At 40.9% G+C, this 70,896-nt stretch overlaps 4 protein-coding genes and 5 long non-coding RNA genes across 12 annotated transcripts; all 9 read right to left on the bottom strand.

Annotated features, from left to right (window-relative positions):
• Positions 1-1,822: 1,822 nt before the first annotated feature.
• On the bottom strand, positions 1,823-6,691 carry LOC125016206 (butyrophilin-like protein 2; the record flags this gene model as incomplete). Its single annotated transcript, XM_047598518.1, has 5 exons — positions 6,464-6,691; positions 4,922-4,988; positions 4,652-4,751; positions 2,130-2,462; positions 1,823-2,025 (listed from the first exon to the last, which is right to left on the bottom strand). Coding segments are annotated over exons 3-5 (618 nt in total), but the record flags the coding sequence as incomplete, so codon positions are not given.
• An 8,280-nt stretch (positions 6,692-14,971) lies between these two features.
• Positions 14,972-15,397, bottom strand: LOC125016862. Its single transcript, XR_007113778.1, has 3 exons — positions 15,336-15,397; positions 15,113-15,232; positions 14,972-15,023 (listed from the first exon to the last, which is right to left on the bottom strand). It is a non-coding gene; the product is annotated as an uncharacterized LOC125016862 (long non-coding RNA).
• A 7,295-nt stretch (positions 15,398-22,692) lies between these two features.
• On the bottom strand, positions 22,693-25,110 carry LOC125016244 (lamin-A-like). 2 transcript variants are annotated; one of them, XM_047598607.1, is made up of 6 exons: positions 25,077-25,110; positions 23,785-23,899; positions 23,487-23,579; positions 23,270-23,398; positions 23,034-23,141; positions 22,693-22,910 (listed from the first exon to the last, which is right to left on the bottom strand). In XM_047598607.1, the coding sequence occupies exons 1-6, from the start codon at positions 25,079-25,081 to the stop codon at positions 22,803-22,805; spliced, it is 558 nt and encodes a 185-aa protein (XP_047454563.1). In that variant the 5' UTR covers positions 25,082-25,110; the 3' UTR covers positions 22,693-22,802. The 2 variants fall into 2 exon arrangements, with proteins under 2 accessions (XP_047454563.1, XP_047454554.1); XM_047598598.1 differs by lacking the exon at positions 25,077-25,110 and adding an exon at positions 24,108-24,163.
• Positions 25,111-25,518: 408 nt separating this feature from the next.
• LOC125016882 lies at positions 25,519-26,044 on the bottom strand. Its single transcript, XR_007113784.1, has 3 exons — positions 25,883-26,044; positions 25,660-25,779; positions 25,519-25,570 (listed from the first exon to the last, which is right to left on the bottom strand). It is a non-coding gene; the product is annotated as an uncharacterized LOC125016882 (long non-coding RNA).
• A 75-nt stretch (positions 26,045-26,119) lies between these two features.
• Positions 26,120-28,897, bottom strand: LOC125016714. The gene is made up of 4 exons (XR_007113739.1): positions 28,751-28,897; positions 26,727-26,826; positions 26,275-26,607; positions 26,120-26,176 (listed from the first exon to the last, which is right to left on the bottom strand). It is a non-coding gene; the product is annotated as an uncharacterized LOC125016714 (long non-coding RNA).
• An 8,554-nt stretch (positions 28,898-37,451) lies between these two features.
• LOC125016468 (lamin-A-like) lies at positions 37,452-41,528 on the bottom strand. Of its 2 annotated transcripts, XR_007113691.1 has the most exons (8): positions 41,498-41,519; positions 40,600-41,392; positions 39,810-40,454; positions 39,113-39,139; positions 38,868-38,954; positions 38,285-38,413; positions 38,046-38,153; positions 37,452-37,921 (listed from the first exon to the last, which is right to left on the bottom strand). XR_007113691.1 is itself a non-coding variant. In XM_047598976.1 (7 exons), exons 4-7 carry the CDS (start codon positions 38,949-38,951, stop codon positions 37,814-37,816), a joined length of 429 nt encoding a protein of 142 aa, XP_047454932.1. In that variant the 5' UTR covers positions 38,952-38,954; positions 39,113-39,139; positions 39,810-40,454; positions 41,498-41,528; the 3' UTR covers positions 37,452-37,813. The 2 variants fall into 2 exon arrangements, 1 of the variants encoding a protein (XP_047454932.1); XM_047598976.1 differs by lacking the exon at positions 40,600-41,392 and having other exon boundaries at positions 41,498-41,528.
• A 620-nt stretch (positions 41,529-42,148) lies between these two features.
• On the bottom strand, positions 42,149-44,602 carry LOC125016904. Its single transcript, XR_007113788.1, has 3 exons — positions 44,386-44,602; positions 43,794-43,893; positions 42,149-42,204 (listed from the first exon to the last, which is right to left on the bottom strand). It is a non-coding gene; the product is annotated as an uncharacterized LOC125016904 (long non-coding RNA).
• A 5,065-nt stretch (positions 44,603-49,667) lies between these two features.
• Positions 49,668-51,362, bottom strand: LOC125016614 (lamin-A-like). 2 transcript variants are annotated; one of them, XM_047599208.1, is made up of 4 exons: positions 51,311-51,362; positions 50,238-50,333; positions 49,984-50,091; positions 49,668-49,872 (listed from the first exon to the last, which is right to left on the bottom strand). In XM_047599208.1, the coding sequence occupies exons 1-4, from the start codon at positions 51,329-51,331 to the stop codon at positions 49,765-49,767; spliced, it is 333 nt and encodes a 110-aa protein (XP_047455164.1). In that variant the 5' UTR covers positions 51,332-51,362; the 3' UTR covers positions 49,668-49,764. The 2 variants fall into 2 exon arrangements, with proteins under 2 accessions (XP_047455164.1, XP_047455173.1); XM_047599217.1 differs by lacking the exon at positions 50,238-50,333 and having other exon boundaries at positions 51,311-51,359.
• A 2,514-nt stretch (positions 51,363-53,876) lies between these two features.
• LOC125016805 lies at positions 53,877-54,313 on the bottom strand. The gene is made up of 3 exons (XR_007113762.1): positions 54,252-54,313; positions 54,024-54,149; positions 53,877-53,934 (listed from the first exon to the last, which is right to left on the bottom strand). It is a non-coding gene; the product is annotated as an uncharacterized LOC125016805 (long non-coding RNA).
• Between the last annotated feature and the right edge of the window lie 16,583 nt (positions 54,314-70,896).

Genomic DNA, 70,896 nt, shown 5'->3' on the forward strand with positions numbered 1-70,896 from the left:
TGTTCTTATGTGTTGTGATGTGTTGTGTTCTTATGTGTTGTGATGTGTTGTGTTCTTATGTGTTCTTGTGTGTTGTGTTGTGTTCTTATGTGTTCTTATGTGTTGTGTTGTGTTCTTATGTGTTGTGTTGTGTTGTGTTCTTATGTGTTCTTGTGTGTTGTGTTGTGTTCTTATGTGTTCTTATGTTTTCCTATGTGTTCTTATGTGTTGTGTTGTGTTTTTATGTGTTGTGTTCTTATGTGTTCTTATGTGTTGTGTTGTGTTCCTTTGTGTTGTGTTGTGTTGTGGTCTTATGTGTTGTGTTGTGTTCTTATGTGTTGTGTTGTGTTGTGTTGTGTTCTAGTGTGTTGTGTTGTGTTCTTGTATGTTCTTGTGTGTTGTGTTCTTCTGTGTTCTTGTGTGTTGTGTGTGTTCTTATGTGTTGTGTTGTGTTCTTGTGTTGTGTTCTTGTGTGTCCTTGTGTGTTCTTGTGTGTTGTGTTGTGTTCTTGTGTGTTGTGTTGTGTTCTTGTGTGTTATTGTGTGTTGTGTTGTGTTCTTATGTGTTCTTGTGTGTTGTGTTGTGTTCTTGTGTGTTCTTGTGTGTTGTGTGTGTTCTTATGTGTTGTGTTGTGTTCTTGTGTTGTGTTCTTGTGTGTCCTTGTGTGTTCTTGTGTGTTGTGTTGTGTTCTTGTGTGTTATTGTGTGTTGTGTTGTGTTCTTATGTGTTCTTGTGTGTTGTGTTGTGTTCTTGTGTGTTCTTGTGTGTTGTGTTGTGTTCTTGTGTGTTATTGTGTGTTGTGTTCTTGTGTTCTTGTGTTTTCTTGTGTGTTCTTCTTGAGATCCACCAACTAAAAAATCTAGACAAGAACTCAGGAACACGACAGAACATGAGGAACTATCTCACAAATCTAACAAGCAGAGAGAAGATGTTGACCACCAACATCAACCTCCTTAGAACAAGACAATGATCTGAATATTAAATGAAACACAAACACATTGAAATGAGAACAAACTGGAATCTGATAGAAACTACTAACCTCCTCCTTCTCCTTCTTCTCCTCCTTTAGTTCATTGACCTGAGAGAAGAAAACCTGCAGTTGTATCATTTCAACAGTAGATGGAGCAAAGTCACAGTTGTGTTGATCAGAGGTCAGTCCTCAATAACACAATGACAGTGTTTGTGTGTGTGTCTCTACATGTCTCTCCATCTCTTCAGTCTTGTTCTTCAGTTCTTCTTTGGTTTTCTGCAGCTCTTCTTCAATCTTCTCATATTTCTGTGTCAGCTATCAGACAGACAGATGGAAGATGATCAGTCAGCAGGTTTACTGATCAAACTTTCTTCAAACTGATCAATCTAAACCTTTAATCTTTTACTTCTTGTCTCTTACATCTTTAGTTTCTCCTAAAAGTTTCTCCTTCTCAGCTTTATCTCTGGATCTTTTCTTGGTTTCTGTGTTAAATCAAAGCAGCTGAATTCAACTAGAAAAGACGTTTGCTGGTGTTTTACATCATTAATGTGGTGACTTATCTGTAACTTACTGGTTCTATTTTGTCTCCACACAACGAAGACTCCTGCTAAAATAACCATGATGCTAACAGCTAAGCTAACAGCTAAACCAGTGATGATGGGAACAGCAGAACTGAAGAAATCATCTGAAATGAAAACACACAGAGTTACATGACATTTCTACACAATCACACACAAACTGTGTCAAACTAAAATCATGTCATGGTCCGTTCTCTAAGCGTGTTCTACCTGGAACATGTATGTGAGCCTCTCTGGTCTGGTGGATGTTGTTCTGTTGGACTCTACAGGTGAAGCTGTTGTTGTGTCTCTTGTCCACAGTCACTCTGCTGCTGACAGTATAGAGGTGATCAGGACCTCTGACTGTCTCTGGAGGTCCAGCAGAGAGCAGGTTTCCCTCAGTGTCCAGCCACAACACCTCAGGCTCTGGATACCAGCCTCTGGATTCACACTGTAACACCACTCCTCCTCTGTCTCTGTCCACCCCTGATAAACTGATGACAGGTGAGGAGACAGGAGCTGACACTGAGAAACAAAATATTTCAAACCAGAGTCAGTGGAAGTAAAAGTCAACTTCAGGTCAGAGTTGATATCAGAGGACTATACTTTATACCTTTACTCACCAACAACAAGCTCAACAAACATCTCTCTATTCATGTCTACAACGTAACATCTGTACGTTCCTTTATCAGACAGCTTCACGTCAGAGAGTTTCAGGGAAACGTTTCCATGTTTCAGTTCATCAGGGAACAGAGATGTTCTTCCTCTGTAGGACAGATCTTTTTGCATTTTAAGGTCTGCACCATTACGCCACACCAGGACGTAGAGGTTTGACCTCTTCCACTCCAACGTTGATGCAGAAACGTCCACTGAAGGTTTGATTTGACACGGTAGAACAACGTCATCACCAACTCTTGCTACAATTGGTTGAAGTGAATCCACTGACTCAGACTGTCCTGGAAAGAAAAACAGAGGTTTGTTGAGTTCTGCACTAGAACGTATGGAGTTAGGACCATAGAGTATAAACAAAGAAAACATGAATGTGAGTGCAGCTTTCAGTTTTTATTTTAATACTGTACATAATAATCATTAATTTTGATTGAATTGTTTTCACATCCAGTTATTCTCAGGAACTCAAAAGCGAAAGTGGACACTTGACTCAAAATTTGTTTGAAGGAGGGATGTGTGATGCCCCTTAATTTATTAATTAATTTCTCATACAAATAACAAAGTTGTTTCAAAGTCTAAAAACACAGAGATGTTTAAAAGCAATTAATGGGCCATTTTACAGATTTATGCAGAAAAATCTTTCAAAATATTAGTGGACTTTCACAGTGGACCAAAATGACTAAAATCAAACAAATCAAACAGAAATATTATACTTAAGTAATGACTGACCTAAGAAAATGAGCTGTTTGTTCAGTGAGTCCTTGTTTCCAGTCTGTGCTGTGAGCTCCTTGTAACTAAATGTTTGTGGTAACAGCTGATCAGTGTCTACAGCAGCTTGGAGGAATTTGATCCCATTGATCAGAACAGAACAGAACCAGTTCAGTTCTGAGATGTTGTTGGTTTCCTCTCATCAACTGATGCTTCAGGTCCTTCCACAACATTTCTAGTGAATTAGGGTCAGAACTTTGACTTGACTGTTCCTAAACATTAATCTTGTTCTTCTTTAACTGTTCTTTTGGAGAACCAGTGTTGGTTCATCTCCAAACATGACGATGCCCAAACATTTAAACCAAACTATTCTACTCTGGTCTCATCTGTCCACTAAACATTGTCCCACATGTTCTTTGTGGACAGAGAGCAGTGTCTTTGGTTGTTGAGTGGATTCGTCAACATTAACATCAGCCAATGTGAGAGAGGCCTTTAGCTGCTTAGAAGTTCCCCTGGGTTCCTCTGGTTCCTCTCCCACTATGATGGAGTGATGTTTGTTGGTGGACCACTCCTGTGGAGGGGAACAGTTGTCTTCAATCTGTCTGACTCTCTGTGGATTATTTGTGGCTTCCAGACTCTTTAGAGATGGTTGTGGAACCTTTTCCAGCCTGATGAGCAGCAACAACTCTTTTTCTGAGCTCCTCAGATCACAGCTCCTTTGTCCCTTGTCAACACACACTTCAACACAAACATGTTGTGAAGATCAAACTGAAACTATTCCCTGATTTATTTCACGTAAACCAGGAAGTGAACCACTTTCATGACATTGATAGAAACATTTCTCAGCACAGAACCTTGAAATTAAGAACTAATCCTACAGGTTCACCATTCATATATAATATTGGCTCATTTTCCTGATTAAAAAAAACAACAACAAATACACAAGTTTAATATTTCTGTTTCATGTGTTTGATTTGGTTTTCTTTTTCCACTATCAGGACTTTACAAATATATTTAATATATTTACAAGCTCAAAGGAAGGTATAGATGTTGCAGGCTGTGAACCTTGTTTATTGAGACTGATGAAGGCTTAAATGTGCATTTTATTGACACAATGGTCATTTTTTGCCCATATTCTGATTGTCTTAAGCAAATGATACTACTTTGTGATGACAATCAACATCTGGACTGTTCATTTTAAATCCAGATGTGATACAACTGAAAACCATCCATTATTATACAAACAAATTATATTTTGAGAGAGAATAATTGAAAATCACACTCACTAGTACTAGTACTAATAATAGTTTTGTTTTATTTTGCAACTGTCTCTGACTTAAAGTCTGACTGTCACTTTTTAAGACTAGATTGTTTGTAGGTGTTGGGTCATTTTGTGCAACACAAGCTGCAGTTAAGACACAACATCTAGCTGCTACGTGCATGTCACAGAAAGATTTCAATCTCCATCGGACTGCACCTCTCACAGCTGACTCACAACAACAGACATGAAGGCTAAAGGAGCAACACTGATTAACACTACTTAACTTTTTTATGAACTGGGTAACTAACTCTGCAAAGATAGTAAATGTGTAGATATGATTATTTGTTGCAGGCTGTGTTTTAGGTGAGTGGCTGCAGGATCACTTGCTATTGTTGCCCATTGATTGGATGGTTTCCCAGAATTCTCCAACAATTAAAACCTCACATTATAATAAACAGATTGTTTCTAACAACCATATTTGCTCCAACAAAGCTCTACATAAGTTACCTTTACAGTAGTGAGTCAGGAGGAGACAGAAAACCAAACCAGTGATGGTTCCGGGCAGGAAGTGAAGGAGCAGACCGTCCATCTGAAGAATCAGAGAGTCCTGAAAATGAAGCAGATGATGCTCTAAACGAATTCCTAAAGGCAGTGAGGTTGGATATACTAAGGAGCAGGAGAGGAAGTTCCATCCATCAAATATTTCTATCAAGTGAAACAAATAACAATTGAGGCAACCAATCGACAGATACGTAAAGATTCAGAACTGAGACTGACCAAAGGAGAGACTGGTAACAGAAACAGGCTGAGGTATCGAAGGCAGATTCCAATTTACTCTGTCAGACTGTAAGAAACACAACAAAGAAGCATCAGTGTGACGGTACACAAACAAAAAGAATAAATGCTGAACCTCACCCAACACTCATTTCGTGATAGTATCAGCTACAATCCACCAAAAGAGGATTCACCAATAAATATATTAATATATCAGTTAACTAAAGTCAGATTTTGACCATAAACAACCATTCATTCTTACTTTGTTGGTCACAGCCCCTCTACAAATCCAGACATGTCATTGTTTTATACTTTCAGTTTTCTAAAACCCCTCATCTCTCTGCTGTGTCTCTGTCTCTGTTACATACCGATCAGGAAGCTGGTTCTGACTCCATCAGAGGAGGAAGGTTGAGGGACGTCTGGAGGAGAGGACCCACAAGAGGACGATCGACAGAGACACAAATAGATAGAAGGAAAACAACTGAAAGAGGTAAGAAGGAGGAAATGGAGGCAAAGGATTCACATACCTGAAACAGGTTTGCTGAGTGCTCAGTGACAGACGCTGGCGAGTTTTTGGCTCGAGTCTAAAAACAAACAACCACACAGCAACAAAGATGATGAATTCAGTTATTACAAAGATTATCAATACATTTAAACAGTGAATATTGAAATACAGTTTGCGTGCTATCATTTGGAAAATGACAGCTGGGATAGGCATATTTAAATTTATGTAAATTTAAGCATTATCATTTGTATTACAACATTTATTTACCACATTTATGGGTAATGAAATTGTTTTAAACTGTGAAAATGTTTCTAAAAATGTTTTAAAAAATGTAAAACAGACAAAATCTATATATTCTTTTGAGAAAGTAATTTTCTGGTGCCCCAGCTGCTGGAAGACCCTTCAGTCTTATCTCGTGAGTGACAGCCCCCCCATTGTTGTATAATTTTACTCTTCTAAAATCCCTCATCTCTCTGCTATGTCTCTATGTCTCTCTCTCTCTATTAATTTATACTGAAGAACCATATAATTAACACAAAAAAAAGGGACAAAACAGGTTGGGTGTCATACAGGGATGGCCTGGAAATAACACAGAAATAAAAAAAAAACAGTGATTTAGAGCTGAGCACAAACACAAAGATGTTTTTTTTATTATTATTTAACCCTAACCCTAGGGATACTAAGGAGTGGGCCAACAAAATGGTGAGATGATTAATTCCATGGCAGGTGTAGCACCCGGATACTCAGCTGTACAGGGTTCATACAGGGAAGTAGATTCCACCACCCACACCTTAATGACCGTCGACCAAATGTTAAAACCCACTCATTCACTAACAGTCAGTATTTACTGCAGCACCATCACTCACAGCAACATAGCAGCTACAATCCACCAATAAAATCATTTATATATCAGTCAACTAAAGTCAGATTCATTCTCATCTCGTTGGTCACAGTCGCTCTGAAAATCCTGACATTGTTGTATACATTAACTTTTCTAAAACCCCTCATCTCTCTGCTGTGTCTCTGTCTCTGTTACATACCGATCAGGAAGCTGGTTCTGACTCCATCAGAGGAGGAAGGTTGAGGGACGTCCGGAGGAGAGGACCCACAAGAGGACGATCGACAGGGACACAAATAGATAGAAGGACAAAAGAAGGAAAGAAATAAGTAGGGGGAAATGTAGGCAAAGGATTCACATACCTGAAACGCTTCTTTGGAGTGAGCTATGTCAGAAACTGGTTAGGTCAGTGATCAGTGTCTGATTCGAAGAAGACAACAAAGTCATTAAAAAAACACAAACACACAGCAAGTAAGACAGGAGCAGACTGTTGACTATTGACAGTTCACTTGTAGCAACTGCCACATTCCTACGTCATGCGTTGCATTCTGTCCTCGTGAACCCTGCTGTTGTTCACATTGTTTTATACATTAACACTGGTAGCTGGGGAGGGAGCACAGAGCTAGGCATAGCTGATAGACGGTGTAACACAAAATCTTTTTTAATTTGGAGTGCACATCACAAATTATCCAGCTTTTATGTGTTCTACATGTTTATATCAACTACCCATATCCTTGTGGGAATACCCCACCCTCCACAGCACAGGAAATATCAGTTCTACTTCAGCAGGTGTGAGTTCAGTAGGTCGCACATACACTTCATGTCCATGGTGCAGGAAAGTTTGCATGAGAATGTTGTTTTCCCCTCCCCCATGTCACGTTGGCACCGAAAATGGAAAAGTATGGTCTCTGATCACTTCAACAACAAGGTAGATGTTCTGCTAGGAGTGTGTCACCAGACACAGAGTCAGCCATGTTGAACACATGAAGTCATTATTGGAGCTCTTCATATAACCATCAGTTGAAAACACATGTTTGGGGGAATAGTCGTTTTTCCCTCCCTCCTGTTATGTATCAATTTCATCAAGTATCAACTCTGCACCTGCAGGTGTGGGGGATGTTAGGTCACACACACAGACAGGTCAAATTCAAATTCAAATTCAAATCAAATTAGGAAAAGTCATGAAATATGAAGCAAAAAAAAAAAAACATTAAATGGGGTCAAATTGACTCCAATTATAATAAGAGGGTTAAATACCTTTGGGTAACAGTGGACAATCAACTCACTTTCCTCCAGCACACATTCAGAAAAGGAGCCACCAAAGACTGTCAGCCATCTGCAAACTGAAAGGACTCTGTGTTGCCCCCATCTCCTCCTGCCGCTATGATTCAGTCCACACAGTTAGTGAATGACGTAAATATCTTCTTCAGCAGATCTGAACAGTCGTCTGCCTCTCCCCCAACAGAGCCTCAAACACCATAGTGAGGGTCAAGCTGGTGCACACAAAAGTGGACCACCACCTCACACCTAACAACCAATAGACCGAAGTATATGAGGACACGGGACTGTGTGTCTGATGTAGTCGCCCTCCAGGGACCTGTCCTGGCTCCCTGCCTCTTCTCCATGTACACTGCAGACTTTAGAAGTCTTTCAACTAGCTGCAGAAATACTCAGATTGCAGTCATTGCCTCATCTAGTGTGGGGAAGGTGAAGGTTATATGGGACTCATCTGGTTCCAAGAAAACTGCCTCCAACTGAATGTGAGTAAAACCAAGGAGACAAAAACACACCACACACAGATGAACATCCAGGGAATGGACAGAGAGATGTTATGAGCTCTTATAAGTACTTGGGTGAACAAAAACCTGGACTAGACTGACCACGCTAGGGCTCTTCATAAGAAAGTAATAACACTGAGGTCCTTTAGCACACAGGGAGCACTACTAAGGTCCTCCCATGACTTCATCCATGACTCCGTCCATGAGTCCATGTTCTCATCAGCCATCTCCTGCAGACTGATTTGCTGGAGTGAAAGCATCTCAGCAGCAGACAAACAGAGACTGAACAGACAGGACAGGAAGGCTGTCTCCGTTCTGGGCTGCCCTCCCACCGCCTCCATGGGACTATAACAGCACTGGGCAGTGACTACAGCAGGTGACTGATTCACTCACACTATGTTAAGTAGTGTTACTGCAGGTCCTTCCTTCCTGCGGCTGGGAGGTTGTTCAACCAAGCCTGCTCCCAGTAGACCACATATGTATAATTAAGGCCACGTTTACACAAATCCGGTTTTGATAGGTCTTGCATGGTTCTGCCTGCTGCCAGTGATGAATCCGGATCTTCCAGAGACTGGAACTGCACCCCTTTGAATCCAGGTCTCGGGGGGAAAATAGACAAATATGGAGCCTGTGTGCTTCATTTTCCATTCATGTGAACAGCCTGATATGAACACGATGATGCCATCGCTCCCCCTAACCTTCTAGTCCCCATGTCTCATCTCGACAACATCGATCTCATAATTCATAACAGCCTCAGTGGTGGACTACAGGCTGGTGACGGTGCTGCATCAGATATTGATTGTTGGGTGGCTACGTCCAGTATCTACTGTTACTACATCACTACCATGAGCTAAAAAGGGTTACTGACTGTACAGTGTGAAAGACAGATGCAAATGCTTTTTTCTATCAGAAACAGCGCCACACATAGGCCTGAGATATGTACTAAAGCCTTCTACGACTAGATATGGTTTGTAATGGATCAACATTTATGGAGAAATACTCAACAATTCAAAGAAAAAACAGATTGTTTTCGTACATGTGGACTTATATTGTGTTAGATTTTCTATTTTGGGATTTATTTAATGTTTACCTTCTTATCTCTGTCCTGTGCACTGTCCTTAAAACTGTCTGCTGCTGCAACACTGTAATTGTCCACACTGTGGAGGGGATTATCTTATCTATTTTTAATCTTATTATAAGTAAATGGAATCCAAAAGGCAGTGACGGTGGCTGCACCAAGCATCAGGAGGTTCCTCGGCCATGTTTTATTTAGACAACATAGCGTCACATAATGCAGCCACACACACAGACTTCATTTTTACCTTGTTAGCAACCGTCTCTCTGCAAGTTTTGACATGTTGTTTTATACTCTCACTTATCTACAATCCCTCATCTCTCTGCTGTGTCTCTGTTAGCTGGATTGGCTGGAGATAACAAAGAGATTAAAAAAAAGAAAAATAAATAAATAAAACAGAAACAGTAAGTCAGACAGGGATGGACTTCATGTTTCAACATTTAAAAAAAATTGAAGCTACAGATCCTGCTGTTAAGGTAGTTTTATATGTAGTAAATATGAATGTGTTTCGCTGCTGCCAGGTGTGTTCATTTGTTGAGAGTATACAGTACTGTTAAAAAGTTTTAGCGTACTGCAGAACTTTCTACATTTCTCCATAAAAATGTCCTGAAAATAGACAAAGAGACAAACCAGTCAGACATATAATACTTGTGTATATGTTTATTTGGTTAAATTAGCCAATATTACATCTGTGATCTGTGAGGTGTAAATGTAAGTGAAGCCTTGTTTCTAGTTGTCATGATTCTGTGTCTTGATTCATGAAGTGTCCTGTTTTATTTTGTTAAGTCCCTTGGTTTCCTGTTTTGTGTTTCTCCCTGTGTGTGTCCCTTAACAAGCTAATTGGTTTCTCCTTATGGCCGAGGCCGAGGAGCACCTGGGTCAAACACGCTAAAGTGCCTCTGGTCTTCCCACTCCCAAGGAGGACAGCCAAACATACAACCTGACGTTTTTTTAAGTAGCAGTTTATTATTTCTTTTATTTTTCGGAGTGGAACAATGCCAAAATAACTAACAAAACAGCTAAATGAGGATCCCTATCGTACCTGATGCCAAAAATAACCATGAAAACAAAAGACAGTCGAACTGACCTAACTCCTAAATGAAATAAACAGGAGAAAAACAATCAACTCAAAAAGGCTTCTACTTAAGTCTGCTACGACTTGGAGAAAACTACACAACTATTTACAACATTTACAATGATCACATGATGCGATCAGTCGAAGACACAGTTTAAGCTTTAACTTAACCAAAGAACAGCATGCAGTTTAGCAAAATGTTGCTCATGTTCAGACACACACATCCTTGTACTTCTGTCTTGAAGACACTCGACATGATGTATTCCCTCGCCCCTTATCTTAACCTTAACCACCTCAACTAAATACCTAACCCTAACCACAACCTAACTGTAACCTTTACCCTAAAACTGTCTGTTAACCTTTAAAACAGCCAAAGAGTGAGGACTGGCCACAATGTCCTCACTTTCCAAAAAAGACTTCACTTTGTTGGTTAAAAACTCAAACTGGCCCTCGGTACGTAGCAAGTACAAGAACACACACACACACACACACACACACACACACACACACACACACACACACACACACACACACACACACACACACACACACACACACACACACACACACACACACTTTCTGGTACAGCCATCTTTGTGAGGACACTCATTAGCATCATGCATTCCCTAGCCTCTTACCTTAACCTTAACCATCTCAACTAAATGCCTAACCCTAACCATAACCATAACCTAACTGTAACCATTACCCTAAAACTGAGTTTTAACCTTCAAAAAAAGCCAAAAACTGAGGCCAACAAAGTGAGGACCGGCCAAAATATCCTCACTTTGCACAAATGTCCTCAGTCTGATGGTATGAAACTTAAACTGGTCCTTGGAAAGATAGCTGTACAAGAACACACAAACACAAACAAAGGCTGCTGTCGGTTTGGAATGAGGAGAGTAGGAGGAAGTCAGCTGGCTCAGCTGGAACTTTACTGGAGAGTCAACCAATCCGGAGGCAGCAACCAGGTCACATGGGCAATCAGGAAACCACTGGCACCTGGATCTCTCTCACACACACACAGACACACACACCTGAATATCACTGCAAAGGAGGAGAGAGTGAGCTGTCAGTACAACGATGACAAAAGACAAGATTATGATCTTGACTCATGTCCTGTCACTTTCTTTCACAGTTCGTTGGTCCATCAATGATGAGCAGATGCAGCAGAACAGGCCCAAACCAGGACATTAGCGCCCCCATGTTTCATGGAGGGATGAGGTTCTGATGCTGGAACATGACGATGCCCAAACATTTAAAACAAACTATTCTACTCTGGTCTCATCTGTCCACTAAACATTGTCCCAAATGTTCTTTGTGGACAGAGAGCAATGTCTTTGGTTGTTGAGTGGATTCATCAACATGAACATCAGCCAATGTGAGAGAAGCCTTTAGCTGCTTAGAAGTTCCCCTGGGTTCCTCTGGTTCCTCTCCCACTATGATGGAGTGATGTTTGTTGGTGGACCACTCCTGTGGAGGGGAACAGTCGTCTTCAATCTGTCTGACTCTCTGTGGATTATTTGTGGCTTCCAGACTCTTTAGAGATGGTTGTGGAACCTTTTCCAGCCTGATGAGCAACAACAACTCTTTTTAATCCAAAAAGAACGTTTCCAAAAAGGACGTTTCGCCACTCATACAAGTAGCTTCTTCAGTTCTGAAAGATTAGTGGGAAATTTAGATTTAAATAGGAAAAAACTCTGTGGGTACACCCACCAGGAACTTGCTTGACCAGAAACTGGAGACAACAACTCTTTTTATGAGCTCCTCAGATCAGAGCTCATTTGTCTGTTGTCTTCACACACTTTAACACAAACATGTGTTGTGGAGACAAATCCCTGATTTACAGAAACTAAACCAGGAACTGAACTAAAACCCGAGTCTCATCACATTGATGGAAACACTTCTGAACACATGGACTCTGATTTGATCTTTAAATTAACTTGTAATCCTAGAGGTGCTCCTCACGGATATGTAATATTAGCTCATGTTCTTGAATGAGCAAATATACAATTTTAATAATTATATAAAGGAAATTCTGACAGTTGCAAAAAAAGTGCACTCTTTATCACACACACCAGTCAATAAATGGAAGAATATATCTTTATTTATCAAATCGTAATCACATTTAAGCTTCTCAAGGTAAATGTGAATAAACTGTATCAGTATCTGGTTCCTAAATGATCATATGTCTTTATTATATAAACATTTACAATGTGTAAAAAAGCAGAATTAAAACATAAAAATATTAATTCTGTCAGATTTTAACAACATAAAACACTGACGTCATCCTGTAAAAGTCTTTAAACAAACCAACGTTCACATCAAACTTGACTAATCCAATAAAGTGTTTCCAGAGACTTTCTCTGCAGTGTGTGGTTTCTGCAGGAAGATTTGAGTCGTGCTGTTTCTCATCTATAATGTTGCTGTTTGCTGGATTACTGAACTTTATTGAAGGAGTTCAACTGGGAACTATCTCACTGCAGAGAGACATGGACTCTGTCTCCAGACTTCCAGGACTTCAGCTCCTCCCACACCAGGTCACCAGTGTCAGGATGATGTTGACCACAGCCTGGACGGTATAACTGTAAATGTAGTAAATCCAAAGGTCAGAGAGTCACAGTCAGAAAATAATAATTAGAAAAAGTGCAGGGAAAGTAAGAAAATGGAAAATATAACAACATCAATGAAATATCTACAAAGACTCACAGTAACTTCCTTTTCAGCCTTGAGTTCCACTGATGGATCAAATATGTATGTGATGGGTTTTCTATTGTTGATCTGGACTTTTAACTGACGTCCTCCCAGTGGTTTGTCCTGCAGGACGAAAATGAAACACAAGAAGAAGAATGAGACACAGAGACAGGAACAAATGAATGTTGGTGTCTGTTAAATCTGTTGCATCAATATTTTCTATGAAATTTGAAACTTGAACTAACATCACCTGATCAGACCAGTTTATGAGACTGATGTAGTCGCAGTTGGGATCAATGAACTCAGTGATGTCTCTTAACGTCCCTTGACTGTCTGAGCTGCTGCTGTTCTGTGTTTGTTCAGGTTTGGGAGGAGACGACATCCACAGATTAGTCCTTTCACATCAGTCAGCTTCATGTTCTATCTCTCAGAAATTCAGACTTTATTAGTGAAGCACCTCAGTCTCCAGTTTCCTCTTCAGTGTCTCCACTTCTTTCTCAGCTCTTTCTCTTTTCTTCTCCTCCTCTTTGAGCTTCTTCTCCCACTGAGAGTGAAGTCACATAAAGAGACATGATGAGAAACATTTACTTTGATTGAGGAACATGACAAACTGATTTGGTTCTAAACTACTTCCTTATTATGGAATTAAAAGATGGACAGATAGGACAGAGTATTCTGGCTAGAACATAGTCAGACCTTCTGACCTTCTAACAAGCAGAGAGAAGATGATGACCACCAACATCAACCTCCTTAGAACAAGACAATGATCTGAATACTAAATAAAACAGAAACACATTGAAATGAGAAAAAACAAGAATCTGATTGAAACTACTAACCTCCTCCTTCTGTTTGTTGGAACTAGAGAACTGAGAAGAATGAAGAGAGATCAGTAAAGATCATAAATGATGGACATACAGATTGTATCATAGTTCTTATAATGTGATCACTTACCAAAGGAAGCCAGGAAGACTTGGAAGCAGCAGCTTTGATTTTCTCCAACTGGAAGAATTTATTAAAGTCAAATCAAAAGATTTTATCATCACTGATTCTATTTCTTCATGTCAGACTAAACCACACATTCAACATTTAACCTGAAGGACATTGTCATATGAACCAGTCACTTTTCAGTCCTTTTGTAGACGTGTCCACATATTTCTGATCTATTGTTGTTTCTCCATCTTCCTGTGCTGGAGTAGATCTACACCACCAGGTTCCTCAGGAAGGTGACTACAGTCTGTGAGGACCTAACACATCTGTCTGAACTGCTGCCACCAGGCAGACGTTACAAAGCCTCCACACCCCCACATCCACACTCAACAAGAGTTTCTCCTCCAGAGCTGTAGCTGCTCTAAACCAGTCCAACAAACTCTCAGACACACAACAAGTCAACAGTCTACAACCACTGAGACTGGAGGACAGCTACACAACCCTGTACATGATATCTGGATATTCCACTGAGATATTCTCCATTATACACTCGGATTTAAATATATATTTATGTTCATATTCTTATTTAATTCCCCTATAATAATGTTTTCCCTACACTGTGTGATGTGTGTGAATAAACTACTTCTCTCTCCATGTCTATGAGCTTGTTCTTCACCTCATTTTTTATCTCCTCCATCTCTTTGTTTTTGGTCTCCAGCTCTTTGTTTCTAGTCTCCATCTCCTCCTGCAGCTTCTTCTTCTCCTCCTTTAGTTCATTGACCTGAGAGGAGAAAACCTGCAGTTGTATCATTTCACCAGTAGATGGAGCAAAGTCACAGTTGTGTTGAGATAAGTCCTCAATAACACAATCATATTGTTTATGTGTGTGTTTCTACATGTTTCTCCATCTCTTCAGTCTTGTTCTCCAGTTGAAGTCTCATCTCTTCAGCCTTGTTCTTCAGTTCTTCTTTGGTTTTCTGCAGCTCTTCTTCAATCTTCTCATATTTCTCTGTCAGCTATCAGACAGACAGATGGATGATGATCAGTCAGCAGGTTTACTGATCAAACTTTCTTCAAACTGATCAATCTAAACCTTAAATCTTTTACTTCTTGTCTCTTACATCTTTATTTTCTTCTAAAAGCTTTATCTTCTCTGTTTCCTCTGTCAGGAGCTTTTCTCCTGTTTCAGCTTCATCTCTGGATCTTTTCTTGGTTTCTGTGGAAAATCAAAGCAGCTGAATTCAACTGGAAAAGACGTTTGCTGGTGTTTTACATCATTAATGTTGCGACTCATCTGTAACTTACTGGTTCTATTTTGTCTCCACACGAAGAAGACACCTGCTAAAATAACCATGATGCTAACAGCTAAGCTAACAGCCAAACCAGTGTTGATAGGAACAGCAGAACTACACGAGAAAAAAACATCTGAAATGAAAACACACAGAGTTACATGACATTTCTACACAATCACACACAAACTGTGTCAAACTAAAATCATGTCATGGTCCGTTCTCTAAGCGTGTTCTACCTGGAACATGTATGTGAGCCTCTCTGGTCTGGTGGGTGTTGTTCTGTTGGACTCTACAGGTGAAGCTGTTGTTGTGTCTCTTGTCCACAGTCACTCTGCTGCTGACAGTATAGAGGTCATCAGGACCTCTGACTGTCTGTGGAGGTCCAGCAGAGAGCAGGTTTCCCTCAGCGTCCAGCCACAACACCTCAGGCTCTGGATACCAGCCTCTGGATTCACACTGTAACACCACTCCTCCTCTGTCTCTGTCCATCCCTGATAAACTGATGACGGGTGAGGCCGCTGTATCTGGAACTGAGAAACAAAATGTTTCAAACCAGAGTCAGTGGAAGTAAAAGTCAAGTTCAGGTCAGAGTTGACAACAGAGGACTATACTTTATGTCTACTCACCAACAACAAGCTTAACAAACATCTCTCTATTCATGTCTACAACGTAACATCTGTACGTTCCTTTATCAGACAGCTTCACGTCAGAGCGTTTCAGTGAAATATTTCCATGTTTCAGTTCATTAGGGAACAGAGATGTTCTTTCTCTGTATGATGGATCTTTTAGTCTTTTAAAGTCTGCACCATTTGGCCACACCAGGACAAAGTGGTTCGACCTCTTCCACTCCAACGTTTCTGCAGAAACATCCACCAAAGGTTTGATTTGACACGGTAGAACAACGTCATCACCAACTCTTGCTACAATTGGTTGATGTGAATCCACTGACTCCGACTGACCTGGGATGAAAAAGGTTGAACGTATATTCTTTTGATCAGTCAGATGCGTTGTCCATTGTGCAAATAATAACCAAAACACAGTTAAGATGCAGTTTTACATAGCCCAGATAGGGTTCCTAGGTTCCTAGTGTCCTTAATCCAATAGAAATGTCATGGAAGGACCTGAAGCATCAGTTCCACCAACATTGGATTAGATTGGTTTCATTACTGCTTCACAAGGCCATTTGGCCATGTTGATCTCCAAGATCCTGTCCGTTTCTGTTTGGTTTGGTTACTTTGTTTTGTCCCACACACACACACCTACGCACATTACTTACTTCACACCTCATATTGTACATATTTACTGGTTTTGCAAGCATTTGTTATGATTTCAAGTAAAATAATAGTTTGAAATCAATCTTTATGTGCAGGAATGTATAAAATTCAAGCAACACTGTGAATGTCACTTTAAAGATTGCATTGTTCACGTTACCTCTACAGTAGTGATTCAGGAGGAGACAGAAAACCAAGCCAGTGATGGATCGAAGCAGGAAGTGATGGAACAGATCATCCATCTTAGGGATCCAAGTGTCCTGAAAATAAAACAGAACAGAATATGTGACTATGGTAATTAAAGGGAGATTAATTCAAGGTTTTTGATTTGCGACCAATGTGTGCTCTTGACTTTCCTTTCAGAATTAGAATCAGAGTCAAAATCAGACTGTTTTTGTGGTGGGTGGTTTTGGCGTACAATGTTCTGACCATGGATCGGTACAGGTCCTGGACAGAGAGAAAGTCAGTGGCAATAATCCTCTTTGCAGACCTGATTGTCCTCTGCTGTCTGTCCCTGTCCTGTCTGGTGACTGATCCAAACCAGACCGTGATGGACATGGTCAGGACAGACTGGATTATTGCTGTGTAGAAGATGATCAGCGGCTCTTGGTTGTACTTCCTGAGCTGACGCAGGAAGTTCAACCCATGCTGGTCCTTCTTTACCCTAGGACCCTAGGAACCTGAATGAGTCCACGGTAGGGACAGTGATGGGGGACTCTTCCAAAAGTCCACAGTCATCTCCACAGTCTTGAGCGGGTGGTTCTGACTGCACCAGACGACCAGCTGATCCACTTCCCCTCTGTATGCAGACTCGTCCCCATCCTGGATGAGTCCAGTGACGGTGGTGTCATCTGCACACTTCAGGAGTTTCACAGAAGAGTCCCCAGAGGTGCAGTCATTAGTGTAAAGAGACATTTTGTGATGGAGAAGCTCTGGGACGATGGTGATGAACATGGAGCTGAAGTTCACAAATTAGACCCGTGCATGGGGCTCTGCAGAGTCAAGGTGGTTGTTATCGAGCCATCGTCAGTGATAAAACCTGTTTGGTGAGCTATGGTTTAGAAGGATGGAGTTAAAAATAAATCTGCCAGTGCTACCCTGGGAATGTCACCCAAGTCCAAATATTATTTTTCCTAAACCATAAAGGATTTCAGGATTTCTACACTAAGGATCAGTAGTTGAGACTCTAACCCTAACCCCAAACCCTAATTCTAACCCACAATAAACATTAAAAGAGCCAGCTACTCCAGATGTATTTTAACGTTTACCAGTGGAGAGGTGGACTAAACATGTCCATCATGAAACACAAATTGTGAGGTATCACAAGTAAAAGTCACTTCAAAAGACAAAAAGTGGGGTTGTACAGGGAAATAAAGAGGTTCAACCAACACTGCTGCCAAATGGAGGCTTTACCAAAGAACTAAACTTGATCATTACTGCTTTAACAACAGTCTGTCTACAGATTGTTGCCTCGACTGATCCAAACATTGTTTTATACTTTCACTTTTATAAAATCCCTCATCTCTCTGCTGTGTCTCTGTCTCTGTTACAGACCGATCAGGAAGCTGGTTCTGACATCAGAGGAGGAAAATTGAGGGACGTCTGGAGGAGAGGACCCACATCAACAGAGGCACAAACAGACAGGTGCAAATGAAACAACTGAATGAGAAAAGCAATAGATGTAACATGATTCACCTGCCTAAGACAGGTTGGGTGAGTTCTCCGTGTCAGACGCTGGTGAGGTTTTGGCTGGGGTCTAAAAACAAACAACCACACCCAGTAAGTAAGCTGTTAACAGAAAGAGTCTCATACTTTCACTTTGCTCCCTCTACAGCGAGTTTAGATGATTTATATGTGAACCCTGCTGTCAGGATAGTTTTATACATTCACATCAGCAGCAAAGATGATGAATTAAATTACTACAAAGATTATCAATTAGAGTCCATGTATTTAAATGTGTAAAGGGGACAAACACTCTTAATAACAGACTTCCTGCTCAAAGAACCAAAATGAGAGAGCGCTGGTTCCACTGGCATAAGACACAACTAACTGGCAAAGACTAAGGGAGACACAGACAATATACATACACACTGGGTAAAATTAGGCACAGGTGAAAACAATCAGGTTGAAGAACATCACAACGGCAGGAGCTAACAGGAAGGGCCACCCAATTAATACACAAACGTAAATGATTAACAAAAAACAAATGTAAATGACAGAAAAATAAAACACAAAGCAAAACATGATCAGCTTTATTTTCTCAGTATGACAGCCTCTGGATTCACACTGTAACACCACTCCTCCTCTGTCTCTGTCCATCCCTGATAAACTGATGACGGGTGAGGAGACAGGAGCTGACACTGAACAAACAAAATGTTTCAAACCAGAGTCAGTGGAAGTAAAAGTCAAGTTAATTTCAGAGTTGATGTCAGAGGATTATACTTTATACATCTACTCACCAACAACAAGCTCAACAAACATCTCTCTATTCTTCTCTACAGCGTAACATCTGTACGTTCCTTTATCAGACAGCTTCACGTCAGAGAGTTTCAGTGAAACGTTTCCATGTTTCAGTTCATCAGGGAACAGAGATGTTCTTCCTCTGTAGGACGGATCTTTTTGCCTTTTAAAGTCTGCACCAGTACGCCACACCAGGACGAAGAGGTTTGACCTCTTCCACTCCAACGTTGATTCAGAAACATCCACTGAAGGTTTGATTTGACATGGTAGAACAACGTCCTCACCAACTCTTGCTACAATTGGTTGAAGTGAATCCACTGACTCAGACTGACCTGGAAAGAAAAACAGAGGTCCTGCAGTTGAGTTCTGCACTAGAATTAATAGCGTTAAGTTTATGGAGTATAATCAGAATCAGAATAGTTCCTTAACCCTTTAAGACCTTTAAGCACATAAAAAAAACTTGAGATATCTGAATTACCGTAACTCACCAGTGGTCAAAATTCAAAGTGAGGCTGAACACTGAGAAGTTGCCATTATAGTAATGATGATGCAAGACCGGGGAGATACCGGAAGAGAGAGTTGTTTGGAGGAACTTGTTAGTAAAAACGAAGTTAGTTATACCCTTGAGATGTCACAAAGATCCTCCAGCCAAAAGCACAACTTCCCAGTGTTCAGCCACACTTTGTGTTTTGTCAGCAGTACAAACGACTGTGAGTTACGTCAATTCAAAAACCATGCTTTAATGTATCAATAGCAATCCGTTCAGGCTTTTAAGGGTTAATCTTTCAAAGAAATTATTATGATCAGTTACCACAAACATTTAGTTACAAGGAGCTCACAGCACATGCTGGAAACTTCACTTACATTTAGAACTCACAGATAAGTACAAGTGAGTGACAGATTATTTAAATTGTTCATATGTTACCTCTAGATTAGTGAAGCAGGAGGAGACAAAAAACCAAACCAGCGATGGATCGAATCAGGAAGTGATGGAACAGACCCTCCATCTCAGGGATCAGAGAGTCCTGAAATGAAACAGAATATGTAAATACAGTAATTATCGGACAAATAATTTCTCAATTATATCATTGATTGGGTTTCCTTTCCTGTTGAAATTAGAGCCTTTGTCTGTTCGAAAACCTGTTGGGGGAGCTCTGGTTTAGAAGGATGCAAGAGTGTCCCCCACTCAATATAATTTATAATGAAGGATTTCAGAATTTCTACACTCAGATCAGTCGATATAACCCTAAAACTAACTGTAACCCTGGCATACAACAAATATTAAAAGAGCCAGTTACTCCAGATGTATTTTAAGGTTTGCCAGTGGACTGAACATGTCCATCATGAAACAGAAATGGTGAGGTATCACAAGTAAAAGTCACCTAGGGTTGTACAGGGAAGTAGAGAGGTCCAAACATCACTTTATTCAGTTTCTAAATGGCAGAATAAAAATGTAAGATCAAATGTTTGAATAAAACCCCTCATCAATTGACAGTACCGTACGATCACTGGAGGATTTAACAAAGAATACGTCAGTTTTTAGTATCAGCTACCTAGCTGGCTCAACTAAACGAAACCAAACAACCATTCTACAGATCGTTAGTTCAACTAATCCAAACTTTTTGTTTTATACTTTCACTTCTATGAAATCCCTCATCTCTCTGCTGTGTCTCTGTCTCTGTTACATACCGATCAGGAAGCTGGTTCTGACTCCATCAGAGGAGGAAGGTTGAGGGACGTCTGGAGGAGAGGACCCACAAGAGGACGATCGGCGAAGTCACAAATAGACAGATGGAAAACAACTTAAAGAAGTAAGAAGGAGGAAATGGAGGCAAATGATTCACATACCTGAAACACATCAAGGGAGTCAGGTGAGTCAGACATAGGTTAGATGAGTGCTCACACTCATTGGCTGGAGACAACAAAGAAATAGAAAGATGAAATAAAAATACTGAAACAGAGCAAGTCAGACAGAGACAGACTTCAAGTTTCAACATTTCATGAGTAGTTTTAAGCTGCATGTATGAATCCTGCTTTCGGGAGTTTTAAACATTCACATTAACAGCAGAGATGAAGTTTAAATATGTGTCCTGCTTTGGTACTTGTTAGAATGATTATTAATCAGAATATACAGTAGTGTTTAAAAGTGTAAGTGAACTTCAGAATGTTCTGAAAATAATTCTACCTCAACCTCACTGCATTTAGACACAAGTCGTGAAAGACAAAGGACAATTTGTTTAGTTAATTATAATTTAATTTAATTTATCCTCTCATCAACTGATGCTACAACATTTCTGTTGGATTAAGGTCAGAACTTTGACTTGTTCCTGATCATTTATCTTGTTCTTCACTGGTATTCTTGGGCTCATTGTCTTCCTCCATGACCCAGTTTCTCTTCTCATTCAGCTCGTGGACTCATGTCCTGGCATTTTCTTTTGGAGTTCACTGGTAGAGTTCAGAGTTCATCGGTCCATCAATGATGACCACATTCAGCAGAACAGGCCAACACCAGGACATTAGCGCCCCCATGTCTCATGTAGAGATGAGGTTCTGATGCTGGAGCATGACGATGCCCAAACATTTAAACTATTCTACTCTGGTCTCATCTGTCCACTAAACATTGTCCCAAATGTTCTTTGTGGACAGAGAGCAGTGTCTTTGGTTGTTGAGTGGATTCATCAACATTAACATCAGCCAATGTGAGAGAGGCCTTTAGCTGCTTAGAAGTTCCCCTGGGTTTCCTCTGGTTCCTCTCCCACTATGATGGAGTGATGTTTGTTGGTGGACCACTCCTGTGGAGGGGAACAGTCGTCTTCAATCTGTCTGACTCTCTGTGGATTATTTGTGGCTTCCAGACTCTTTAGAGATGGTTGTGGAACCTTTTCCAGCCTGATGAGCAACAACAACTCTTTTTTTATCCAAAAAGAATTTCTTGAAGATGCTTCGCCACTCATCCAAGTAGCTTCTTCAGTTCTGAGAGATTAGTGGGAAATTTTGATTTAAATAGGAGAAACCTCTGTGGGTACACCCACCAGGAACTAGCTTGGCCAGAAACTGGGGTCAGTATTGTCATAAGGGCTGGTACTTATTTAAATCTCAATTTCCCACTAGTCTCTCAGAACTGAAGAAGCTACTCACATGAGCAGTGAAACGTCTTCAAGAAATTCTACAGTTCCAGTTGTCTTTATTCAACGCCTTTTGGATTACAATGACCTGGATGACTGAGGACCTTCACAGACAACAACTCTTTTTATGAGCTCCTCAGATCAGAGCTCCTTTGTCTGTTGTCATCACACACTTTAACACAAACATATGTTGTGAAGACAAATCCTTGATTTACAGAAACTAAACCAGGAACTGAACTAAAACCCGAGTCTCATCATATTGATGGAAACACTTCTGAACTTTTGATCTTGACCTTTAAATTAACTTAATCCGAGTGGTGCTCCTCACTGATATGTAATATTAGCTCATGTTCTTGAATAATCAAATATACAATTTTAATAATTATATAAAGGAAATTCTGACAGTTGCAAAAAAAGTGCACTCTTTATCACACACACCAGTCAATAAATGGAAGAATATATCTTTATTTATCAAATCATAATCACATTTAAGCTTCTCAAGGTAATTGTGAAAAAACTGTATCAGTATCTGGTTCCTAAATGATCATATGTCTTTATTATATAAACATTTACAATGTGTAAAAATGCAGAATTAAAACATAAAAATATTAATTCTGTCAGATTTTAACAACATAAAACACTGACGTCATCCTGTAAAAGTCTTTAAACAAACCAACGTTCACATCAAACTTGACTAATCCAACAAAATGGAGCCAAGTGTCTCCAGAGACTTTCTCTGCAGTGTGTGGTTTATGCAGGAAGATCTGAGTCGTGCTGTTTCTCATCTATAATGTTGCTGTTTGCTGGATTACTGAACTTTATTGAAGGAGTTCAACTGTGAATTATTTCACTGCAGAGAGGCCTGGACTCTGTTTCCAGGCATCCAGGACTTCAGCTCCTCCCACACCAGGTCACCAGTGTCAGGATGATGTTGACCACAGCCTGGACGGTATAACTGTAAATGTAGTAAATCAAAGGTCACAGAGTCACAGTCAGAAAATAATAATTAGAAAAAGTGAAGGGAAAGCAAGAAAATGGAAAATATAACAACATCAATGAAACATCTACAAAGACTCACAGTAACTTCCTTTTCAGCCTTGAGTTTCATTGATGGATCAAATGTGTATGTGATGGGTTTTCTATTGTTGATCTGGACTTTTAACTGACGTCCTCCCAGTGGTTTGTCCTGCAGGACGGAAATGAAACACAAGAAGAAGAATGAGACACAGAGACAGGAACAAATGAATGTTAGTGTCTATTAAACCTGTTGCATCAATATTTTCTATGAAATTTTAACGCTTAAACTAACATCACCTGATCAGACCAGTTTATGAGACCGATGTAGTCGCAGTTGGGATCAATGAACTCAGTGATGTCTCCTGACGTCTCCTGACTGTCTGAGCTGCTGCTGTTCTGTGTTTGTTCACGTTTGATTCTCTCTGACTGGGAGGAGACGACATCCACAGATTAGTCCTTTCACATCAGTCAGCTTCATGTTCTATCTCTCACATAGACTTCATTAGTGAAGCACCTCAATCTCCAGTTTCCTCTTCAGTGTCTCCACTTCTTTCCCAGCTCTTTCTCTTTTCTTCTCCTCCTCTTTGAGCCTTTTCGCCTTTTCTTTCTGAAGTCACATAAAGAGACATGATGAGAAACATTTACTTTGATTGAGGAACATGACAAACTGATTTTGTTCTAAACTACTTCCTTATTATGGAATTAAAAGATCTGGATTCAACATGAACCTCTGTTTCCAGCTCCTTTATTTCTCTCTGTGATATGTGAGTAAAAAGTGCTGATGGTTCTGTGTCTTTGAGCTTGTTCTTCACCTCATCTTTTGTCTTCTTCAGCTCCTTCTCCAGCCTCTTCTTCTCCTCCTTTAGTTCATTGACCTGAGTAAAAAGGCCAGATAGACTTGGAAGCAGCAGCTTTGTTCTTCTCCAACTGGAAGAATTTATTAAAGTCAAATAAAAAGATTTTATCATCACTGATTCTATTTCTTCATGTCAGATGTCAGTAATATTAAATGATTTATACAAGACTTGTATATGTGCACACATTTTCACAACTTTCTGCATGTTGTTGTTTCTGATGAGAATGATGTGTGTGAATAAACTACTTCTGTCTCCATGTCTATGAGGTTGTTCTTCACCTCATCTTTTATCTCCTCCATCTCTTTGTTTCTGGTCTCCATCTCCTCCTGCAGCTTCTTCTTCTCCTCCTTTAGTTCATTGACCTGAGTAAAAAGGAGGTGAAGTCCAGATTGTTAACAGTCAGACTCTAACTTGTCCAGAACATATTCTCTATTATCTACTGTGTGGATTTTAAATGCTGTTTATTCCTGTAGTTCTATCATTTGACCTGTAGATGGAGCAGAGTTGTGTTTGTGTTTGTCAAACTCCACCAGTAGTTCATTAATAACAGAGAACTCAGTCTCTCTGAGATTAGAGTCAAATATGTGAAGGTTTCTGTCTCTGAACAAATCATTTCTTTGTGTGTTGATCCAGCAGGTGGTCTACATAATACCAGTCTATTGGAGTTAGGAGATAGGACAGAGTATTCTGGCTAGAACATAGTCAGACCTTCTGACCTTCTAACAAGCAGAGAGAATATGTTGACCACCAACATCAACCTCCTTAGAACAAGACAATTATCTGAATATTAAATGAAACAGAAACACATTGAAATGAGAACAAACAGTAATCTGATAGAAACTACTAACCTCCTCCTTCTGTTTGTTGGAACTAGACCTCTGAAAAGAATGAAGAGAGATCAGTAAAGATTATAAATGATGGACATACAGATTGTATCATAGTTCTTATAATGTGATCACTTACCCAAGGAAACCAGGAAGACTTGAAAGCAACAGCTTTGTTTTTCTCCAACTGGAAGAATTTATTAAAGTCAAATAAAAAGATTTTATCATCACTGATTCTATTTCTTCATGTCAGACTAAACAACACATTTGACTTTTAATCTGAAGGACAAATTAATATTAAATTATTTATACAAGACTTGTATATGTGCACACATTTAACTTTCTGCATGTTGTTGTTTCTGATGAGAATGATGTGTGTGAATAAACTACTTCTCTGTCCATGTCTATGAGCTTGTATTTCACCTCATCTTTTATCTCCTCCATCTCTTTGTTTCTGGCCTCCATCTCCTCCTGCTGCTTCTTCTTCTCCTCCTTTAGTTCATTAACCTGAGAAGAAAACCTGCAGTTGTATCATTTCACCAGTAGATGGAGCAAAGTCACAGTTGTGTTGATCAGTCCTCAATAACACAATCATATTGTTTATGTGTGTGTCTCTACATGTTTCTCCATCTCTTCAGTCTTGTTCTTCAGTTCTTCTTTGGTTTTCTGCAGCTCTTCTTCAATCTTCTCATATTTCTCTGTCAGCTATCAGACAGACAGATGGATGATGATCAGTCAGCAGGTTTACTGATCAAACTTTCTTCAAACTGATCAATCTAAACCTTTAATCTTTTACTTCTTGTCTCTTACATATTTAATTTTCTTCTGTCTTCTTCCAAAAACCTTCATCGTCACTGTTTCCTCTGTCAGGAGCTTTTCTCCTCTTTCAGCTTCATCTCTGGATCTTTTCTTGGTTTCTGTGTAAAATCAAAGCAGCTGAATTCAACTAGAAAAGACGTTTGCTGGTGTTTTACATCATTAATGTGGTGACTCATCTGTAACTTACTGGTTCTATTTTGTCTCCACACGAAGAAGACACCTGCTAAAATAACCATGATGCTAACAGCTAAGCTAACAGCCAAACCAGTGTTGGTAGGAACAGCCGAACTACACGAGAAAAAAACATCTGAAATGAAAACCCACAGAGTTACATGACATTTCTACACAATCACACTTAAACTGTGTCAAACTAAAATCATGTCATGGTCCGTTCTCTAAGCGTGTTCTACCTGGAACATGTATGTGAGCCTCTCTGGTCTGGTGGTTGTTTATCTGTTGGACTCTCCAGGTGAAGCTGTTGTTGTGTCTCTTGTCCACAGTTACTCTGCTGCTGACAGTATAGAGGTGATCAGAACCTCTGACTGTCTCTGGAGGTCCAGCAGAGAGCAGGTTTCCCTCAGCGTCCAGCCACAACACCTCAGGCTCTGGATACCAGCCTCTGGATTCACACTGTAACACCACTCCTCCTCTGTCTCTGTCCATCCCTGATAAACTGATGACGGGTGAGGAGACAGGAGCTGACACTGAGAAACAAAATGTTTCAAACAATAGTCAGTGGAAGTAAAACTCAACTTCAGGTCAGAGCTGATATCAGAGGACTATACTTTATACGTCTACTCACCAACAACAAGCTCAACAAACATCTCTCTATTCTTCTCTACAATGTAACATCTGTATGTTCCTTTATCAGACAGCTTCACATCGAAGAGTTTCAGTGAAACGTTTCCATGTTTCAGTTCATCAGGGAACAGAGATGTTCTTCCTCTGTAGGACGGATCTTTTTGCATTTTAAAGTCTGCACCATTACGCCACACCAGGACGAATAGGTCCAACCTCATCCACTCCAACGTTGCTTCAGAAACGTCAACCGAAGGTTTGATTTGACACGGTAGAACAACGTCATCACCAACTCTTGCTATAATTGGTTGAAGTGAATCCACTGACTCAGACTGACCTGGAAAGAAAAACAGAGGTTTGTTGAGTCCTGCACTAGAACGTATGGAGTGTTTGTTTTTTAGAATCTTGTACCAAAATTCTGAATCACCTTTAAATATTTCTTTGTTCGTACATTACCTCTACAGTGGTGAATTAGGAGGAGACAGAAAACCAAACCAGTGATGAGTTGAAGCATGGAGTGAAGTAACAGACTGTCCATCTGAGGAATCAGAGAGTCCTGAAAATAAAGCAGAACATGAGTATGTGAATACAATAAATACAGGGAGAATAATTAATATAAAATTTTTAATTTGTTACGTCTGCACTCGACTCGACCAGTATGTGGAATGCCACACCTGACAACAAAACCCTGGACCTATTGCAGGCAAATGCGCACAGTACAGCTGCTGCCCCCCTTCCACCACAGATCACCAGTGACCTGGAGACTCTGCTGAGCAAAGGGAGAGCCTTCAGGTCTCAAGACTAAGAGGAGCTAAGGAGGGTACAGCACAAACTGCAGGGCAAGCCGAGTGAGTACGAAGACAGGAGGAAACTGGAGACCAAACTACAGCAGAAGAACACAAGGGAGTTGTGGGCAGGAATGAAGGACAAAACTGGCTGTGAGGGGAGGGACAGGTCGTACCATCCAAACACAGCTCACTACACATCTCCCCCTGGACACTCCCCCTGTCTGACTGTGACAACCAGCTGAACTGAACCAATGAAAGGCTGCAGGTCCTGATGGCATCAGCCCGACGACACTAAGGACTTGTCCCACCAAGGTGTCTGCTGTTCTCCAACGCCTCTTCAGTCTGAGCCTCAGCCTGGAGAGGGTACCGCATCTCTGGAAGACCTCCTGCTTTGTTCCCATTCCCAAGAAGTCGTCTCCATCTGGCCTCAGTGATTACCGTCCAGTGACCCTTACATCCCATGTAATGAAGGTGCTAGAGAGGTTGGTACTGGTCCACCTAAGGCCGCAGGTGAGAATGTCTTTAGACCCCCTACAGTTTGCCCACCAGCCAAGTCTGGGCATGGATGCTGCTGTCATCTATCTGCTGCAGTGAACTCACTCACACCTGGTGGTGTAGGCTCAGTGAGAATCACTTTCTTTGATTTCTCCAGTGCCTTCGACACCATCCAGCCTTTGTTGCTGGGTGAGAAGCTACAGTCGATGGGTGTTAGTGCATCCACTGTCTCCTGGACAGACGGGGAGGGATCGTGTCCTGACTGATGTTGTGGTGAGTGGTGTGGGAGCCCCACAGAGGACTGTACTTGCTCTGTTCCTGTTCACTTTATACACCACTGACTTTCAGCACAATTGAGAGTCATGTCACACACAGAAATGTTCTGGACAAGACCAAAGTTCAGGAGGAAGGGAACAGATCCTCAGCCACTCAGCATCCTTGGTAGGAATCTAGAGGTGGTGGAGGAGAATGAATACCTTGGAGTGACCATCGACAACAGACTGAACTGGAGGACCAACAGTACAGCTGTGTACAGGAAGGCCTGCAGCAGACTCTACTTCCTGAGGAAGGTGAAATCCTTCAACGTGTGCAGTAAGATGCTGGAGATCTTATACCTTCTGTTGTGGCCAGCATCCCTTTCTCTGCCGTAGTCCGCTGGGGGAACAGCAACAGATTGAAGAAACTGATCAGGAAGTCTGGCTCTGTCATTGGCTGCACACTGGAAACTTTTGAGGTGATGGTGGAGAGGAGGACACTTAACAAACTGACACGTAACCCTGACCACCCTCTCACTTCACCACCAATATTATATTATTTCCGTTTCTAAAATGGAAATAAAAATAAAAATGGGTCAGTGGGCTCGCACAAAAATTAACACCCTAACCTCTGAAGAACAAATGTTTGAATAAAAGCCCTCATAAATTGACAGTACCGTACAATCACTGACAGCAGCATTCCCGTCCCAAACCCCCAAATATGGAGACTTTATGGAGAATATGTCAGTTATTAGTATCAGTTACCTTGTTGGCTCAACTAAACTTAGACTTTAAACATAAACACACCTCGAAGACGGCCTCATTACTGCTTTAGTGACAACCACTCTACAGATCGTTACCTTACTAATCCAAACTTTGTTTTATACTTTCACTTCTATAAAACCCCTCATCTTTTTGCTGTGTTTCTGTCTCTGGTACATACCGATCAGGAAGCTGGTTCTGACATCAGAGGAGTAAGGTTGAGGGACGTCTGGAGGAGAGGACCCACAAGAGGACGATCGGCGAAGTCACAAATAGACAGACGGAAAACAACTTAAAGAGGTAAGCACGAACAAATGGAGGCAAAACATTCACATACCAGAAACAAGTTAGGTGAGTACTCAATGTCAAATTCTGATTGGCTGGACTCTAAAAACAAACACGCCCACAGCAACACAGCTGTCAACAGACAGAGTCTCATACTTTCACTTTTGTTCCTTCACTGTGAGTTTAGATGCTGCATATGTGAACCCTGCTGTCAGGATAGTTTAATACATTCACATCATCAGCAAAGATGATGAATTAAATTATTACAATGATTATCAATAGAGTCGATGTGTTTCAATGTGAAAAGGGGACAAACACGCGTAATAACAGACTTCCTGCTCAAAGAACCAAACAATCAATGCTTGGATAAATTTAAACAGTGAATATTGATAGATATATAGATTTGGGAAACTGGGAAAGCCGTAATCAGAGGCAAAATTATATCTTACTCCTCTTACAAGAAAAAACGGGACCAACAAGCAGAAAAAAACATCGAGGATAAGATTAAAGAAATAACAGAACAATACACCGCAAACCCAAATGAACAATTATGGACCCAACTACAAAATGCGAAACTACAATTAGAAAATATCTTGACCAAAAAAACAGAATTCGTACTTCAGCAACTTAGATACCAAAATTTTGAGCATAGCAATAAATCAGGCAAATTTCTTGCGAATCAACTCCAACGCAACAGAGAAAAATCTCTTATAAATGCAATTCAGGACTCAAGTGGCAAATACACTCAATCACCACAGGAAATTAATCAAATTTTTTACAGCTTCTATGAAAAATTATATTCAACAACTACCAACCCGAATCCTGACGACATTCAGGCCTTCCTCAAAAAACTCAATCTACCCCAACTGACGGCAGAACAAAGAAACATATTGGATTCACCACTGACCATGGAAGAACTATTAACAGCTTTAGAAAACATGCCTATGGGCAAAGCTCCTGGGCCGGATGGTTTCCCTGTCGAATTTATGAAACAGTTCTGGTCAGATCTGGCCCCCTTGTTCCTAAGGACTGTTACAGAAATTAAAAACACAGGTTGCATAAGATCCCAAATGAATACTGCTGCAATTAAATTACTTTTAAAACCTGATAAAGACCCAACACTCCCTTCCAGCTATCGCCCTCTGTCATTGATTAATACAGACATCAAAATTATTTCCAAAGCACTAGCATCTAGACTAGAGAAAGTAATTTCATCAATAATTCTCAATGACCAAACAGGTTTCATCAAAGGCCGACAATCTACAAATAATGTTAGACGGCTCCTTAACCTGATCAGCATGTCCCAGCGTAGAAATACAGAAGCCATTGTTTTATCACTGGACGCTGAGAAAGCCTTTGATAAAGTTAACTGGGCTTTCCTCTTTGCCACCCTTCAAAATTTCGGCTTTGGAGAGTCATTTATCCACTGGGTTGCTGCACTGTATAATTCACCTAAGGCCACAGTCACCACCAATGGTTTCACATCACAAAGCTTCACCTTACAGAGGGGAACCAGACAAGGATGCCCCCTGTCTCCCCTACTGTTTGCTATATTTATTGAACCACTCGCATCAGCAATACGTCAGAACTCCAGTATCCAAGGTATCCACTCATCCATCGCTGAACACAAGATCAATCTATATGCTGACGATGTTTTACTTTACTTGCAACAACCTCAGAGATCATTACAGGAAGCTTATAATTGTATTTCAAAATTTTCAGCCCTCTCTGACTACTCAATCAACTGGTCCAAATCAACAATACTACCAATAACGGACAAAGCATGGGATCCTGCAGACCATAAACCCCAACTACCCTTTTCCATAGGAAATATCAAATACTTGGGCATAAACATCTCACCTAAATTGCAAGAGTTAGTGCAACTGAACTTTGATCCACTTCTGGATAAAATCTGTGATGACCTGAAGCGCTGGACCAATCTTCCTATCTCTCTGATGGGACGCATAGCAACAGTTAAAATGAAAATTCAAACCCACAGCAAAATGGTTCCAGAACCTAGATTCTGCAGTCACCAAATTTTACTCCAAAAACAAACAGACAAAAATTAGCCTCACCACCCTTCAAAAAAATAAATCAGAAGGAGGACTTGATGCACCGAACTTTACAATCTACTACCTGGCAAATCAGCTACAATACATCACCAAATGGATAAACCCAGAGGCAGATTACAATTCGTGGTTAGAAATAGAACAGGCCGACTGCCTCAACATATGCATTTCGGACCTGCCCTTCATTACAATCACCCTTAAGCGTCATAACTGCTTCCAAAACCCCATTATTGCCGCCACCCTGTCGGCTTGGTGGAAGAGTCTAGAGACCACAGGATCCCTGCTGGAACCCTGTGGGTTCTCCCCAATTTGGCACAACCCTGACTTTGTGAATAACAAAGTCCCTCTTCACCTCAGCACTTGGAAGCATAAAGGAATAACCCACCTCCATCACCTCTTCCAGGGGAACTTACTTATGAATCACAGAGATTTATTTGATACGTTTGAAATAAGAAATGGAAACTTCCTCCAATACCTACAGGTGACCAAGACAATCAGAAAGAAAATCCCAGTGCTCCAGAACTGCATACAGCCACCACAATTCGTCACCAACATTAAAAAACTCACACCGAAAAAGAAGAAATCCCTCTCTTTAATATATAAGCTGCTATCAACCACACATTTAATACATGTACCAATATCAAAATGGGAAGCCGATCTTTCCCTGTCTACAGACTTTGATTTCTGGACTCAGATCTGCCAAAATATATTTAAAATGACCAAAAACTCGAATTTACAGCTGATCCAGTTTAAAGTACTCCACAGATCACACACAACTCAATACAAGATGTATAGAATGGGCTTCTCCCAATCCGACAAATGTACGCAATGCACCCAAAACTATTCAGATTCTTATTTCCACGCTCTCTGGCTCTGTTCTCCGGTACAGCACTTCTGGTCACTTGTAACACAGAAACTCGCCTTAATTTTGGACTGCAGAATCCCATTAACCCCTAACTTGTGCCTCATTGGTGACCTGGAAACAATCAGTCTTCCTCACCATCTATCACAATCTGTCCTTGTAGCTCTCACCATCGCCAAGAAAACAATCCTTATGAACTGGAAGAACAAACAGTCACTAAACATTTCCCAGTGGTTGAACCTTCTTTCCGATTATATATCATTGGAGAAAATATCTGCTACCCGAAAAAATCAGTTGACTCTGTTTGCCAAAAAATGGTCTGTATTCTGCGACTCCCTCAACCTTAATTTACATCTAGACTTTGCCTGCTAGCTTTTGCCACTTCTGTTCCACTTACTGTAATGCTATAATAATATTTCTCTTACAGTGATGAATGTCGTTATGGAAAAGATTTTATTGCCCTCTTCATCCAGGTTCACTAAGGAGGATCCCCGGACCACAACACCTTGAGCATGCATTAGGGGTGCCCTACTCCTTCTCACCCCTGGGTTGACTTCCGGCCCTGAGCGGTTTACCTGGCTGGCCTCCCTCTCCCCCACGTGGGGTGGCGATGGAGACTTGCCTGGGGTTCCCTGTGGCTTCGGCGCTTGCTCACTTTCCTGGGGTCGTGGTGTATCGGTGGCCAACTCTCCCTGGATCTCCTGGTGGGCCTTGGCGGTCTGGGCTGGCGGGCTCCCTGTCCCCTCCTCTCCCTCCCCTCTGCAGCGCCCTCCTCCCTTCGCCCGGCTCCTCCTCCGGCCCCTCCTTCCTTCCGCTGGTGGCTGGGCCCTCGCTGGTCGTGGGGGGCCTTCCTAGGGTCCGGGGGGCCCCGTCGGTCGGGGCCACGCCCGGCGCCTTGGGGTCGGAGCCTGAGGGTGTGGGGGGCTGCCTGAGTACCACCCTGGGCGTGTCCGGTCGCTCCGTCGCGCTGGGGCTGGGGGGGCTGTGGGGGGTGGGGTCTCCGTCCGCCTTGGGGGCACCCCTGCCACCCCGGGGGGTGGATGGGGGGGTAGCTGATGCCATTGCTCGGCTGGTCGGTGTTGGTTCTTCGGGGTTTCCTGGGGGTCTGTCGCATCCTGGTTGCTGTTCTGGGCTGGGGGCGGGGTCTGGTCGGGGGACTTCCTGAGTCCTGGGGGCCCTCGCCCCGTCTATGGGTCCCATGGGCAGCTGTTGCGCCTTGGCCCTGCTGCCGGGGACTTGGCCCTCACTTGCCTGCCTCCTAAATTGCACTCACCTCACACTCCACCATACACTATGTCGCCCATTACAACCAAGGCTAGATACACCACACACACCCATCCCAAGTTTTTAATGCACCTCACCTTAGGGGTCCATCCAGGATCGGTCAGGGTCAGGGCAGGCTGCAGGACAGTAGTGTGCTGCAGTCCTCTGACCCACCTAACCCTCCTGTTTGCCCCCTGTCTTAATGCACCACACCACATCCAGGGTCACAGGGTCACGGTGTAGGGGCTTGCTTCCTCATCAGGGACTGAGGAAGCACAGTAATAGGGACACTGTCACTTTTCATTATCCATTGGCACGGCTTGGGGGGCCTGGTCCTCCGCTAGCAGGGGGATCTTGGGCTGGCGGTCTGTGGCCCCACGGCCGTTGGTAGGGGTATCTACCTAGATTCTCTGGTGTCCTCTTGGCATGGCTTTGTCTCCTGGTGCTGCGTGGCGACGGGTTCGTGGCGGCTTCCTTGGGTACCCGGTTGTTCCGGTATCGACTGGTTCGGGTGGTGGCTTGGTGCTTCCCCTCTCCCTTCGATGGGGGGCTGGGGTCTCTCCCTGGCGGATGGGGGTTCTCTCTTCCCGTGGTCTCCCTGGCCCGGGTGCGCCAGGGGCATGGGGCCGGCTCCCTGGCCCCCCTGCTCGGATGGCCCGTCCCTGGTTGGGCGCTGGGCCGGTGCCCGTCTGCGGGGGCTTTGCTGGGCTCCTGGGGGAGTCCTCTCGGCTGGAGAGGTGTCCATGGCTGCCCTGCGGGCGGGGGGTGGGGTCTTTGGGGGGGGTGTTGGCGGCGGTGGGTGGACGGGCTGCGGTGGCTGGGGGGTGTGGGGGGTATGGGGGGCTGCTCTGGCCTGCACCGACTTGTGCTCGCTTGGTCGGTCTGGGGGTGTTGGTCATCGCTCACCATCTGCGCTGGGGTGTGGCTTGCCCCGTGGCTACGGTGGTTCTCTGGTCCTGTCACCCATGCGCCCCACACTGGGGTGGAGGCTCTCGGGCGCTGGGGCTTCTGACCTGACTCTGGGCCCTGGTAATGGTCTCACTCATATTTAGGGAATGCCCACATGCATGTGTGTTGTCACCTGCCAGCCCGTGCTGGATCACATCAATAAGAATTGATGAGTCCCGGCTATTAAGGGCTGGATTATTGTTTTCACTCTATCACTACGTGCCCTATGGCAGACTTCTCTCCTTCCATTGGGACACCCTTACCCCCCCCTGGACTCTCTCATCTCTCCAGAGATGACTGTACCCAGTCATACTTGAGTGAGGTGACTTGGGAAGCACAGAACCCTGCACTCCACTAGTTCCTACTAGCACCACATGTATCTCCTCCACTGTCCATCCTTCTACATCTTTTCTTTCCTTTGTTCCCCCCCTCTATCCACTGAGGTGTAGCACTGCCCTCCCTGCCACACAAGGTCACTACACTCAATAAAGATCAACAGGACAGTTCTCAGGGAGGCTGGTGATGGTCACACTCACGCACTGAAGTAATAAAGCTTTCAGCTGCAAGAATATAACTGCATCAACCTCATATAATGTTGACACCCTGTGGTGTTCAACTATGTAGACAAATGCAGACAAAAAAAAAAAAAAAAAAAAAAAAAAAACAGTGAATATTGAAATACAGTTTATGTGTGGACATGTTTTCTCACTGACTCAAAAGATATTAAAAATAAATTAATGGGCCCTCACACACTCCTGACTGAGTTTGACCCTCGTCCATGTTGAGTTGAGACTCACTCTAACTCTAACAATAGTGAAACAGATTCTACAAAGTCTGTAGGACTAGTTCATTAAAATACAATGCCAGAAAATGTACAAAATGACAGACTTCCTATGGTGTTGAGAACATGGACCCAAGAGAAATATTTGTACGTCTTGGATGATTTCATACAGATAGTTTTCAGACAAGGCCATAAATATCTGCATGGCCCTGCACAAGACCCATAAAACAAGTGTTTTACATTTGTGAGTAAAGCTTCATGAGTTTTGAACAACAAAACACTCAAATTCAGCACAACACAGACAAAAAAGGTTGATATGTCCAACTGCATATCAAATGTTCTTATGGCTTCATGTGATCACATTTGTGGATCATTAGGGTTGCAGGGGTTGCTGGAGCTGGGCGAGAGGTGGGGTACACCCTGGACCGGTCGCCAGGTAACAGACACAGAGACAAACAACCATTCACACGCACACCTAGGGTCACTTTAGAGTCACTAATCAGCCTAGCGAGCATGTCTTTGGAGGTGGGAGGAAACCGGAGTACCCGGAGAAAACCCACGCAGACACAGGGTGAACATGCAAACTCCACCCAGAAAGGCCTGAGCTGGACCCTGACCTTCTCACTGGGAGGCATCGGTGCTAACCACCTAGCCGCTGTGCTGCCCAAGAAAGGTAAAACCATCCCTGAATGTGGCCACATAAATACATTCTATACTCTGGACTTTGACTCTTGTCAAACATGTAACAGTTCAGCAACATGTGTATTTGAATTATGTCAACGTCCTGTTTTTTGGGGAACTCTAAAGTTTGAGGTGATTTAACGTCCAGACCCTGTGACAGAGACTCAAGTTTATTATGTTTTTAATCAACATTTTTAACCATTTTTAACCATCTCTACAGTGCGTTGTTAAAATCTGATGTACATTAGTTTCTTACTCTAGGGGGAGTTCATGAAAGGACAATGTTGAAAAATGTTTTTTAAAGATGTCTAACTACATGTTGGTTGGACTGTTCCTGAACCGTGGTGAGCATATTAAACTGCATTTTTTTCAAACAAAGTAAAATGGCTGACTTCCTTTTCGTTTTAATTAGTTTTCGTTGGTTATACTTCAGTTATCATCTTTATTGCAATTTCTAACGAACTCATTATATGACTTTGATGTGTTGGATGACATTTGTGACATCAAACTGGGAATAAAATTTGCTCAAATTATTGTGAAGCACTTCAACTGCTGAATTTGTATGTTTCTTTTGTGTTAACATCATCAATCTCATGGTAAATCTCACTGAGTATTTATATGTATCCATTCCACTGCACACCGAAGGAACTTCTCACAGACAAATTTTGGTGAATTATCAATCTTTATTAAGGAACACTTTCCATAACAATATATGACAATTTTCAATTCATGGTGAGAGACCAAACCTTGATAAAGAGGAACCAATCGAATCAATGTTCATTTCTCCAAAAACTCCAAGAACAAAAACCAAAAAACAATCTTACTTTGGCAATTGTGACTTTATTTCTGAGAATTTGCTAAAATGAAATAAACATCCCCAAAATATGAGCAATGGACGAGGAACACATATGCTCAACTTGATCTTGTCTACCAGACCAGATCATACTGTCACTGGATGTAAACATGGCTAAACATGCTGTTAACTTTACATTAGCTATAGAAGTATGCTGTTCATTTAGACACATGGGGAACAGCAACAGGTCTGAAATGCTACATTTTCCTCCATGTTTCAGTCACTCAGACATGGTTCAATATGACAACGTGTTATACAGGTATGTCCTGCTAAGGCACCCTAAAACTAACAGGAAGTCAATCATTTTACTTTGTTTAAAGAAGGCATACTTTAATATGCTCTACAAATGTTTGACTTGTCACATTTCAGTAACAGTGAAACCAACATGGAGTTAGACATCTTTATAAACTGCTTTTAAGAATTTTCCAACATTGCACTCTTACAAATCCATGAAAAATGTCTAAACATCACCCTGAAATGTCTGAAACATCCTTAAGCTACCTGTATGTATCATCCAAGAGGTACAAATAATTCTCCTGGGTCCATGCTCTAAACTCCACAGGAAGTCAGTCATTTTGTCTATTTTCAGGTGTCGTATTTTAACAAACTTTTCCTACAGACTTTTTAGAATCTGCTTCAGTATTGTTCAGAGTCCAGCTCAGTCAGGAGGGTGTGAGGCCTGTTCATCTCTGCTTGCAGCTTGAATTTATTTTGTAATATCTTTTGTGTCAGTGAGAAAAAATGTCCAAGAACAAACTGAATTTCAAAACTTGCAGTTTAAAACTCTAGTGTTTCCTGTTTCTGATCCTGTGGGGATGGCCCTGGCTCGGAGGGAAGGGATTTTCATTTGTATGAAAGGTGCTACGTAAACAGAGTTTGATTTAATTTTGAAAAGTGAAAGTATGAGACTCTCGGTTGACGGCTGATTTTCTGGTTGTGGATGTTTGTTTTTAGAGTTCAGCCAATTAAAGCCTGACACTGAAATAATAGGTGCTCCTCACTGATATGTAATATTGGCTCATGTTCTTGAATAAACAAACACACAGTTATAATAATTATATAGAGAAAATTCTGAAGGCTGCAAAAGTAGAACTCTTTATCACACATATCAGTCAATAAATACAAAAGTATGTCTTTATTTTTTATTATTCTTTATTTTTTAAACTGTAATCACATCTAAGCTTTTCAAGCTTAATGTCAAAATTAACATCAGCATGTGTTTCATAAATTATCATAAATCTCATTATTATATTAACATTTACAATCAATCTGTCAGATTTTAACAACATAAAACACTGACATCATCCTGTAAAAGTCTTTAAACAAACCAACGTTCACATCAAACTTGACTAATCCAATAAAATCGAGCCAAGTGTTTCCACAGACTTTCTCTGCAGTGTGTGGTTCCTACTGGAAGATCTGATTCGTGCTGTTTCTCATCTATAATGTTGCTGTTTGCTGGATTACTGAACTTTATTGAAGGAGTTCAACTGGGAACTATTTCACTGCAGAGAGACCTGGACTCTGTCTCCAGACTTCCAGGACTTCAGGTCCTTCCACACCAGGTCACCAGGGCCAGCAAAACTCTCGTCATAGCCTGGACCGTATAACTGTAAATGAAGTAAATCCAAAGGTCACAGAGTCACAGTCAGAAAATAATAATTAGAAAAACTGAATTAAAAGTAAGAAAATGGAAAATATAACAACATCAATGAAACATCTACAAAGACTCACATAAACTTCCTCTCCGGCCTTGAGTTTCATTGATGGATCAAATGTGTATGTGATGGGTTCACTATTGTTGATCTGGACTTTTAACTGACGTCCTCCCAGTGGTTTGTCCTGCAGGACGGAAATGAAAAACAAGAAGAAGAATGAGACACAGAGACAGGAACAAATGAATGTTGGTGTCTATTAAACCTGTTGAATCAATATTTTATGTGAAAAGAAAATGACTCTTAAAGCAACATCACCTGATCAGAGATGTTTCTCAGAAAGATATAGTAGTCCTTGTCATTAACCACCACATCGATGTCTTTTAACGTCTCCTGACTGTCTGAGCTGCTGCTGTTCTGTGTTTGTTCAGGTTTGATTCTCTCTGACTGGGAGGAGACGACATCCACAGATTAGTCCTTTCACATCAGTCAGCTTCATGTTCTATCTCTCAATCATTCAGAGAACTTTTCATCATTAAACATAAATGTGATGAGGAGGTTGGACCTAGAACATGAGGAGCTTTAGAAACCAATCAAAGACAGACAGACAATGACAAGTCTTTCTGCTCTTAGTTAACATCATGTTTCCAGTGGGAGGTTTGGCTGTTTTCAGGAAGGATGTTTGTTAAAGTTGAATAAAAAGTTACAGCAGATGATTCTTAGTAAAAAGAAGAACCTCTGTACTGGATTTATCTCTCTGGAGAAACATGAAGAGAAACATTTAGTTTAGTTGTTGTTTGGATTTAAGTTGGAAACTACTCTCTAACTGAAAGTTGTCCATTAAATCTCTAATAATTTATGATTTAGGGGTTAAAGTCAGTAACTGTAAGAAACGATAAACCTCTGTGTTGTTGGTTTCCAGCTGGTCTTTGACATTTTGAGTTTTTTCTTGTTGTTGTTCCTCTTCTTGGTTGATCTGCTTCATTAACTGGAAAAAGAAAGAAGAGATGAAGAGAGATTTAATTTATTACACTCACTGATATCAACTAAATATGTTTTGGTTCATATTTTATTTGTAATAAACATTGAATTAAAAAGTGTTGCAGTTTGTGTTTCTCTCTCTCCATCCATGAGTTTATTCTTCACCTCATCGTTCTTCTTCTCTTCTTTGGGCTTATTTTTAGCATCAACATGAGGAGAGAAGACAGAAAGAGAAAACAAGATTAAACATGGAGCTCCTTCATTAATGTTGAATGAAAAAAAAGTTTCTACGTAGGATTCATAAAACATGTGCTGACAGACAAACGTCAGGATGAGTAAAGAAACACTCTGAAAGAAGTTTAATAGAAACAGATGAAAATGCTTCACAGCAAAGAAGAAAAGAGTTGATAAATCAATAAAACATGTTTAAAATCTGTCTTTCTGGTCTTAGTCCACATCCATGTGTTCTTCTTTGTTGTGTTGTGTTGTGTTGTGTTGTGTTGTGTTGTGTTGTGTTGTGTTGTGTTGTGTTGTGTTGTGTTGTGTTGTGTTGTGGAGGTAGGTTTCAAATAAAGACACCGGGGGAGGAAACAAAAGAAACTTTACTGAAAACTAACTGAAGCTGGAACAAAAAGTATTGGAGGTTATAAAATAACACAAGATGAGATCCACAAACTAAAATCTAGACAAGAACTCAGGAACATGAAAAAACACGAGGAACTATCTCACAAATCTAACAAGCAGAGTGAAGATGTTGACCACCAACATCAACCTCCTTAGAACAAGACAATGATCTGAATATTAAATGAAACAGAAACACATTGAAATGAGAACAAACTAGAATCTGATAGAAACTACTAACCTCCTCCTTCTTCTTCTTGAATCTAGACGACTGAGAAGAATGAAGAGAGATCAGTAAAGATTATAAATGATGGACAAACAGATTGTATCATAGTTCTTATAATGTGATCACTTACCAAAGGAAACCTGATAGACTTGGAAGCAGCAGGTTTGTTTTTCTCCAACTGGAAGAATTTATTAAAGCCAAATACAAAGATTTTATCATCACTGATTCTGTTTCTTCATGTCAGACTAAACAACACATATGACTTTTAACCTGAAGGATGAATTCATATAAAAATTTATTTCTGGAATAAACTACTTCTCTCTCCATGTCTATGAGCTTGTTCTTCACCTCATCTTTTATCTCCTCCATCTCTTTGTTTCTGGTCTCCAGCTCTTTGTTTCTGGTCTCAAGCTCCTCCTGCAGCTTCTTCTTCTCCTCCTTTAGTTCAATGACCTGAGAGGAGAAAACCTGCAGTTGCATCATTTCACCAGCAGATGGAGCAAAGTCACAGTTGTGTTGATCAGAGGTCAGTCCTCAATAACACAATGATAGTGTTCATGTGTGTGTCTCTACATGTTTCTCCATCTCTTCAGTCTTGTTCTTCAGTTCTTCTTTGGTTTTCTGCAGCTCTTCTTCAATCTTCTCATATTTCTCTGTCAGCTATCAGACAGACAGATGGATGATGATCAGTCAGCAGGTTTACTGATGTGCACACATTTAACTCTCTGTGTGTTGTTGTTTCTTGTGAGAATGATGTGTGTGAATAAACTACTTCTCTCTCCATGTCTATGAGCTTGTTCTCCACCTCATCTTTTATCTCCTCCAGCTCTTTGTTTCTGGTCTCCATCTCTTTGTTTCTGGTCTCCATCTCCTCCTGCAGTTTCTTCTTCTCCTCTTTTAGTTCATTGACCTGATTAAAAAGGAGGTGAAATCCAGATTTTTAACAGTCAGACTTTAACTTGTCCAGAAAATATTCTCTAGTATCTACTGTGTGAATTTTAAATGCTGCTTATTCCTGTAGTTCTATAATTTCACCTGTAGATGGAGCAAAGTTGTGTTTGTCAAACTCCACTAGTAGTTCATTAATAACAGAGAACTCAGTCTCTCTGAGATTAGAGTCAAATATGTGAAGGTTTTTGTCTCTGATCAAATCTTATCTTTGTAAGAATTTTAGATACTATGTTCAAATTATATCATGTTTAAACACCAAGTTCCCCTGACTATTGTGTGAAAATATTGAATTCACCAACAGCTGTTGTTGTTATAATCAAAGTGTTGTTGTGGCAGGCTATTGAAAATCAACTGAATGTGACATCAGGCCATCCTCTCTGTTATTTGTTCAAGTAGAGAGCAGAAAAATATGACAAAAATGTTCTACTTCCTTTTCAATCACGGAGGTGTTGATTTGAAAATGTAGCATGTAGGAGAAAACCTGCAGTTATATCATTTCACCAGTAGATGGAGCAAAATCACAGTTGTGGTGATTACAGTGTTTATGTGTGTGTCTCTACATGTTTCTCCATCTCTTCAGTCTTGTTCTTCAGTTCTTCTTTGGTTTTCTGCAGCTCTTCTTCAATCTTCTCATATTTCTCTGTCAGCTATCAGACAGACAGATGGATGATGACCAGTCAGCAGGTTTACTTATCAAACTTTCTTCAAACTGATCAATCTAAACCTTTAATCTTTTACTTCTTGTCTCTTACATCTTTAGTTTCTCCTAAAAGCTTCATCTTCTCTGTTTCCTCTGGCAGGAGCTTTTCTCCTCTTTCAGCTTCATCTCTGGATCTTTTCTTGGTTTCTGTGTAAAATCAAAGCAGCTGAATTCAAGTAGAAAAGAAGTTTGTTGGTGTTTTACATCATTAATGTGGTGACTCATCTGTTACTTACTGGTTCTATTTTGTCTCCACACAAAGAAGACACCTGCTAAAATAACCATGATGCTAACAGCTAAGCTAACAGCCAAACCAGTGATGATGGGAACAGCAGAACTGGACGAGGACAAGAAGAAATCATCTGAAATGAAAACACACAGAGTTACATGACATTTCTACACAATCACACACAAACTGTGTCAAACTAAAATCATGTCATGGTTCGTTCTCTAAGCGTGTTCTACCTGGAACATGTATGTGAGCCTCTCTGGTTTGGTGGGTGTTGTTCTGTTGGACTCTACAGGTGAAGCTGTTGTTGTGTCTCTTGTCCACAGTCACTCTGCTGCTGACAGTATAGAGGTCATCAGGACCTCTGACTGTCTCTGGAGGTCCAGCAGAGAGCAGGTTTCCCTCAGCGTCCAGCCACAACACCTCAGGCTCTGGATACCAGCCTCTGGATTCACACTGTAACACCACTCCTCCTCTGTCTCTGTCCATCCCTGATAAACTGATGACGGGTGAGGAGACAGGAGCTGACACTGAGAAACAAAATGTTTCAAACCAGAGTCAGTGGAAGTAAAAGTCAACTTCAGGTCAGAGTTGATGTCAGAGGACTATACTTTATACGTTTACTCACCAACAACAAGCTCAACAAACATCTCTCTATTCATGTCTACAATGTAACATCTGTATGTTCCTTTATCAGACAGCTTCACATCGAAGAGTTTCAGTGAAACGTTTCCACGTTTCAGTTCATCAGGGAACAGAGATGTTCTTCCTCTGTAGGACGGATCTTTTTGCCTTTTAAAGTCTGCACCATCACGCCACACCAGGACGAAGAGGTATGACCTCTTCCACTCCAACGTTGCTTCAGAAACATCCTCCGAAGGTTTGATTTGACACGGTAGAACAACGTCATCACCAACCCTTGCTACAATTGGTTGAAGTGAATCCACTGAAGAAAAATAGAGGATTATTGAGTTCTGCACTAGAACGTATGGAGTTAGTCCCATAAACTTCATCTCTGGACACTTTTGTTGATTATTTTTGCTGCTCATCAAAACATATTGAACTCAGCTGGATTCAGTTGTTCAGTTGATTCAAAAATTCTTTCATTTTTAGATCTGGGACATCATTCATTAAAACTGGAAACCAAGTTACATTCAAGGGAGCTCTGGATTCAAGTGAACCAGTTTATCCTTAGACAATGAAACAAATCCATCAGAGGCACAGCAGGAAGTTTAGAGTCAACAATTCAACAGTTTGGGTAGGGCTGCCGTTAAAAAAAACATCCTTCAAACAGCCCAGGAGATTTAGAAGCTGCATTTCATTTTATGCAAGGAGAAAACTAAAGAGCCACAAACAAATAACAGCTGAGGACAGATGAAATGCCACCAAAAGCAAAACCCACTGAAACTCTGATGAACCTGTTTCCAAGGCTCAGGTGTGTGAATTACTTGAGCAACAAAAGGCCTCCCATATGTCTCAACAGGAGAAAAACCTCAAATCCTGTGTTGAAATCCTTATTGATTCTTCAAACAGAAAAGAGTTGGGGAACTAATGAGAAAATCCATGATCTCGGGGCTACTTTGGAATTTACACAAAGGGAGTTTCATGACATCAAAGCCTATTGCAAACACCTGCAAACAAACCAAAAATGATATGGAAACAATCAGCAAAAGTGTTGCTACTCTCAGTGATAAGACTACACAGAAGGCCAGTCCAGATGAAACAATGTCATCACTGTTTAGAACGGAATTAAAGACTCAGAGGCTGAAAATATGTCTGATTCTGAGGATAAAGTGAGGAAGCTGCTGGTGGAGAAGCTCCAGATTGATCATTGTACAGCTGAGCTGGTCCCACAGGACTGGAAGACCTTTTTCATTGTCTACTAGATCCAGGCCTGTTTTCGTAAAGTTTCTACGTTATAAGTATAAATTGGAGGTTCTCAGCAAAGCCAAAGCTCTTAAAGGCATTAACATCTTCATAAATGAGGACTTTCCTGAAGCTGTCGAACTGAGGAAAAAAGATCCTGAATACTGAATGGAAGAGCTTTATTTTTTGATTCATATGTATTGTGACGAAGTCTAACTCCGACCTTTTAAGTATTGTAGTGTTCATTAGTTACCTCTAGAACAGTGAGTCAGTAGGAGACAGAAAACCAAACTGGAGATGGTTCTGAGCTGGAAGTGAAGGAACAGACCTTCCATCTGAAGAATCAGAGAGTCCTGAAAAAGAAGCACACGATCCATCACAAGTTAATATACACTCATCTTTAAAAAGTGACAAAACACGTACATTATTATCAACAAGTCCTCACTTCAACTTCAATAAAACCAACAATAATCATAAAAACTATTGTAAAGCAGCAGTTGAGCATTTGACTTTTTGTCTGTGACAATGATACTTTCATTTCTGTTTCCTCTACAGTGAAGTTTAAATCTTCATATGTGAATCCTCCTGTTAGGATTATTTTACACATTCACATTTGTCACCTACAGTTTGTTTTTACAAAAGTTAGTTTTTCCAATTTCCTGTTCAAAAATTCAAACAACTGCATCAACACTTTCTCACTGACACAAAGGAATAGAAAATAAATCTCCACTTCACATTTCAATCTAATTTTGGTTTAAAATCAGCAACAGCTCAGAATGAAGAGATATTTTGAGAAGAACTAATGAAGCACAGAAAAGATAAATCAACTTCAGAAGACGACGTACCTGCTGAGTGAAGTTTTTGTCATTAAACACGTCTGGAAATCATCCACCGACCACTGATCTCAACCAGCTCCAGATTATTAACAAGGTTTCATCTGTTAGATTCAGCTTTTGGTTCAAATAATATAAAAACTTCTAAATGGCCATCGAGGATCTTCCTGTGAACAGAAGAAACTCAGTAACTACTAAACAACTAACAACATGGAGACGTTATGTGTCGACTTTAATCAGTTCAGTTTAGTAAGTGAACTTTGACAGTGTTGCAAGTTATAAAATAATAAAGATTGTAGAGGCTGATATTCAGGAAACAGATTTCAGTTTGTCTGGAGACTGAGACTTTGGACCAGTCAGGCTAAGACATGAAGAACAGAGTTTATTGAGTATTGTAGGTAGACAGCTTATTAACAGGTGTTAACAACTTGTTTCAGCTTGAAAATCTTTATATCCTCATTATATTCTCCAGAAACTCTTTCCCCTGGGCTGAGCTTCCACAGCTTTTAACTTAGCTTTAACATTTTTAGCTTTACCCCCCTGTAAAAGTCTTTTAAACAAACCAACGTTCACATCAAACTTGACTAATCCAATAAAATGGAGCCAAGTGTTTCCAGGGACTTTCTCTGCAGTGTGTGGTTTCTGCAGGAAGATCTGAGTCGTGCTGTTTCTCATCTATAATGTTGCTGGTTGTTCTGCTTTATCACATGATTCTGTAGATGTGTTTGTTTAGGTTTGATTTCCTCTGACTGGGAGGAGACGACATCCACAGATTCATTAGTGGTTTTATACGGGGGCCAACAGGGGCCAGTGCCCCTGTAAAAGTGCTCCTGGTCCCTGTTGTGGCCCCTGTGCTGAACAGACAATAGTTTTATTAATTTCTTATGGCAAAATGCGCTGGCTCAAAGACGGAACTAACACGACAGAGCGTTCTACACAGACTCCTTGAAGTGCTACACAGTGTAACCTGCTTCTGAAAGACTGACAAAACGAATTAGGAACTTTGGATGTGAAGGTGAACAGATAGCAGCCCTGCATGGACTACTGCAAAGAGTCCAAGGTGTTTTACCCTTAATTATGTCTTGGTCTTAGTCATATTTGTGAATAAGCAAAGATTCTGAAGTCAGTAAACATGATGTCATGCTTGGGAAATGGGTGAAATAACCAACAGCATGTAGCTACTTGTTTAATGAAAAAACTTGGATGGACCTCTGAGAGTAGATGCTACAATCCTCTCCTTTTTCCTTTTAGTATGCTATCATCATGAAACGGAGCCAGAAGGACATTATGTCCTTTTTCTCCAGTTAGCTAAAAGCAACATAGGGAGAGTGAAGGAGATGAAGATAATGAAAGAGCTCGGGAGCAGAGAGAGACAGAGATGGAGAGAGAGACATACATGGAGGCTGGACAGGTGGAAAGTGAGGCCTCTGAGAGTGAGGAGGAAGACATTCAGGATCAGATGGAGGGACAGAATGAGGGACAACCCAATGAGTCACTGCGACAACCACATTCACCATGCATGTCAAGTACAGCACCATCAGGTTTGTGATGTTGAACACGTGTGTGTGTGTTCTTGTACAGCTTTTGTTTTATACCATCAGATTGAGGACATTTGTCCAAAGAGAGGACATCTTGGGCAGTCCTCACTTTTTCTGCTTTTTTGAAGGTTAAAACTCAGTTTTAGGGTAAAGGTTACAATTAGGTTAGGGTTATGGTTAGGGTTAGGGGTTAGGGAATGCATTGTGCCAAAGAGTGTCCTCACAAAGATGACCATATAAGAATGTGTGTGTCTGTATGTGTGTAAGCAGTGCAGCCCTTATTACCATTCATAAATAATTCATAAATGTGTAATTGAAAAATAATGAATAAATAGACGAGATAAATTAATAATTATGAATTACTATTGTTCTCAGTTTCACTCTCATGTTTACTGTTTTCATCTTTCTCCAGATATCAGCAAGTTCATGTGCAGCCACATCTGAAGACCTTCTCTACCACAGTGATGGGGGACAGGAGGAGCAGTTTCAGGCCCAGCTGGTATGAAATCCACCCCTGGATTGAATATTCTGTGATGAGGGACTCAGTCTTTTGCTATGCATTCCGCCATTTTAGCCCAGCAAATCTATGAGCGACTGTATGTGACTCACCACTGCGTTTTAGAAACTGGGGAAAAAAAGGGACGAAGGTTTTTCAGTGTTTTCAGTTCTGACAGGCACAAGCAAGCAATGCCTTCATGGAGGGATTACCAGAGGGCTGTCAAAACTGATGCAACACTGGCAGATGTCCTTAATAAGGAGCGTTCTAAACAAGTGAAAGAAAACAGAGAATACGTTAAAACAATTGGTGAAGAGCTATTGCTTACAACTAGACAAAACATATCACAGAGACGACATGATGAATCTGAGGAATCTAATAACAAATGTAACTTCAGGGAAACTCTGGACACAATCATGATGTGGTTGTTAAACACAGATTGGCCACTATTCATAATGCAAAATATACAAGTAAAACAATTCAGAATGAGGTGCTTGATTGTTTGGTCAGAAATCGTTGAAGAGGTAAAAAAATAATGAATTCTTCAGATGAAACAAAAGATGCGTCAAATCAAGAACAGATTTTTTTCATACTCTGTTACTATTACAATGGAGCCATTAAGGAGAGTTTCCTACATTTTGAATGTGCAGAGAGACTTGATGCTGCAGGGATTATAGAAAAAAATACTCCACTTATTGGAAAGTCATGGGCTTGACTATAAAAAACCACCTTATAGGCCAAACATATGATGGCACAGAGGTAAAGAGTGGGCAACACTCAGGGGTGCAGGTGAGAATCAACGATCATGCAAAATACGCCTTCTACGTTCACTGCAGTGCACGCTGTCTGAATTTAGTGCTAGTTGATGCTGTCACAGCTGTCCCAGAGGCAGAGGAGCTATTTGCTTTGTTACAGAGTCTCTATGTTTTCACTTCTGGATCATATGTGCATCCCAAATGACTCGCTCTACAAAGGGAGATGTACGGCAGCACAAGAGAGCTCCAACATGTCTCTTTTTATCTCTAACATAATGGATAGATTAGCTGCTCTTAAACAAGAGAAGATAAATTCTCTGAGGCCTGTGGTCTTCTGGCCCAGACTGACTTAGGATTGGTTGTGTGTCTGGTTACACTTTGTAAATCATTTGGGGAAACAAAGCTTCTTTCTGATGTGCTCCAGTCACCAACTGTTGAAGAGCTGTTGATTCAGCTGAAGCTTTAGTTCACACTTGAAATGATTTCAGGCAGGAGTCATTCTTTGATAACTTATAGGATGAAGTGTTCAGTATTTGTTGGTCAGAGGGAACTAGAATGTGATAAAGAAACATTTTTCTATCCTGTCACTGATTGCATGCTCAGTGAATTAAGCAAATGTTTCTCAAAGACCAGTTGTGAGCTGATATGTAGTGTCTGATCTCTCAACCCCAAAAGTGATGCATTTTTAAAAGACACCACTTTGTTTGAATTTGGTCGTTTGTACGATGCTAACATTGATGACCTGGGACTTGAGCTTCATCAATTTAAGTACAGAGTGGTGTGATTGAGAAGCCAACAGATACAGTAGCACTGACATGTTTGACTGAGCCATATTTTTATGAGCTCTTTAGATCATGGAAAATAGCTGTGGCACTCCCAGTCAGCTCCGCCTCTTGTGGGCGGAGTTTCTCCACCTTGAAGCTGGTAAAGACCTTCCTCTGGTCCACCATTAGTGAGGAGTGTCTAAGCGTTCTTGGGGTGCTCAGCATTTAATCCAGGCCCCTGACATCCAAGAGGCTCAAGAGTTCAATGTTCAGTTGTACCAACTGTACTTTCACCTGGGCTGTTTTATTTTTTGTGATTCACATTCTTAATGTATCGTTGTTATTTTGATAAGAATTCTGAAAATGGTGACAAAAAAGGTCTTCAACTTAAAAATATATGCTCATGCATATGCTCAACTTGACCTTGTCTACCAGACCAGATCATACTGTCACTGGATGTAAACATGGCTAAACATGCTGCTAACGTTACATTTGCTATAGAAGTGTGTTGTTCATTTAGACACATGGGGAACAGCAGCAGGTCTGAAATGCTACATTTTCCTCCATGTTTCAGTCACTCAGACATGGTTCAACATGACAACGTATTATACAGGTATGTCCTGCTAAGACACCCTAAAACCAACAGGAAGTCAGCCATTTTACTTTGTTTAAAAAAGGCATACTTTAATATGCTCTACAAATGTTTTGTCCCATTTCAGTAACAGTGAAATCAACATGGAGTTAGACATCTTTATAAACTGTTTTTATGAATTTTCCAACATTGGACTTTTGCAGACCCATGAAAAATGTCTAAAAATCACCCTGACATGTCTGAAACATCCTTAAACTATCTGTATGTATCCTCCAAGAGGTACAAATACTTCTCCTGGGTCCATGCTCTAAACTCCACAGGAAGTCGGTCATTTTGTCCATTTTCAGGTGTCGTATTTTAACAAACTTTTCCTACAGACTTTGTAGAATCTGCTTCAATATTGTTCAGAGTCCGGCTCAGTCAGGAGGGCGTGAGGCCCGTTTTATTTTTAATATCATTTGTGTCAGTGAGAAAAAATGTCCACGAACAAACTGAATTTCAATATTCACAGTTTAAAGCTCTAGCGTTTCCTGTTTCTGATCCTGTGGGGATGGCCCTGGCTCGGAGGGAAGGGATTTTATTTGTATGAAATGTGCTACATAAACAGAGTTTGATTTGATTTTGAAAATTTAAAGTATGAGAGTCTCGGTTGACGGCTGATTTTCTGGTTGTGGATGTTTGTTTTTAGAGTTCAGCCAATTAGAGCCTGACACTGAAACAATAGGTGCTCCTCACTGATATGTAATATTGGCTCATGTTGTTGAATAAACAAACACACAGTTTTAATAATTATATAGAGAACATTCTGAAGGTTGCAAAAGGTTTTAAGTAGAACTCTTTATCACACATACCCGTCAATAAAAACAAAATATGTCTTTATTTTTTAAATTGTAATCACATTTAAGGTTCTCAAGGTAAAACTCATTATTATTTCAGCATCTGGTTCATAAATGATCATGTATGTGTTTATTATATAAACATTTACAATCAAACATGTAAAAAAGCAGAAACTAAATATTAAAACATGAAACATAAAACACTGACGTCATCCTGTAAAAGTCTTTAAACAAACCAACGTTCACATCAAACTTGACTAATCCAATAAAATGGAGCCAAGTGTTTCCAGAGACTTTCTCTACAGTGTGTGGTTTCTGCAGGAAGATCTGAGTCGTGCTGTTTCTCATCTATAATGTTGCTGTTTGCTGGATTACTGAACTTTATTGAAGGAGTTTAACTGGGAACTATTTCACTGCAGAGAGACCTGGACTCTGTCTTCAGGCATCCAGGACTCCAGGTCCTTCCAGACCAGGTCACCTTTAGCAGCACTAAACTGCTTATAGTCAGGATGGCATATCTGTAAATGTAGTAAATCAAAGGTCACAGAGTCACAGTCAGAAAATAATAATTAGAAAAGTAAGAAAATGGAAAATATAACAATATCAATGAAACATCTACAAAGACTCACAGTAACTTCCTCTCCAGCCTTGAGTTTCATTGATGGATGAAATGTGTATGTGATGGGTTCACTATTGTTGATCTGGACTTTTAACTGACGTCCTCCCAGTGGTTTCTCCTGCAGGACGGAAATGAAACACAAGAAGAAGAATGAGACACAGAGACAGGAACAAATGAATGTTGGTGTCTATTAAACCTGTTGGATCAATATTTTCTATGAAAAGAAATAAAGAAAATAGATTTTGACTCTTAAATCAACATCACCTGACCAGACCGGTTAATGAGACCGATAATGCAGTTGTCATTAACCACCACATCGATGCCTCTTAACGTCTCCTGACTGTCTGAGCTGCTGCTGTTCTGTGTTTGTTCAGGTTTGGGAGGAGACGACATCCACAGATTAGTCCTTTCACATGAGTCAGCTTCATGTTCTATCTCTCAATCATTCAGAGAACTTTTCATCATTAAACATAAATGTGATGAGGAGGTAGGACCTAGAACATGAGGAGCTTTAGAAACCAATCAAAGACAGACAGACAATGAGAAGTCTTTCTGTTCTTAGTTAACATCATGTTTCTATCGGAAGGTTTGGAGGAGAGAAGACAGAAAGAGGAGATGAGATTAACAACAGACCTCCTTCGTGAATGTTCTTTTATTTTTACTTCTTCTCATGTGAATCAATGAGAGGAAACAAATAAAATCCTTCTTGCGGTTCATGGATCTTGGGATCAGGTCCAGACAGAGAGACTTTCAAATCTGTCTTTCTGCTCTTAGTCAACATCCATGTTGTGTTGTTTTCATCATATTTCATCAGAGATGTTTATTAATTTATTAATCAAGTAATTTATTTTGTCTGGATGCCAGTCAGGTGGTAGCCTGACAATAATTGTTTGGTCTTCATTTTTTTTAATCAAAAGTGTCTCTAACACTAGAAACACACACAAAGGATGTTTAAGTATAAAATATAACCACCAAAGAAATTACTTTCAATGTTCCACAATAATTCAGTCTTTGGTAGAAAGAAGAGATGAAGACAGATTTCATTCCTGATCAGTTCTGTTTAGTGTTTCTCTGAGATGTCATCAAGTCTTGTTCATGATTTCATTGTTTTCTTTCTGAAGTATTTATTGAAATGAATCAACATCATAATATATCTATTTCATGCTCCACTTTTAAATCTCAATGTTTGTATTTTTCATGATTATATTTGTTTGTTTAGTTTCTGCACCGTAGCCTTTGAGGAAGATAATTTCAATCCTGCATGTATTGCACATATCAGAATTGATGACAAAGTTGACTTTGACTTCTCTCTCCATGTCTATGAGCTTGTTCTTCACCTTATATTTTATCTCCTCCATCTCTTTGTTTCTGGTCTCCAGCTCTTTGTTTCTGGTCTCCATCTCTTTGTTTTTGGTCTCCATCTCTTTGTTTTTGGTCTCCAGCTCTTTGTTTCTGGTCTCCAGCTCTTTGTTTCTGGTCTCCATCTCCTTCTTCAGCTGATGTTTCTCCTCTTGAAGCTTCTTGTTGTCACCATTTAGTTTTTCCAGCTGAGGAGAGAGAAGACAGAAAGAGGAGATGAGATTAACAACAGACCTCCTTCATTCATGTTCTTTTATTTTTACTTCTTCTCATGTGAATCAATTAGAGGAAACAAATAAAATTCTTCTTGTGGTTCATGGATCTTGGGATCAGTTCCAGATAGAGAGACTTTCAAATCTGAGTTTCTGCTCTCCACCACAACCAGCAACATCCATGTTGTGCTGGTTTTATCATATTTCATCAGAGATGTTTATTGATTTATTAATTAAGTAATGTATTTTACCTGGATGCCAGTCAGGGGGTTGCCTGACAATAATCGTTTGTTCTTTTTCTTTTTTTTTAATCAAAAGTGTCTCTAACACTAGAAACACACACAAAGGATGTTTAAGTATAAAATATAACCACCAAAGAAATTACTTTCAGTGTTTCACATTAATTCAATCTTTGTTTCAATCACACAAAACTTTCCCTCGTCAGAGTTCATTAAAAAAAAATAAACAAACATTTTTTCTGTTCAGTTCGTAATTCAAAGAAAGAAAGAAAAAGAGTCCAAACAACTTATTTTAGTTCAGTATTTTGTGGGATTAACTTCCTGACTTCCTGGTTAACCACAGGATCTGAACACTGTTTCCTCATCCATCCCGCTGTCTAAGAGTCTAAGTGACATCATGCTCCAAGGTAGGTCAGCATGACTCCACCGCTGTGGTACCAGGCAGTAAGTTAATTAACTTAATCTTCAGATGAGAAACCAGGGAGATCTTCATCCTCAGACTCCTCTTCAAAGACTCTTATCGCCTGCTGACCTTGTTTCTCGTCCCATTCAGCTGCAGCTGGGTAGCATGGCTGAAGCTGAGACACATTCACACCAGGTCCTCACCAGAGTCTCTCAAAACTATTTCACAGTTTAACGGATTCAGTTTCCTCATGACCGTGCATGGGCTTTTCCACTGAGGAGAGTTTGGGTGAGAAGGATTGGTCCTACTTGGAATATGGGTGAGATTTCAGCCACAATCTGTCTAAACCTACAAAGACTAGAGGCAGTGGCAAACTGGCCCAGAAAGAGAGAGGAGGTGAAAAACTTTGTCCAATGCTGCCAAAACTGTCAATTACACAAGCTGGAGAATCAAACACCAACCACAGAGCTTCCCTTCTTAGTCATGTTTATAATGTGAACCTCAGACCTGAGATCTGACTCTAAGTTTATTCCCCGTTCTTCCAGTTTCCTGCTGAGTTTCTGTCTCTGGTTTCAGAACCAATGAGCAACACTTCAGTTTTAGAACCATCTCTGCTGTCCACAATCTGATAGAAAATAGAAAAATGATTTGATGATTCTCAGGAGAAAGAGACAAACCTCAGTCTCCAGTTTCCTCTTCAGTGTCTCCACTTCTTTCTCAGCTCTTTCTCTTTTCTTCTCCTCCTCTTTGAGCTTCTTCTCCCACTGAGAGTGAAGTCACATAAAGAGACATGATGAGAAACATTTACTTTGATTGAGGAACATGACAAACTGATTTGGTTCTAAACTACTTCCTTATTATGGAATTAAAAGTTGTGGATTCAACATGAACCTCTGTTTCCAGCTCCTTTATATTGTTCTTCAACATTTCATCATGAAATAACCATCTCAACAAAGGCTAGAAGGAGATATACAATTAGATTTAAATGTCTTTTTGATCTCGTCTGTTTCTATTTGTCCATGTCAGACTAGTTTAGTTGATCTGAAGGAGGTATTGATATGAAGAATCTACTTTGAATGATGCGTGTGAATAAACTACCGCTCTCTCCATGTCTATGAGCTTGTTCTTCACCTCATCTTTTGTCTTCTCCATCTCTTTGTTTCTGGTCTCCATCTCTTTGTTTCTGGTCTCCAGCTCTTTGTTTCTGGTCTCCATCTCCTTGTTTTTGGTCTCCATCTCTTTGTTTCTGGTCTCCATCTCTTTGTTTTTGGTCTCCAGCTCTTTGTTTCTGGTCTCCATCTCCTCCTGCAGCTTCTTCTTCTCCTCCTTTAGTTCATTGACCTGAGAGGAGAAAACCTGCAGTTTTATCATTTCACCAGTAGATGGAGCAAAGTCACAGTTGTGCTGATTAGAGGTCAGTCCTCAATAACACAATGATAGTGTTTATGTGTGTGTCTCTACATGTTTCTCCATCTCTTCAATCTTGTTCTTCAGTTCTTCTTTGGTTTTCTGCAGCTCTTCTTCAATCTTCTCATATTTCTCTGTCAGCTATCAGACAGACAGATGGATGATGACCAGTCAGCAGGTTTACTGATCAAACTTTCTTCAAACTGATCAATCTAAACCTTTAATCTTTTACTTCTTGTCTCTTACATCTTTAGTTTCTCCTAAAAGCTTCATCTTCTCTGTTTCCTCTGGCAGGAGCTTTTCTCCTCTTTCAGCTTCATCTCTGGATCTTTTCTTGGTTTCTGTGTAAAATCAAAGCTGCTGAATTCAACTAGAAAAGACGTTTGCTGGTGTTTTACATCATTAATGTGGTGACTCATCTGTAACTTACTGGTTCTACTTTGTCTCCACACAAAGAAGACAACTGCTAAAATAACCATGATGCTAACAGCTAAGCTAACAGCCAGACCAGTGTTGATGGGAACAGCAGAACTGGACGAGGACGAGAAGAAATCATCTGAAATGAAAACACACAAGTTACATGACATTTCTAAACAATCACACACAAACTGTGTCAAACTAAAATCATGTCATGGTCCGTTCTCTAAGTGTGTTCTACCTGGAACATGTATGTGAGCCTCTCTGGTCTGGTGGGTGTTGTTCTGTTGGACTCTACAGGTGGAGCTGTTGTTGTGTCTCTTGTCCACAGTCACTCTGCTGCTGACAGTATAGAGGTCATCAGGACCTCTGACTGTCTTTGGAGGTCCAGCAGAGAGCAGGTTTCCCTCAGCGTCCAGCCACAACACCTCAGGCTCTGGATACCAGCCTCTGGATTCACACTGTAACACCACTCCTCCTCTGTCTCTGTCCATCCCTGATAAACTGATGAAGGGTGAGGCCGCTGTATCTAGAGCTGAGAAACAAAATGTTTCAAACCAGAGTCAGGTGAAGTAAAACTCAACTTCAGGTCAGAGTTGATGTCAGAAGACTATACTTTATATGTCTACTCACCAACAACAAGCTCAACAAACATCTCTTTATTCATCTCTACAACGTAACATCTGTACGTTCCTTTATCAGACAGCTTCACGTCAAAGAGTTTCAGGGAAACGTTTCCATGTTTCAGTTCATCAGGGAACAGAGATGTTCTTCCTCTGTAGGACGGATTTTTTTGCATTGTAAGGTCTGCACCATCACGCCACACCAGGACGTAGAAGTTCGACCTCTTCCACTCCAACGTTACTTCAGAAACGTCCAGTGAAGTTTTGATTTGACACGGTAGAACATCATCACCAACTCTTGCTATAATTATTTCAAGTGAATCCACTGACTCAGACTGACCTGGAAAGAAAAACAGGATTGCTGAGTTCTGCACTAGAACGTATGGAGTTAGTGTCATAAACTTCATCTCTGGACACTTTTGTTGATTATTTTTGCTGCTCATCTAAACATATTGAAGGGACTCAATTGTTCAGTTCATTCAAAAATCTTATAACACAATGGTGGTGGATGATCACATTATCCTTCCAAAGAAGCCTGGCCAAACGAAGCATGGACAATTGGACGGCACTTCACTGACCCCAAAACATCCTTCAAACAACCTAGGAGATTTAAAAGCTGCATTTAATTTTATGAGAGGACAAAACTAAAGAGCCACAAACAACAGCTGAGCGCAGATGAGATGCCACCAAACACAAAAGCCACTGACAACTCTTGTCTCATCCTTTTTTCTATCAAGAAACCGCTGTGCCAGGTTACAGGGTTGTCTGACTCACACTAGGACTGGGCGGTATCCAAATTTTGATACCATCATACCATCTCCACATTTTACCGTGCTATATGATATTACCGTGACTAATTAAAAACTAATTAAACTAATTTTAAATTTACACCGACTACCTCGAGTGGGCGGAAACCAGACACAGAAAAACAAAGCGAATCCGGTGTATTTTCAAAATAAAATACCCCATGCAAACTGCCGGTCGTAAAAACACACAACAGAAACTTATTAACTACTATTAGCATATTTACACATGCAGACGCATGTTTAGAAGAACATACGCCGGGGAAAATGGCCAAATCTGAGCAAGTAAACAAAGTCTGGCGGGCTTACAGTCGCTCCTGGAATGGTCCCGGTAGGTTTTGAAGTTGTGTGCCAGACCAAATATATGATGCAGTTTTTGCACAGAATGTGCTGCACACACATCATTTAAATGAAACCACAGCCTGGGCAGCTTTGAGTAACAAAAAAGAGCAGCTTATAAAAAAAGTGCACATACAACAGTCAAACAATTAAATTAATCTGACCATCCAGAACAGTTTTTGCGCCGAATGTGCTGCACACACACCGAAAGTGGATGTTACGACCCGACAGGGCAGAAAATGTCTAGGGGAACACAAGGAGGTAACAATTGAGGTAAAAGGAGAAAACAAACCAAAGAAGCCAACCAAGGACCGTCTGCAATCGCAGGGATTTATTTACAATATACAATAAACCAAGAAGAAGCCTTTTCAGACACCACAATGCCGGCCAGAAACAAACACGCTGCACACGCTGGCTGCAGGATCACTCCTCTAATGACGCACACAGGTCGGATCTTTATAGAATACAGCTGGCAATCAGCTAATCAGCTGATTGAGGTGGAGGGGGGGAAGGCGGTACCTGAAACGAAAGAACAAAAAGACAAGGCCACACACACACTGGCCCGTAACACCCCCACCGATAAGAATAAACCCCACCTACAGGCAGAAAATAAGCATTACACTATATATAAATCACAGATCATACACTAATATAACACAGATGTTGACAATTGACTTTGCAAGCAATGACGTTACCCACGTGACAGCATGTCAGCCACCAGATTATCAGCCCCTTTCTTGTGCTTCACCTCGATGTTATAGCGCTGTGCTTGGAGCGCCCAGCGCATCAACCGCTGGTTACTGTTGTACATCTGAGCAGAGGAGAGGGCCTCTTTTGCCAGTTTAGAGGCAAGATGCAGACGCTCTCTGCATTTGGAGACAAAATCCACAATGTTAGTTTTTCTTGGGGAGCTGCCCACCAACTGCTCCTTCAAGACTGCTAACGGACCTCGCACATTGTACCCAAATACTAGCTCTGCTGGGCTGAACCCCAGGGACTCCTGCTTTGCATCTCTAATGGCAAACAATACAAATGGTACCCCCTCATCCCAGTCTTTACCACTGTCATGACAAAATTTACTCAACATAGATTTTAAAGTTTGATGCCACCGTTCAAGCGCACCTTGAGACTCGGGATGGTAAGCACTCGACACAGAATGACCAATACCCAGAGACTGCAGGGTCTTATTAAAGACCTTGGAAAGAAAATTAGTTCCCTGGTCAGTTTGCACCACCCTCGGCAAACCAAACAGAGTGAAAAACTTCAGCAGTGCCTTCGTGACCGCTGGTGCTGTAATTTTTCGCAAAGGAACAGCCTCAGGAAACCGAGTGGAGACACACATCATTGTTAACATGAACTGGTTGCCAGCCTTAGTTCTAGGCAATGGACCCACACAATCAACAATCACATGCTCGAAAGGCTCACCAACGGCTGGAACAGGACGAAGAGGAGCAGGGGGAACAAGCTGATTCGGTTTCCCTACAATCTGACAAGTATTGCAACACTTACAAAAATCCGTCACATCATCCTTTAAACCGGGCCAAAAGAAATGACGGAGGACTCGATGATAGGTCTTAGTTACCCCCAGGTGACCAGACCACAAATGTTCATGGGCCAACTTCAACACATGCTGGCGACAATTAACAGGAAGGACTATCTGATGGACCACCCCCCAATCCTCACCAAGCTCAACTGCTGCTCTGCCTGATTGTGAAGCCCACCTGCGCATCAGGACACCATCGTCAAGAAAATATGGTTGCTTAGATGTACACTCACTGGATTCCTTCACAGCAGCAGCCATACATTTAGCTAAGGATTGATCTGTTTGCTGGGCAGCAATGAGAGCCTCACGATTAAGTGGTAAGGGAGCCGCAAGAGCAACAGGAGCAACAGACTCCCCACCCTGTTCAGGTTTTCTGAACCCACCGTCCTCTGAACCACCACCAGGGGGCAGCTCATCCTGGGAGAGAACAGATAGAAACAGAGAATCGGCCAAATCAACCTCCTGGTCCTGAGCCTGCCCACGGGCCTTAGCTCTCGTTAGCACACTAACCGTAAACACATCAGGATGTTTTTCAGCCAACTCATCAGGATAAGTCTCTGGAATGGGCTCAGCAACGACCTTAGGAACAGGATAAACCTTTCCGCCAGCAATATCATTACCCATGATGAAATCGACACCACTAATAGGAAAACACGAGCGAACCCCCACATGAAAATAACCAGTTGCCAGATCCGACTGCACATGGATTCGGTGCAGAGGGGCGGGAATGAAACCCATCTCAATCCCCCTAACCACAGCACTGGCGTCAGACTCAGCACCAGATGGCAACACACTGGACAAAATGAGGGACTGCGAGCAGGCAGTGTCACGCAGCGCAGTCACTAGGCGCTGGTCCCTGGCCTGTCCCGCAAGAGACACCCAACACTTGAATATGAAAGGCCTAAAACAGTCTTCAGGAACCTCTGACACTATGGTCTCGCTACTGATGGACGTTTTAATAAGCCCCACGCCTTTTGGTGGCCTCACAACAGGCTGCTTACACTTCCAGGCAACACAATCCGCGATCAAATGACCCGACTTATGACAATAAAAACATTGCCGATCAGCTTTGGAAACAGAAGGAACAGCAGCTCCTGACACCTGCGAACCAGACTTCAGCAAAACCTCCCGAGAAGACTCACGTTTAGCCAATACACTTTTGTGTGTGAGCGCAAACTCATCTGCCAAGGTAGCAGCCTGCTGCAAGGTGGACACTTTCTGTTCGTTCAGATATACAGCAGTACGCTCAGAAACACAACTTTTAAATTCCTCCAGCAACATAAGTTCGCGCACCGAGGCAAAATCATCAGCCTTACAGGCCGCACACCACCGGTCGAAGAGAATGCCCTTCTCTCTGGCAAAGTCAATATGGGTCTGGTTGGATGTCTTACGAAGATTTCGAAATCGCTGTCTGTACGCCTCAGGTACCAGCTCATATGCCCGCAGAATAGCACCTTTAACTTTGTCATAATTGAGACCATCCTCCACGGACAAGGAGGAGCAGGCCTCCTGAGCTCTACCTGTCAACCTGCATTGTAGCAAAATAGCCCACACATCCTCTGGCCAGCGTAACGCAGCGGCAATACGCTCAAAGGCGCCGAAATAAGTTTCTACCTCTGCCTCACGAAATACAGGGACCAAGGAAATGTGTTTAGTCACATCGAAAGTGATGGATGGAAGTGACACAGGTGGAGCCTCGCCAGCAGGAGTAGTACGAGCCTGAAGCTCAACTTGGCGCAGCCTAACAGCTGTGTCTGCCTCTAACTTTTTTAATTCCAACTCCCTGCGAAACTGAAACTCACGCTCGCGCTCCTCTTTTTCTAACTGAAAACGAGCTAAACGGACTTTCAGTCTGGCTTCCACTTTTGAGCCAGGAGTGGACTCAACAGAGAATGGGACAAACTGAGGTAGTGTGACCGGCCTCGCCGCCGTCCCCACCTCTTTTACAGCAGGAGTACCCTGATCGGCCACTTCCACCGGGCCGCCCTCACCAGGAGAGGCTGCTGCCACAACCGGAGCGTCTCCAGGCAAACTAAGAACTCCTCTACTGACCAACTCATGTAAAAGCACCGCCTTTAGCTCAGCTTTGACAATGGACATAGAAACCGGAACACCATAATACTCGGCAATCACACGTAGATCACTTTTTGTACATTTATCAAACACAATGAATGAGGGATCCGACACAAATGCGCCAGCGTCAAACGCTGCCATTACAAAACACTCCGCGAGTAAATAACAGCAGACCACAAACAAAACAATCAACTGGGAACCACCAGGAACACACGCGCCACGTATGATGTCCACACACAAACAGCCGCCACGAAAGACAAACTTCCCCAGATCCTACCTAACATGAACTTCACCTACCTATCTTCTGGGGCGTGCCGGGCTCGAGGCGTCTTATTGGCAACACATCAGCGGCCGAAACCCTGAAACGCCAGCCCCCACCGGAGACCAAAGCCTCCACCCGGAGTTAACCCCGAAAATAAAAAAGGCAAAATAACAAAAGAGCACCCGATGGAAAGGATGAGTTCCACTCAACCAAACTGGGCACTCACCTGTGTAATCTGGAGAAGCTGCCACTGACGTCGCCACCGGCTGCAGGCACACAGACACCAATACGCAGGACAAACTGAGAATGAACAACAAAAGAAACTCTCTGGTACAGCTGCGAGAACGATCCCGGACAAGCCCCCAAAATTGTTACGACCCGACAGGGCAGAAAATGGTCTAGGGGAACACAAGGAGGTAACAATTGAGGTAAAAGGGAAAACAAACCAAAGAAGCCAACCAAGGACCGTCTGCAATCGCAGGGATTTATTTACAATATACAATAAACCAAGAAGAAGCCTTTTCAGACACCACAATGCCGGCCAGAAACAAACACGCTGCACACGCTGGCTGCAGGATCACTCCTCTAATGACGCACACAGGTCGGATCTTTATAGAATACAGCTGGCAATCAGCTAATCAGCTGATTGAGGTGGAGGGGGGGAAGGCGGTACCTGAAACGAAAGAACAAAAAGACAAGGCCACACACACACTGGCCCGTAACAGTGGACATAGAATAATTTTTAGGCATTGAATTAATTATATCTTATATTTAATCCTTATCTCCTATATAAGTGCACTGCATTTTTTTTAATGAGGGTATTGCAACTAATAACGTTGCTTCTGAAAGACACTGCCGGTATATCTTTTTACCGTATTACCATCCAACCCTAACTCACACGTTTGAATTATCCAAAAATAAAGCTTGAGTCGCCCCCGTTTTCTCTTTTTCTATATTTATTTAAAATCAAAACGAACAACAAAAGTGCTTTTAAACTAAACTATATGCTATAGGAATCTTTCTCAAAAGCTTTTGATACGGTGAACCAAAAGGTTAATGTCTTCCACTGGCTACGAAGTTATATTACTGACAGACAACAATATGTATATGTGAACAATTGTACGTCCGACATTACAACTTTGACATGTGGTGTGGCCCAAGGCTCAGCACTTGGTCCTTTATTATTTATATTTTATATCAACGATCTAGCAACAGTATCAAATACCATTTTTCCCCATTTTATTTGTGGATGACACAAACTTTGTTCTTTCTAGTAAGCACTTTAAAACCCTAATCAATGAAGCCAACACCGGCCTCCTAGCCTTTTCCAAATGGTTCCAATTGAATAAATTATCCTTCAATATCAGAAAACAAACATTATCTTATGTCCATGCAGAAAAAAAGTATGATCCTAATGAAGCTAAGCTCTTTATCGAGGGAACTGAAATTAACAGAGTATCCTCCGCCTGCTTTCTCCGGGTCACAGTGGACCAACATTGTAACTGGAAAGAACAAATTGATTGTGTTGCAAATAAAAAAATATCAATGTCTGTAGGGATCATCAGAAAAATCAGTTCATTCCTCAACAGATCCACCTTGCTTACATCATACTATAGTTTAATCTATCCATACCTAACCTACTGCCATCTTGTCTGGGCTAACACCCACCCTACCAATCTCCACAAGCTCCATCTACTTCAGAAACGCTTTGTTAGAACCCCCACAAACTCATATTCTAGGGCCCCATCCTCTCCGCTGTTTACCAAACTAAAAATCTCAACTGTATTTGATATTTACATCAACCAAATCTGTATCTTCATATACAAAGCAATCCACCAAAGTCACCTACTATCAACTCAATTTCAGCAATATTTTCACATAAATTCAAGTTTACACTCATACGCTACAAGACAAGCAGGTCACCTACACCGACCCCATTTTAATACCACCTCTTCTCTGGCAATATTCAAAAAGAAACTACAGTTAAAATTAACAGAACAACAAAACTTTGTTTGACTTCTCAGTCTTGTCTTTCCCAGTGCACCGTGTTTTCTTAAATCATTTTTTGTGTTTTTTCTTTTCTTGTGTTTACCTGACCTTAATTTATCTGTATCAGTTTTTTTCTTTTGCTTTGCCTCTTTTTCCACCTCCTTTTATTTATTTATTTATTTATTTATTTATTTATTTATGTAGTGTTGTCATCATAAGTACTACTATTAATTTTTACTATCGTTATTTTCTTCTTTCTTTTTATTTTCACTTTAAATTTGTTATTTTGTCTACCTTGTACAAGGTATATGAATATTATTTCTTTACTTTGTTTTTTAATTATTTGTTAGGCCAAGGTGAGGTCATGCCATAAGCCTTTCAGGTTTCAGACCTCACCTGCACATCTTTTTTTTTTCTCTTTGTATCTCACCAGTAAGAAAGATATGAAATTTCTCTGCTCAGTTTTTTTTGTTTGTTTGTTTTTTATGCGCAAATAAATAAATCTAAAAAAAAAAAAAAAAAAAGCTAGAGTGGTCCCACAAGACTGGAAGACCTTCTTCATTGTCCACCAAACCCAGGCCTGCTTTTGTAAAATTTCTGCGTCATAAGTACAAATTGGAGGTTCTCAGCAAAGCCAAAGCTCTTAAAGGCATTAACATCTTCATAAATAAGGACTTCTAAGGGTTGCTAGGAAGAAGAGGGACATTGCCCACCTAAGATACGATCAACTCATTATGCAGCCATCATCCCAGAAATCTGCACAGGAGTGTAATAGTGGTAACTGCACTTTCGCACACACACATTTGTATGGCTATCTTTGTGAGGACACTCATTTGCATAATGCATTCCCTAGCCCCTTACCCTCAAACAGCCTTGTAAAGAAGTGAGGAAATGCCAAAATGTCCTTACTTTGCACAAATGTCCTCAATTTGATGGTGGAAAACTTAAAATTGTCCTCTGAAAGATAGCTGTACAAGTACACACACACACACAGATATATAAACACATACAGTATCATGCTTAAGGATTTAATCATGTATTTCTTATGATTTATACATGAGAACATCCATCCCCTCTGATGGACGACCACTATCTCTGTTATGACTGATCCAATGTCCTGTCTGATTTAACTGTTTGTTGTACTTGTTGTAAAAAGTGTCATATGAAATGTACACTTGTCAAAGTATATGGAATGAATGAATGGAGCTCTTGGGTCTGTAGCAAGTGTACCACCATATTTCCGTATTATAAATAAAGAAGAATTGGTGGACAATATAAAATCTCAGGATGGGACCAGACCTGCCCCATATCATATGCTGTGTAACTCATTTGATGTGAACTCATTATGAGAGAAATTATGTCTCTCTTACTCATTTATGTCTTCATTAAATCATGAATTTTCAGTTCTAGCATTTTCTGAAACTTGGCTGACTGATAAATTAACATCACTTTTTGACATCCCAAATTATAATGCTCAGCATCATTGTTTAACAACAAGATCTGTCGGAAGTGTATCAATATACCTACATAATAATTTCAAATAATAATCAATCCAAAAATAGAAATGATCTTACTTTCAATTCTGAGTGCTGAATGTTGAATCATTTCTTGAAATACCCTCTTGTGATATTTTTGATGGTAAGTGTGTTATCAAAGGTTGCATTTATAAGCTTCCTGACACAAGCATTGAACATTTTAATTCTAGTCTTGCTTGTGTTTTGGATGAAATTAACCGTGAAGGTAAAGTATGTTTTCTAATGGTATATGTAAATTAACCGAAAAGGTAAAGTATTTAGTCCTGAACTGCTGAGTTTCTGAACATTATGTATGCTGATTATTCATTTCCCTTCATTATTAAACCCACTAGACTGATTCCTTCATCTGCAACCCTCATTGATAACATATTTACTAACTCTTTCAACATTTTGTGGAAGGCTGGTGTCTTTTATTCTGATATATCTGATTATCTTCCTGTATTTCATTTTGCATCAGTGACCTCAATCAGCCATCAGGAAAGAGAGAAAGTCTCAAGCTTGAGAGTGTTTGACAAAAGAAATATTGACCAATTTGGGGGGATGATTTATAACTTTCCCTGTGATGATATATATATCCATGCTCATGGTGAAGTTTTCTCTTTCAGCACTATATTTAACAAGTGTTTTCCCTTGGTTAGCAATCAAACTGAAATCAATAGTACTACCAAAAGATCCTCTCAAAGTCTCTGCTAGTTAGGAATACGTTGTATAAGTTATTTATCAGTAATCCAACCCTACTGAATACTGATCAAAACCCGAACACCAAAACTACTTGGAGGGTCTTTAATCAGCTGCTAAATAGTAAAATGCCCTCAGCTTCTTTCCCTACTGAGATTGTTAATGAAGATAGAAAATATTCTGACTCTTCTGATATTGCATGTACTTTCAACAATTATTCAATTATTGTTACTTATTTTAACAGAGCTTTTCCACTCAGTCTTAGGTCGTTGTTGTCTTCTTTGTTTGTCCTTCATTGCCCCCTAGGAACAAATAAAGGTTTTCTGAATATGGTGGTGCCTTAGGGTTAGAGTTAGGGTTAGGGTAATGTGTTAGTGCTGATGTTATGGTGGTTTGTTATTGCCTATGGTGTCTGTGAAGGCACCATTAATGCTCCAAGGAGGTTTTGGAGCGACACATGGTGCCATCCAACCAAAGTCTTTTATTTCAGGAAGACGATGTCCAGACATATTGTGAAAGTCTTGCAACAGTAGTCTGTGGCTTTGTAGTGAAAGACTGGGAGTACTAGACCAGCCTGCTTGAAGTCCAGACCTGTCCTGCATTGATAATGTGTGGTGCATTATGAAGAGTAAAATACCGCAAACTGTTGATAGAGCCAGAATGGGAGACAATTCCACCTGCAGCTCTTCAACTATTAGTGTTGAATGTTGGTTTAAGGAAAGATGATGGAATACATTGGTGAACATGACCCTATCCCAAGCATCAAACTCAAAATCCTTTCATCTGTTTTTAAACCCAGCTGTTGATACTGAATGGAAGAGCTTTATTTTTTGATTCATATGTATTGTGACGAAGTCTAACTCTGACCTTAAATATTGTTTTGTTCATTAGTTACCTTTAGAACAGTGAGTCAGCAGGAGACAGAAAACCAAACTGGTGATGGTTCTGAGCAGGAAGTGAAGGAACAGACCTTCCATCTGAAGAATCAGAGAGTCCTGAAAATGAAGCAGATGATCCCTCACACACATCAGCTTTCATTGAAATGGCCGGGGCTTTAACCAATATGTTATTTTAAGCATGTTTTTAAGCAGAAATTGTGGTTTTGATCATGATAATGAATTATTTATGCACGACGTCCGAACGAACCCACGTTTACCAGAACTCCAGTGTCTCGTATTACTCGTATAATACTCGTACTTGGCAAAAGTGCTCGATCTGTACCGGATACTCGTTTCAGCGTTCATCGTTTGGGTATCCGGCTCAACACTTATGAATGCACCTCCAGGTTTAACTCTTCCCAAACCACTCCCACCAATCAGTAACCCCTTGATCCTGTTTTAGTTGATACCCCTCTTTTTCCTGTATATCTGGACAGCCTCCAGTGTAGTGATTTGTTCATAAATGAAAAATATTTGGTTTAATCTGACAATACATCTCCATTACTCTCATATTCTGTAGTAGTATTTCCTGGGGTGGAATTCCCCAGGTGGTGTTGTTGTTCTTTTTCCCTCTTACATTATTCGGTGCAGTAGTCCCCGCCCTCTTTGCCACATTATCAACAACTCCAGGCCTCAGCTTCAATAAAACCAGCAATAATCATAAAAACTATTGTAAAGCAGCAGTCGAGCATTTGACTTTTCCCTTCATCTATGACAATGATACTTTCACTTCTGTTTCCTCTACAGTGAAGTTTAAATCTTTACGTGTGAATTCTCCTGTTAGGATTGTTTTACACATTCACCTTTGTCACTTACAATTTATCCAACTTTCCAACTTACTGTTTAAAGATCCAAACAACTGCAACACTTTCTCACTGACACAAAGGAATAGAAAATAAATCTCCACTTCACGTTTCAATCTTGCTTTGGTTTAAAATCAGCAACAGCTCAGAATGAAAAGACACTTTGAGAAGAACTAAGGAAGCACAGAAAAGATAAATCAACAACAGAAGACGACGTACCTGCTGAGTGAAGTTTCTGTCAATAAACACGTCTGGAAATCATCCACCGACCACTGACCTCAACCAGCTCCAGATTATGAACAAGATTTCATCTGTTAGATTCAGCAAATAATAAAAACTTCGAAATGACCATTGAAGATCTCCCTGTAAATGTGAACACCTAAGAACATGGAGACGTTATGCGTCAACTTTGATCAGATCAGTTTAATAAGTGAACTTTGACAGTGTTGCCAGTTATAAAATAATAAAGATTGTGGAGGCGGATCTTCAGGAAACACAGGAAGCAGATTTCAGTTTGTCAGGAGACTGAGACACTGGACCGGTCACAAAGAAAAGAGTTTATTGAGTATTGTAGGTAGACAGCAAGTTGTTCTCTGGAGACAACTCATGTTATTAACATGAGTTGCCTCCAGAGAACAACTTGTTTCAACTCGAAAATCTTTATATCCTCCTTATATTCACCAGAAACTATTTCCCCTAGGCTGAGCTTCCACAGCTTTCTCTCAGCTTTGACATTTTTAGCTATGTAAATTAGGGATCGACCAATGATAGGCCTGGCTCACTGATTGGCTACTTGGCACAAGTGAGTCAGTGACAGCCAATCAACACTGACGCCTAATCACATCAAGCATACAACTTTGCAAGATAAATAGCATCACACACAGGACAAAATAAAATAAACTAAATAAAAATAAAGGTGTAACCAAGTGAATGTGACCTGAAGCTCCTTGCTTAATGAAACAAAAAAAGTAGACATAATGATATAGGTAGGCTGTAGCAAGTACAAGGGAGGAAAACCTGCAGTTTGAAGATGAAACTGTTCCCAACTTCAACATGGCGTAGGCTTTCATGATGGCCCACCGCTACATTATAATTGCCACAACGGCTTTAGAGCTGGGGCTAGATGCACAATAATAATATAGACCCTTACGGTTATCATTACTTTGTGGGAATAATTAATCCCCTAAAGTGTCTCAGCCCGTGGGTCAGCTCCCGGTTTATCAATAAACAACACCCGAGGTGATTGTAGCCTTAGTTTAACACCACACGCTAATGTGTCCTTGTTTGTTAACAATCGCCTCTCCCTCAGCACTCATGCTCTCACTACAATATGATCAACTTAACTACACAGAATAGATGTTAAATATTCGCCATTTTTTCAGTGTACCCAAAACAAATTTACGGGACACCTGTTTTCATTCTAATCCCAGATGTGTTACTCTTAATTGAGACACCAAAATTAAAATATTTACTGCAAATGAATATCGGTTCTACATATCGGCTATCGGTTTCGCTTGGTTATTAATAATCGCTATTGGTATCGACCCTGAAAAAACCATATCAGTCGATCCCCAATGTAAACCATCTTTGGTCAAAAATTTACCAGCATCTGGCACTAACAACCCATCTTCTCATCTCATCTAGGCACCATCATGTTCAGGTTGCTCTTTAAAAAAAAAATCAGAGACAAGATTCAACAGTTTGGTCTGATGAGTTTTATTGTGATGAAATTTGAGATATTTCATAAAAACAACAGATGCACATTTGTCTTGTTTATTTGAAAACAAACTCATCCTGTAGAAGTCTTTTAAACAAACCTGTGTTCACACAAAACTTGACTAATCCAATGAAATGGAGCCAAGTGTTTCCAGAGACTTTCTCTGCAGTGTGTGGTTTCTGCAGGAAGATCTGAGTCATGCTGTTTCTCATCTATAATCTTTACTGGTTGTTCTGCTTTGTCAGAGAATTCTGAAGACGTGTTTGTTCAAGTTTGATTTCCTCTGACTGGGAGGAGACAACATCCACAGATTAGTCCTTTCACATCAGTCACCTTCATGTTCTATTTCTCAATCATTCAGACTTTAATAGTGAAGCACCTTAGTCTCCATTTTCCTCTTCAGTGTCTCCACTTCTTTCTCAGCTCTTTCTCTTTTCTTCTCCTCCTCTTTGAGCTTCTTCTCCCACTGAGAGTGAAGTCACATAAAGAGACCTGATGAGAAACATTTACTTTCATTGAGGAACATTGTTGGGTTTTAAGGGGTTAAGAAAGGCCATAGGCCTGTGTATAACACTGGGGGAAAAAACTGGAAGAATGTTACTTCCGCTATTTCACCATAAAAGGAGTGGTCTACTGCTTTGCTGCACCTTGCTCACGGGATTAGGATACATCATGCTCTGATATTTCACACATTGGAAATCAGCTAAAGCCAATCAGCTAATCATGGAAAATCACTGAATACATGAAGGGCAGCACTCCTCCTTTTATCTACGGGTGGAGCCTAGGTAGAACAAGGCCACTGTGTCTGCTCAGATTGGGGCTTTTGTTTTTCTACCCTTGAGGTGGATAGGCTGAAGTCTCAGCGCTCAATCAATACTTATTCTCTGTGTGCCAAATACATAACCTAAACGTGAGAAATTGTTAGACGGACTATACCAAAAGGTATAAAGATCCTGGCCTGAAGGAGAGGAAAGTATCCTTCGACAACATGACAAACTGATTTGCTTCAAAACTACTTATTTTTTTATGGAATTAAAAGATTTGGATTAAACATGAACCGCTGTTTCCAGCTCCTTCATGTCCTTCTCATGTTTCATTTCCCTTTGCTTTCCTTTGTTGATCTGCTTCATCAACTAGTAGAAAAAAAAGAGATGAAGAGAGATTTCATTCCTGATGAATTCTGTTTACTGTTTCTCTGAGATGTGATCAAGTCTTCACAAAGTATAATCAAAGTGTGAATGCTCAGCTCTTTGTTTCTGGTCTCCAGTTCCTCCTGCAGCTTCTTCTTCTCCTCCTTTAGTTATTGGCCTGAGTAAAAAGGAGATGAAGTCCAGATTGTTAACAGTAAGACTCTAACTTGTCCAGAAAATATTCTCTATTATCTACTGTGTGGATTTTAAATGCTATCCAGCCTTTGTTGCTGGGTGAGGAGCTGCAGTCGTTGGGTGTTGGTGTATCCACTGTCTCCTGGATCACTGACTACCTGACAGACGGGTGGGGTCATGTCCTGTCTGATGTGGTGGTGAGTGGTGTGGGAGTCCCACAGAGGACTGTACTTGACCCGTTCCTGTTCACCTTATACACCACTGACTTTCAACACAACTCAGAGTCATGTCACATACAGAAATGGACAAGACCAAAGAGATGGTGATTGACTTCAGGAGGAAGTGAACAGATCCTCAGCCACTCAGCATCCTTGGTAGGGACGTGGAGGTGGTGGAGGAGTATAAATACCTGGGAGTGACCATCGACAACAGACTGAACTGGAGGACCAACAGTACAGCTGTGTACAGGAAGGCCTGCAGCAGACTCTACTTCCTGAGGAAGCTGAGATTCTTCAATGTGCGCTGTAAGATGCTAGAGATCTTCTATCAATTTGTTGTGGCCAGCATATGGCCCCTTTCTCTGCTGTGTCTTCTGGGGGAAAAGCAACAGACTGAATAAACTGATCAGGAAGTCTGGCTCTGTCATTGACTGCACACAGGAAACTTTTGAGGTGATGGTGGAGAGGAGGACACTTAACAAACTGACACTTAACCCTGACCACCCTCTCACTTGACCACCAACATCATATTCTTTCCGTTCCTAAAATAGAGATAAAAATGGATCAGTGGGCTCACACAAAAAATAACACCCTAACCTCTGAAGAACAAATGTTTGAATCAAAGCCCTCATAAACTGACTACCGTACAATCACTGACAGCAGAATTCCAGCCCCGACCCCCCAAATATGGAGACTTTACCTACTGTTGGGTCAACTAAACTTAGACTTTAACCATAAACAAACTGTTATAAAGTACGTAATTTCTCTGCTTTGTCTCTGTTATATACCGATCAGGAAGTTGGTTCTGACTCTGACTCAGCAAATAATTCACTTGGGTGATTGCTCACTGACAGACTTTGATTGGATGGACTCTGAAAACAAACACGTCCACATCAAGTGAGCTGTTCACAGACAGAGTCTCATGCTTTCACCTTTGTCCCTTCACAGTGAGTTTAGATGCTGCATATGTGAACCGTGCTGTCAGGATTTTTTAATATATATGTGTCAAACTCAAGGGCCACATCTGGAACAAGCTTTATTGTGGCAGAAGAGAGAGCCAAATCAGCACAGCCATTTACCGAGGGAGAGTTTCTGAAGGGCTGTATGATGAAGGTATGTGATGTGATTTAAGATGTGTGATGTGATTTAAGAACAGAGTTGATTGAAAGAAGCAAAGACTTTATTGTATACTCTCTTGCTGTGGATGAAAGCACTGATGTGACGGACACTGCACAGCTAGCCATCTTCACTTTATGCATTACAGAGGAAATGGGGTTGCAAAGGGGCGGACAATTTCCGGTAAATTTCCAGAAACTTTCCATGGGAAGTTAAGCTTGGGAATTTTGGGAATATTCCAAATTGGAAACTTTCCATGGTAATTTATGGGAATTTATGGGAATTAACTGTAAATTGGGGACTTTCCTCCAAAATTAGCTTGTGTGAAATGCTTCCACCACCACATTAATAAGCTAGCCTCTTAAATGGTCAGTGAAATGAAAAATAGCTTATATTTAGCACCTATTTTTATTTAATATTTCCAAGTTAAACATCAATACTATTATAGATCAAATATATTTACCCCATGATATTATCAAAACTTAGTAGTCCGCGGGCTCAAATGTGTGGCTTCAATAGGCGTGTGCTTTGGGCTCAAAAGTGTGGCCTCCAGGGTTCAAGAAATCATCCATGCATGTGATGTAGGAATGCACAGTGCATGTAGGGGGTGTGGCCTCAATAGCCCTGCAGTAGGCAGTATGCTGTGTGCATGTGATTGAGGAGTGTACTTGAAGTAAATCTGGTTGTTTTAGCCAAGGTTATGCTGCAATATATTTTCCCCAACTATATTTAAGTTCCCTGTTGAGGGCCAACCTCCAATTTTGTAAATTTCAGATTTATTCCCGTTAATTTCTGTTAATTCCCATTAATTCCCATATATTCCCATTAATTCCCATGGTAAGTTTCAAACTTACAAATTCCCAGAATTTTGCAACCCTAATTGAAATCGATGAACGGAACAACGACACAAAAAGACATTTTTGA

Source organism: Mugil cephalus, chromosome 1 (genome assembly GCF_022458985.1).
Source record: "Mugil cephalus isolate CIBA_MC_2020 chromosome 1, CIBA_Mcephalus_1.1, whole genome shotgun sequence".
Taxonomy (NCBI): domain Eukaryota; kingdom Metazoa; phylum Chordata; class Actinopteri; order Mugiliformes; family Mugilidae; genus Mugil; species Mugil cephalus.

Excerpts from the sequence above, each read along its gene's own strand:
- LOC125016244 (XM_047598607.1), bottom strand. Across the intron at positions 23,399-23,486 it reads AGAGGAAACTGGAGATTGAG|TCAGAGAGAATCAAACGTGA; the intron begins GTGCTTCACTAA and ends GTCTCCTCCCAG. Across the intron at positions 22,911-23,033 it reads AGGCTGAAAAGGAAGTTACT|TTATACCGTCCAGGCTGTGG; the intron begins GTGAGTCTTTGT and ends CTACATTTACAG.
- LOC125016468 (XM_047598976.1), bottom strand. The coding sequence starts at position 38,951 with ATGAAGCAGATCAACCAAGAAGAGGAACAACAACAAGAAAAAACTCAA. Across the intron at positions 38,154-38,284 it reads TGAGAAACATCTCTGATCAG|GACAAACCACTGGGAGGACG; the intron begins GTGATGTTGCTT and ends TCCGTCCTGCAG. Across the intron at positions 37,922-38,045 it reads AGGCCGGAGAGGAAGTTTAT|TTATACGGTCCAGGCTATGA; the intron begins GTGAGTCTTTGT and ends CTTCATTTACAG.
- LOC125016614 (XM_047599208.1), bottom strand. The coding sequence starts at position 51,331 with ATGGAGGAGATAAAATATAAG. Across the intron at positions 50,092-50,237 it reads TCATTAACCGGTCTGGTCAG|GAGAAACCACTGGGAGGACG; the intron begins GTGATGTTGATT and ends TCCGTCCTGCAG. Across the intron at positions 49,873-49,983 it reads AGGCTGGAGAGGAAGTTACT|ATATGCCATCCTGACTATAA; the intron begins GTGAGTCTTTGT and ends CTACATTTACAG.